Source organism: Argopecten irradians, chromosome 8 (assembly GCF_041381155.1).
Source record: "Argopecten irradians isolate NY chromosome 8, Ai_NY, whole genome shotgun sequence".
Lineage (NCBI taxonomy): Eukaryota > Metazoa > Mollusca > Bivalvia > Pectinida > Pectinidae > Argopecten > Argopecten irradians.
The window spans coordinates 1,408,873-1,480,961 of NC_091141.1; the positions used below are offsets into that span (position 1 = coordinate 1,408,873).

At 36.6% G+C, this 72,089-nt stretch overlaps 1 protein-coding gene and 1 long non-coding RNA gene across 3 annotated transcripts; both read left to right on the plus strand.

Moving 5' to 3' along the window:
- The first annotated feature begins 6,881 nt into the window (after positions 1-6,881).
- LOC138328741 (uncharacterized) lies at positions 6,882-10,251 on the plus strand. Its single transcript, XR_011209344.1, has 3 exons — positions 6,882-6,971; positions 8,499-8,594; positions 10,016-10,251. It is a non-coding gene; the product is annotated as an uncharacterized lncRNA (long non-coding RNA).
- A 6,852-nt stretch (positions 10,252-17,103) lies between these two features.
- Positions 17,104-26,935, plus strand: LOC138329063 (alpha-1,6-mannosyl-glycoprotein 4-beta-N-acetylglucosaminyltransferase-like). 2 transcript variants are annotated; one of them, XM_069275788.1, is made up of 6 exons: positions 17,104-17,317; positions 17,786-17,862; positions 21,073-21,235; positions 22,439-22,506; positions 22,822-22,891; positions 23,487-26,935. In XM_069275788.1, exons 3-6 carry the CDS (start codon positions 21,073-21,075, stop codon positions 25,367-25,369), a joined length of 2,184 nt encoding a protein of 727 aa, XP_069131889.1. In that variant the 5' UTR covers positions 17,104-17,317; positions 17,786-17,862; the 3' UTR covers positions 25,370-26,935. The 2 variants fall into 2 exon arrangements, with proteins under 2 accessions (XP_069131889.1, XP_069131888.1); XM_069275787.1 differs by lacking the exon at positions 17,786-17,862.
- Positions 26,936-72,089: the final 45,154 nt, after the last annotated feature.

Here is a 72,089-nt window from a genome sequence, read left to right on the forward strand (position 1 = left end):
ACTCGCCAATAATCTCTGTACAGAGTCGATTCCTAAGACTCCAATAAACGTATCGTACGATTCACTGAATCTGCGTTGGAGTTCTACATCTATACACACCACAACAACCTACGAAACTACACGAAGTTAAAAACATCATATTGGCGCCGTGCTGAAAAGAACCTGGGTTTGGACACTTTGCGTCGACTACCACTATCGATCATTGGTTTCACAGGTACGTAGATTTGGCCTATTAGCTCTTTTACAAGTAAATATTTGTACCACTTATTTTATTTTTCTCGCACAAATAATATTATTGTTTATCATGGCTTTATCATCACTGAGAACCGGTCTTATTCTTAGTGAGAATTATCGTTTGACTTTATACACATATACATTTTTATGAACTAAAATAGACTACCAGTATTTAGTTTCACTTTGAAGTACACACATAAAACTTACACTAAAACACAGACATGCACCACAAGGAGTCGACCACATCAATACACATATAGACATAAAAATAAACAATTTATAAGTTAAAACGATTTCGTTATGGAAATATTTGAGGGAAAATTTTTATTCAATAACCTTGCTAATTATTTTTAACTACAATAAGCTACAATATTTCAAATCACTGGTTAAAAAAATGTTCAATTATTTTATGATTCCTCTCCTGTGACATGTTCATGCAATTAGTTGATTGTTTGTATCATAAATCTTCAGAAGTTCCTTAGTGTTTATTTACATATAATATTTACTATTCCACAAAAAACATTTTTACATCTTATATACTTTTGACAAGTTTCTCTCACGTGATAAAGCACGGAGGTAAATATGTACATGGAAACTCGTCTATTTTTATGTTAGAGGCAGAGTAGTGATGTGATTAAACACACACGTTTATTTTTAGTTGCTCTAATCCTCATATAACATATTCCGCACATTATACTTTTATATACATAAACATTCCCATACAACATAACAACATTATGATTATATTATTTATTTCATTATTGGAGGAAATTATTACCTGATGCAATTTAATGCAAGGTTAACATGAGCTAATTTTCTCCTACTTTATATTGTTTACATATACAAACTTACGGAACTTTCTTTGAGTTATCATCTAGTTTCATTAGTTAAGTCTGATTTAAAGACGGAAGTACGTCGACATGACTCTTTCATCACTTGTTATTCACCCTATGGCAACAGCATATCATGAACATGTCCTCGAGGTCGGAATTAGTGCAAATTAGCTTATATATTATTTTGTAGTTTTTTCTCTCAAGTATTTCAATCAAATTTTCTACAAGTTTAAGCTATTTGTATCAATCTAGTTACATTAAATTACACATATTCATTTTATATCTTCATCAAATGATCAAGCATTATTGATGTCTTACTCATACACCACACATAGACATTTTATTTCACACAATTCACTTAGTTACCGGGAGAAAAAAACTATAAATGCAAATAGAAAAAGAAAAACCCACAATGTTAAAAAAATGAAACATACTACATTGTACATAAATTACGCATGTATGCTAGAAGTTGTGTTGTATTTTTCATCTAGTTTTCACAGATTCAATGTCTGTTCTATCTCAAAATAGATATATAATAAGAACTGATAAATTGCTAACATGCATATATGCCATCAGTTTTTTTCACTTAGTATCACGTTTATATGTTTTTAGATTTATTCTTCTTATCAAATAGTTAAGTATCAAAAGTTTTACTCGTAGATAATGAGACGACCATACATCAATACTTTACTTACGGTTATATTATCGCTTTGAAGCACGATTTACAACTTTAGTTTTACATTGTACAAAAATTGATAGTAGTTAATACATTTAACACCACAAGCTCATGATAGTTTTTTATGCATTTGTTGGCTGCTTACTACATTATAATATATATCCCTTTGGTTTTTTTTTCCCCACAAACTCTAAATAACAACAGCTTGATAGTTATAGATATATTAAATAAAATATCTCCAACTATCCCCTAGGCAAATATACAGATAATATTACAACTATTGATTGATACGTACAATGTTATTGAGCGATTATTTTAATTATCTTTCATTTTTCTATAAAGTTTTTCTACATTTCTGGTGATGCCATGATATTCTTAGTAACATATTTGTGATTGGTACAATTATTTATAAGGAAAAGAGTGAAAAGTCTAATCTTTAAAGCTTGTCGCCTTTGATACGCAAAAGAATTGAGAATCAGCCATAATCCAATCGAAATATGATCTCGACCCCATGCGACGGAAGTGTTAATGTATCCACGCCTGTCAACTATAATTCCGCCGCCAGTGGTAGAAGTGGATCAGTAGCCCATCATAATTCTGACTTTATTTTGTCTTCGTTTATATTTGACTTGTTTGTGTATGCCGTCTTCATTCTATCATTGGAGTTCCTGTTAATATATATATCTCCACAAAAGACACTTACATCTATTATTTCAACATACGTATATTTTCTGGATAGTCCCCCTGAAGTGATTAAACACCAGGTGAAAATTGTTATAAGGACTATGCCAGGCTATGTCAGAGTCAGAGATAGTGACGTGTTATTTCACGCAAATTTTCAATTATATCTCTGTGCTTGAAGACATAAACATTCACAAAAAAACCCACCTACATATTCAACGGATAAGGAGGAGCCGATGCAGTCTAATGCCGGAATATTTGTCTAAAGTCTCCTTATCCAAAGAAGTCAACACTACACCTTTCCACGTCAACACAATTATCATCAACAGATTTGGAAATACCCGAAGCAGTCTAATGCCGAGAAAATTGTATGAATCTCCTTTTCCGATGAAGTCAACACAACACCTTCCACGTCAACATATCTCTTCGAAGTGCTCAACGGATTTGGAAATACCTGATGCAGTCTAATGCCAGGGAAAACGTGTTTTTATATTTTCATCTCCGGAGAGGACTCATTACACTTAGTTTAACTTATATTCTACAATTTTTACACGGAACTCTCATCTTAATTGAATAATTCTTAGCCTTATTGTGCAAGAAATCACCGTTGGATTCAAGATGGTTGTACATCGTTTTCAGCACTCATTAACTTTTCATCACGCGACGGCATATTTATAAACATTTTTATATCTACGTTGGACATTTTAAAGTTATATTTTGAATACTGTGTTTTTAATAATCTATTTGGAACTCTACGTTTTACATACTATACTTATTATGCTTTATATATATTCTTTTCAAGCAACATTCATATCAATAATTTCACTTTCTTTATATATATTTCATTTTCAATCAAAATATTGAAAATTATTTGAAAGTGTCTTACTTTCATTTTTAACTTAACTGTAAATTTTCATTGTATGAATGTACATGCATATAAATGATAAGAATTTTAGAAATTTTATAATTTATTATATCAAATTATATCTAATTTGATATAATGTATAACATGGCGACGAATGTAGTATAATACATATAAATGATAAGAATTTTAGAGTTTGAAATTTGGACTAATAATAATTATCCACATATATCTTTCACGTACGGGGTATGTTACACTGTGTAGGTCAAGCACATGTGTTTCATATTAACAATAGTATATATGTTACGTGCATGTAAAGTCTAGTGGAAACCAACTTCTGTTAGGGTCATTGTATAACTACTAATTACCTAGCCATGTTATTAATTATGATACATGGTAAGTTCTAATGAGTACCATGTTTCCCTATGTAATACAGCAACTACGGTGGTATGAATTGTTCCAGGTATTGGCTTTCATACCCAAATATTGACATATGTTATCCTGATGTACTGCTATATTAACTCGCCAATAATGTCTGTACAGAGTCGATTCCTAAGACTCCAATAAACGTATTGTACGATTCACTGAATCTGCGTTGGAGTTCTACATCTACATTTCCTCAACATACATTTACACGAAGATTAAAAACATCATACAAAGCGATGATGCAAACTCTATTGAATTATGGCGATGACTGTAAACAGACCCAGCTGACCTCACAACTATTCTCCAAAGACACACCAGGATCTATGGATGAGACCAACCCCAATGGCAAATGGTGGACTTTACAAGCGCAGCACATTTAGTAACCAAAGCAAATCTGTCGACATGGAGGGAACTCTGTTTCAGGATATATTCAAGATTAATCGATACATTTTGAATCAATTCGATGTAGGATTGAAATTATATAGGAGTTCTTCAAGTTTCTGCCTCTTATCAGAGGAATTGAACCCTAACTACGAAGTCATCATCGAATATATCATAATGAGATCCTGCAAAGTCAGATTGAACCCAGCCATCATTTACGGTCATGCCGAAGCATTGCAAGAGATGAATGCCAAGTACCCGTACGACAAATCGGAAATCAAAGTCATGTCTGTACCACAAGGTCAATTGAGCGTATCATGGGACAACATTTTTCAAGGGGGAAGACCCAGTAAGATCATCATGGGATTGGTAAGCACAAAGCCCTTTCCGGAAGTTATTCACTGAACCCCTACAACTTTAAAAACTACGACGTGCGACAGATCACTCTACTATGCGATGGTGTACCCGTGAATGGAGGACCATTGAAAGTGAACTATAGTAAAAACCAGGGTGAAACCATCATTCCGGCCTACATTAGTTTGTTCCAAGTTAGTGGACAATGGATGCAAAACGTGGGAAATGGAATAGACAGAGATGAAATGGGGTCTGGATATGCTCTTTATGGATTTAATCTACAACCGACCTTACAACGTGAAAATTACCTCAATTTAGTCAAGCAAGGGGTCATTTGACTCGAATTGCAATTTGGAATACCACTACCCGAAGGAGCCTCCATCATTGTATATAGTTAGAGATCAGACTATTTCGAAATAGATCAATCGGGGAACATCATCACCGAATAATGAACACCCTACAGCTAGAATGTGTACTTCACTGCGACCCATATCTAAACTCTTACGCATTAGGGGTGTTTTCTAGGGATCACTTACCTATTATTACACGCTATCCGTGTTGCTTCATTCTCAATACGGATAGATCCGGACATGATGGAACTCATTGGTTAGCCATTTTCATCGATGTACGCAGGCGCTGGGAATTCTTTGACAGTTACGGACATACACCCTCATTTTATGGGTTCACACTGAAACATTATAATGTAAATAGATTGCAAAGTAGTAGTAGTGTGGCTTGTGGAGAATATTATTTGGTGTATCTCATGTATAGATGTAGGGGTAATACTTTATTCAACTTTATTCACCTTTTTTGTAACGATTTTCATGTCAATGATGTATTTGTATATAATTTCATTATCCACTCATTTCCATATAGTTTGAAATAAAATTGAAAAGCAACATGTGATCTTGTCATTTGTTTACACGATGTCTTGGTGGGAACACGAAAGTTTGATTAAGTTCACCTGGCCCAGTAGCTTTTTAATAGCAGGGCCTAGCGGTAGTGGTAAGTCTGTGTTTACCTCTAAAATAATGCAACAATCGGATGGGTTATTCGAGAAAGCACCCCAGAAGATATTCTATGCTTACAGCGTATGACAACCACTTTTTGATGATATACAACGAGAAATACCCAACTTATCATTCCACGAAGGGATGCCCACAAAAGAAGATTTGGAAGAATGGTGGTCGGACAGGTTATCGTTGCTACTCATCTTAGATATTTTGATGAAGGCGGTATGTAATAGTGTCAATGTACAACATATATTTACGGTCGGCTGTCACCATCATAATACCACCGTCATCTTTTTAACACAAAATATATTTTCAAAGGGAAAGTGTATGCGAACGATCTCCCTTAATAGCCACTACATCGTTTTATTTAAAAACAAGAGAGATGAACAGCAAGTCTTTACTTTGGGTCATCAAATATTTCCAATTATAAGTCATTTTTTCATAAAAACTTACGAAATGGCTACAGCAGAAATGTATGGCTATCTGTTGATAGATTTAAGTCCACACACCGATAAAAAGTATCAGTCACGTACTCACATCTTCGTGGGAGAGGACATACGTATTTATCTACCACTATGAATCTTACACGCGAAGCCGATTATTTAAGACTCCTACGGTACACAACGAAAGATTAGAGAATAGCCCTCATCAAAAACATTACTCCCCAACAACTGAAAGTGTTGATTGAAATATTTTTGAATATTTATCATAAGAACGTCACTGCATCCCCTGCATGCATAAATCAGTTGGCAAAACAGAAAAGATTCATCTTACGTTTGATTGCTAAGGAAAGTAGTCGTGACACGAGGAGAAAAATCCTGAAAAGGTTGGAGAGTCTTTTATCTATAGTCATCAAACAAGTACTACATTTATTATAATGGCTAAGGAACTCGTACTTATACCAAAGTCAAAATATCAGTCACTCTTTGATGTCAAACCCGAGACTAAAACAGAAGTTACCGATGAAAACATATCTTCTGGGGTGCTTTCTCGAATAACCCATCCGATTGTTGCATTATTTTAGAGGTAAACACAGACTTACCACTACCGCTAGGCCCTGCTATTAAAAAGCTACTGGGCCAGGTGAACTTAATCAAACTTTCGTGTTCCCACCAAGACATCGTGTAAACAAATGACAAGATCACATGTTGCTTTTCAATTTTATTTCAAACTATATGGAAATGAGTGGATAATGAAATTATATACAAATACATCATTGACATGAAAATCGTTACAAAAAAGGTGAATAAAGTTGAATAAAGTATTACCCCTACATCTATACATGAGATACATCAAATAATATTCTCCACAAACCACACTACTACTACTTTGCAATCTATTTACATTATAATGTTTCAGTGTGAACCCATAAAATGAGGGTGTATGTCCGTAACTGTCAAAGAATTCCCAGCGCCTGCGTACATCGATGAAAATGGCTAACCAATGAGTTCCATCATGTCCGGATCTATCCGTATTGAGAATGAAGCAACACGGATAACGTGTAATAATAGGTAAGTGATCCCTAGAAAACACCCCTAATGCGTAAGAGTTTAGATATGGGTCACAGTGAAGTACACATTCTAGCTGTAGGGTGTTCATCCTTCGGTGATGATGTTCCTCGATTGATCTATTTCAAAATTGCCTGATCTCTCACTATATACAATGATGGAGGCTCCTTCGGGTAGTGGTATTCCAAATTGCAATTCGAGTCGAATGACCCCTTGCTTGACTAAATTGAGGTAATCTTCACGTTGAAAGGTCGGTTGTAGATTAAATCCATAAAGAGCATATCCAGACCCCATTTCATCTCTGTCTATTCCATTTCCCACGTTTTGCATCCATTGTCCACTAACTTGGAACAAACTAATGTAGGCCGGAATGATGGTTTCACCCTGGTTTTTACTATAGTTCACTTTCAATGGTCCTCCATTCACGGGTACACCATCGCATAGTAGAGTGATCTGTCGCACGTCGTAGTTTTTAAAGTTGTAGGGGTTCAGTGAATAACTTCCGGAAAGGGCTTGTGTGCTTACCAATCCCATGATGATTTTATTGGGTCTTCCCCCTTGAAAAATGTTGTCCCATGATACGCTCAATTGACCTTGTGGTACAGACATGACTTTGATTTCCGATTTGTCGTACGGGTACTTGGCATTCATCTCTTGCAATGCTTCGGCATGACCGTAAATGATGGCTGGGTTCAATCTGACTTTGCAGGATCTCAATATGATATATTCGATGATGACTTCGTAGTTAGGGTTCAATTCCTCTGATAAGAGGCAGAAACTTGAAGAACTCCTATATAATTTCAATCCTACATCGACTTGATTCAAAATGTATCGATTAATCTTGAATATATCCTGAAACAGAGTTCCCTCCATGTCGACAGATTTGCTTTGGTTACTAAATGTGCTGCGCTTGTAAAGTCCACCATTTGCTCCATTGGGATTGGTCTCATCCATAGATCCTGGTGTGTCTTTGGAGAATAGTTGTGAGGTCAGCTGGGTCTGTTTACAGTCATCGCCATAATTCAATAGAGTTTGCATCATCGCTTTGTAGGGGTAATGGTTATTGGTGGAGGTAATGAGTTTCCCTTGTAATGTGACGTCGATCTGACTCCAGAGACTCTGCAGAAATAAGTTGACGGGTCCCACTTTTTTCGTCGGCTATGAGATCACTACCATTACTTGCTCTGATTTTACATCTCACGTGTAAACGAGATCGGGATAAATCTAAATATTCCATCCCATTCTGTCCAGATAGATGAAATTCAATCGGAGACTGGCCAGACACTTGAGATATGGATCGACAATCCTGATAAAAAATCTCTTCAACGGCAGTCTGTGTGTGAGGAATCGTAAACAGATCTAGCTCTTTAGACTGCATTTCTTGAAAGGTTGTCGTAGATAGCAGTGCCATGTTCAAAATGTTGTAGTTTTCGGCGAGCTCTTATTCTTCGTCTTACCCTTACCAGTGACTATCTTGATACCGCCATTACTATTGAGGTGACCACCTTCTTTCTTCTTTTCTCGTTCCAGTTCCGATTTGGCTTGTTCCACCACCTGCCGAGCGGGATAGACCATGGTGATCACCTTGACATCGTCCGGCGTTTTCTGGAGGTCTTCCTTAGTCAGGTAATCGTCTATACAAATACCCGACCCACACTTGCCGTTACCTCCTAGGTAACCTCCTGATTGTACGTCTCTGTAGTTATCATACTTCAGCTTGATCTCCCCGTTGGCTAGTTTTCTGTAGAATGTAACCCACTTGTTGATATCGGGGACGTAGAGTTTGTTCATCGTAAAAATGGATAACGTTTAAGGTGAAGTGTTAGGTAGCTCGTCCCAGTCAAGAATGAAGTAGATTCACTATTCATGGTCTTTATATCGATACCCATGTTGGATATTTGTTGTAAGTTGATACGTCGGTAATAGGGGTTCGCGAATGAATTTTCGTTATGAAATATACGCCTTAAAATTGGTAATTGTAGACTTCCAATGATACTCACGTCACACCTGTCACAATATACATCTAATGGTAGGTCCGTCACGGTTTCAAGGCTGTGAAACTCGGTAAGAGCTATCATCCATAATCCGCTTAAATTCAGTGGGGTATTGAACTGGATTTTAAATGACCACGGTGTGTTATTTGGATGTCTAGACACTGTGTGCTATCTAAATACAGGAACAGATCCATGGTTGAAATGATGTTATTTAGCCTAGTGTTTTAATATCCTCCTCTGGTAAGTAGTGATTGAATTTTTAGGCCACCCTTCCAACTGTACTAGGTACTCTATTTTACCGTTCCGTTTGCGTTTCTTTAAAATGTTAGAGATTTTCCATAGTTCATCCTCGTCTTTTTGAACCTTCTGTAATTCTGATTGGTAGAATGTTCCGTCTATGGTTTTGTCCTGAAAGTCTTTGACCGTATACATGGGAATGCCTTGTTGTCGAAATCTTTGGCTGATTTTAAACAATTGCGTCGTCCACTGTACTTGATATGATCTTCTGAAAGGGTGTTTGATATGAGTAAGTCTTACCGTATCACCTACTTTCAATTTATACTGACTGTACTTCCTCTTGATGTGTTTAGAGCGTAAATATTGGTAAGCCCAAAGGTCTGCCTCGTTTTCATAAGAAACTTGTGTTGGAGATAGACCATTGAGAGATGTGTGAGGTGTAAGGTTGTAGTTGTTGACTAACTCTTGTATGTGATCAATGTACCTGTATGTGTGATTCTTGTTTAAGAAGCGAAACAGTTTATCACGGAATGTCCTATTCACCCTTTCCACTACAGATGCTTTAGTCTCTGTGTTTTGAGAAGTGTAGAAACGTATGTTTTGAGAAGTGAGATAACGTTTAACCCATCTATTTTCAAATTCGCTACCTTTATCCGAATAAAACTTCTAAATTATACGTCCGTCGGCAAATATATTTTTTAATGTCTCAACGATACTCTTTGACTTTTTATCTGATTATGGTTGTATCCATAGAAACTTGGAAAAAATATCGATGACCACTAACAAATACTGAATTTTATCATTGTGTTTTGCCAGGTTCCTGACGTCTAGAAGATCGGCTTGGAATTCTTCGTCGATGTGTGTGACAATGACTCGTTGCCTTCTGTATTTGTGTCGGACTGGTTTCTGCAATGAATACGCATCTTCGTTCTGAAGGAACTGTTTGATCTGCCCGTAACTAAACGAACCCTTAAGTATCTTACACAATTTCCGTGGACCACTGAAAGCTGCTGGATTACCTAAATTGTAATAAAATTGTCTTAAGTACTCCACATTGTCTTGTGTCAACTGTCTCGTCATCGTGTCTCAAATGAGAGATAAATTTCAAACAACATATATTTATAAAATAACAACAATGAAATAGCATACTACAATATTTTATTTACAACATAAGCAGAAAAACATAATAATCATGTACATTATTGATGCAAATAAATTGATTGAACGCATTCCTTTAAGTAGGAGGAAAATTCATCGAAATTAAATAACTCGTTATTCCAAAATGTGGTTAAAACATCCATTCTTAACAAGTCCTTGGTGGGATACATGTGTGTCCATGTTCTTATAACATTATCATAATCAAGATCGGTTAGTACTGAATCAAAATAAAAGTCTATATGCTCCTCTCTCGTTAACAGGATACAGCACACAGAGTTTGAAATGTTCATAGTGATTTTTTCAACAGTTATTGAGGTTAGGGAATGCCACATATCCTTCAACATATCTTCGCGTTCCACTTCATCACACACTATCTCCATCCTAGTCCTATGATTTTCAGGTACATATGTAGATACAGTCTGGTGAGTAATGCTTGTGTTGAATGTAAGGTTTGTGGTAGGGTGACCACTGTGATATTTGTACGCCACAGTAAAAACAAACCACGTTATCACAGATTCCAGAGTAGAAAAACCCTGCAGATGCTAAGTCTGTGGAGTGTTGTCGTACTTGAGGGGGCCAGTGCTGAAAGGATTTAACTCTGTCTTCGTGGAACAAATAGTCTGAATGAACCGGTCTGATATCAGTGTATGTCCATTCCATACTCCTAAAAAACACGCTCTAGATTGATGGATGGTGTCAAAAATGTCGCACTGACTGTCTTCTGATTTCCGGGTAGTTTCGCGCCAGTCTTTGGAATAAAACTTTTGCTTATAAATTTTAAAAAAGTCTAGTGGTGTGGTGGATTTCAATACTCGTTCTTCAAATTCTGCTAACACCTTTTCTTCGTTGAACGATTCTAATGCGTCCGTGAAATAATAAAATAGATTATCCTCTTCGTTGTGCATAAGACAAGAGTGTTGCCTTTGACTGGGATGGTCAATCTCACAGCCGTAGCATTTGGTGGTGGCGACTTCTTGGATCTTCTGCCTTAGGGCTTCGCAGTAGGCGATCTTCCATTCGCTTTTTATATAGTGTGCATAGTTCTGTTCCATATCGAAAACTGGTGATGTTGGTTGACAATTCTTGGTTTATATGTAAAAATACTTGAAGCGAAATAATTCGCGGAAAAAAATCCGCGAAATATTTGGCGGAAAAAAAATTCCGCGAAATAAGATTAGAAGCGGGAAGCTTCAGATATAGCTGTATTGACATGTTCCCATAATGTATGCAAATAATTCCACTGTGAAACATTGAAAACAATCCCTCTGATGGTTGGCTTTCTATTGATAAATCTTCTAAGGTCGATTCTTACTTGGTGTTGATAGCGACAAATACTCACATAGGATCCATGTGGTAAAGGATATTGTTTTAAATAAGAACATAGTGTTGAATTAAACCGGGTGGGTGGTTCGATCTTTCCACAATTAGAGCAGGAGGTTGAAATCTTGTTTCGATCTTTATACAATCTGATGTATTATGGGTATTGGTAGATATGCATAAGCTGGTTATGGTGATTGACAGTAGTACGATAACTCCTAATAGCTTCAGTATCGTAAAATGGATCTTGTATCTATCCGATATGCTGTCAAGACTGGTAGATAAACCTGTAGTGATCATAACACTTTCACAATCCTTCTTGTCCATGTTCTCGGTAGTGGGGATACTTGTGGAATGAATCATTTGCTGGTTTTATCTTCATATATACCCGATAATATGTCCAACCGTTTCAACAGTTTTAAACTGTTACACAATTCTTTAAATGCGTTTGGTTCTCTACGTGGTAAAATGTCTAATAAGTTTCTGGTTCTGTTGAATTGGTTGTTTTCTATGATGATATCTTCCACCATCTACTTGGATAAAATTTTAGATTTAAATAAATGGTCCTGTTACTTCTAAAGTTGGTAGTTTTTCAACCAGCAACACACGGTTCTTTCTTAGCGTCCGTCTATCTCTTTCATCTATGATTAAATGATAATTGGTTTGATGGACTTTGGTTGTCATTAAAGCTTGGCTCGATAGGTTTTGGTTTTAAATAAACTTTATGTCATAATTTTTAGTTGATCGTATATTGGTTTAATAAACAATGCTGTTATTTTGGATTGTAATCAGTAATATTGCTGGGTTTAATTTGCTTCATTGCTCTGGTACTTTTGGTTTTTGATAACCTCCGGGTCATAATGATTAGTTGATCGTATATTGGTTTAATAAACAATGCTGTTATTTTGGATTGTAATCAGTAATATTGCTGGGTTTGATTTACTTCATTGCTCTGGTACTTTTGGTTTTTGATAAATTTGATTATTGCAAATTGAATGCTCGAGGTTGTACTTAATCCTCTACATAATCCCTTAGACACACTGAAAGATCCGCGAAATCTTTTCCGAACTAAATATGGCGGGCGGGGCCGGCTTTCCCGCGGTTTGGGTGGGGCGGGTGGGGAATATGGCGGGAAGCACCTTCCCGCGGTTTTGGGAGGGGCGGGAGGGGGGAGGGGCAGTTGTGCCCTTAGTTTACTACTACTTCTGTATTATTTATTGCATGATTTCAAGTCAAGTTTAAGGCTGCAAAATAAAGCAATTTATGTTGTATTAATATTAGAGTTCGTTTCATTGTTTTTATCTGATCATGAGAAGTATGAGCACTGTCGCTAAGACTATTGTAAGACTGCATGTGCTATCAGAACTTGTGCTTGAGGCAAGCTCAAGAATTTACGAGAGAAATAACATAGGAGCTATAAAAACAGCTGTGACCCCAGCCGAGGTAACTCCTGTGATTCAACTGACGAGTTCTATGTCTAACGTAAGAGTAAACCACGGTTATAACGAACACTAACCAGTAGATTAATTGAGTTTTTATTTTAATGCAGTGTTTTTCATTTCGACTGTTTTGTGTTTGCAGTAATAATGAACCAGATAGCTATCCTTTATGATAGTATTTCCTTGATTCGTTAAAACTGTGTGTGCTGTAGACGAAGTACTTCCTGACGGCTACGTATCACTGCATACTGCGTTCGGAACTGTCTGTCACCAGAGCGAGCGGGCGGAGCCAAAGGTAATGTTTGTAAATATTTATAAATGCACATGGAAAGCCGGCATATACAGTTGAAGTGTATTTTACTTGGCCTGCAACACATGGGCAAATAGATAAAGATATTCTCACTGTATTTATGTCGAGATGCAGCAGATGCAGCTGGTCATTTGTTTCGTTGGCTCCGAAACTGACAGTTCATCGATGCTGGTTTTGTTAGCGAAAACTGTCAGTTCATCGTTGCTGGTTTTGTTAGTTTAACTTTCACAAGATACCCCTCGATAAAATATTTGGAACCCCATTGTGTTGATTTTAAACTGGTGGAATCTTTTGAATACTTTTAAAGAAAAGTCGTGCGGAAGATCCTTCAAGTTGCTGCACGGATTATCGCAGCTTTCGCGATCTTTCCGCAGTGTTCGTCAGACCTAGCAACAGTAACCGTTTGCCTACCCTGTTCCCTATATGTCACAAAAAAATGTTTAGCGTGTACAATAACCTGGTGTGCCGTAATTAGGTCGACTTAAGGAAAATGGGAATGTTTACATACAATTATTTCTGCTTTTAACATACGATCTTAATAAGACGTTCCCATAAATTGATTTACTCTTACACATAACGACGGTTTGTGTACAACCTTAAGAATTCGGAACACTTAGCACATTCGATCAACATTTTAAAGTAAACAAACATAAAAAGAAAACAGCGCCGTCAAATAATTGGACTTTATCTGGGGTAATGAGAGTTCATGATAGGTTCTATATTAGGATCGCCCTACCATATACAAATGCGTACAATCTAAATACAAATTAAGTTTCTTGCTATATCAATTAAAGAATTAGTATTGGGAATAATTAATTAATATTGGTAAATAAATTTATCACTTAAGAATTGATGTCACTATTGATCATGATATGAACGATATTTTGTTTGCAACCTGTGAAATCGTGTAGCGGATTCTCAAAACTGTGCAAGCAAAATTGATTTCATAATCCGATAAAGAAAAGAAAATAGTGATATCAATGTTTATAATTTTTTTTTCTTCAATTTATTACTCGTATCCAGAAACAATTACGTGACGATACGTTACACCATCTCAACCCCCTTCAGACTATTTGATAAATAAAAAACGTTTCAACGTACGATTACATCGATGTTCCAGTGTTTTTCCCGGAACAATACTTAACGTCGACGTCATGATAACATCGGGTTTTCGCGCCATCCTCGGATTTTGTTTCCTTCGTTATAGCACGAAGAAAAAGAGTCTGCCAATCAGAGAGTCGGATTTCGTATGAAAATAAATAAAAATGTAATTTTATAAATTTTGATAATGACTTTAAAGGTCAAGATCAGTTACGATTCAGATAGTTTGATTACATAACTCGGAACTCATTATCAGTGATGAACCATTAGATAGCTGGCAGGTAAAATTGAATGTAAATTTCATGCAAGATCCTTCTTATGTTGCGTAAATGCATCGTATTGTAATATTTTACAACATTACTGACAACGAGTATTATCTGCTACCGGCATATATAACATTTTAGGGTGTTCTTGCCAAAGTCGTTAACGTTGCTGCTATCAACTCTTACAAGATTATGTAATTTGTTATATAATGACAAAATCATTTATCAAGTGATGTTGATTTTATTTCCTGTGTGTATGGTTTTATAATACGTCTTGTTCTTCCACTCCCAGGCCACGGTATAAATGTGTTAGAAGTTGGATGGACACATTGATATTCAACAGGTAGAATATGACTTTCCGAACTTTGGATTGGTCTAGATTTTAAACTTTGATCCGAACTACATTTTTTTTCTGAGTGTCGCGGCACAAATTGCTATTGTCATCAATAATCAATTGATGCCTATACTACTATATTTGCAATTAATTCCGTCTTTCTGTAATTAAGATTTTTTAATATTCACTATAACTTATTTGCTTAAGTCGGAAAAAAACAAGTTATCATACTTTGACATTCTTGTAGCTGAATTTTATGACAGACGCAGGTCGTCACACAACTTATTATTAAGAATCATTACATTTATTTGGTAAGTTATTTTTTATAAGCTATAGCTCTTGTCTATCGTAACTGTTACAAAATAACTGACTCGTGTGGAATAAATTTCACCCCCAATAACCACTTGTTGTGCAACTCGTATGTATTTCATTATAACATGTCTGGAAAAAAAAAACACCGCCACAACTATATCCAGTTTGTATTCTTATATAAAACAATCATATTTTTACTTCACTTTTTTCATGTATTACATACTACATATAGTTTACTCCCATGCAACAGATGCATTTTCTGTAAAGGATGTGGGTTTTGGTCAGTTTAAAAATGTTTCCAAAGCTTATCTCTTTCTAGACAATACAAATGCTACATTTGGTATTACACTGCAGTGTATAAGAAATAAAATGAAATTGTTTTAAACGTTTTTAGGAAATTGACCGGGGAAATGATCAGTTGGATTTAAAAGAAGTTAACCTGTGAAGTTCACATGAAATCGACATGAAGTAAAAATCATTAGGGCAACTTCATCTGAAATTCAGAATAAATGTTGATCAATCAATGAAGTTATCTACAAATAACTTATCTTTTATACTTTTTCAGGTAAAATTGGTCTGAAGTCGATCTGAGTTCACACGACCTTGTATTGTAAGCTTATTGTAATATAAACCATTGCATTACTTTGTGTTAGTTTTCAAAAGGTGATGCGTGTAGGCTCATGCGTGATAAATTCAAGTATTACACATAGATATCTTGATATTGTTCTGTGTAAAGATTGCAATTCTGGGATATACGTTTTAAAGAAAGGTGTACATACCAAATATTTGATATTGTTATATATTACATACAAATTGTTACATTGCTTTTTTTGAAAATTTCTCAAACATATCAATTTCAATTTCATATAATTTTATTAACAAGAGTCAAACGGGTTAGACAGTAGACATTGCCTATAGCTACATAGGTATTCTCTCTACAGAACAGAACGGTTGTACAAATTACAAACATCATGAACATTAACGCACTAAACAGCAAAAGCCACCTTATTCATATAAAGGGAAAGAACTCCGATATGATGATTGCCTTCGCAATTGATGTCTATATTCCCACTTTCTGATTGGCAGATTATTTATCTTCATATACAATGAAAAAAATTAGAAAAATAATCCTTTGGAAAATCAATGGTATCGCAGGCTGTATCGTTTAATCGTATTTTTTATCAAGTAGTCTGAAAAATTAATTATAAGCATTGATGTAGCTATTTTTAACTTCATCGGGTTATGAAATGATTTTTTTTTGAAAACTTATGTGAGAATCCGCTACGCAGATTCACACAGTTTGCAAATAAAATTTAAGTTGTTATGTTGGTGGATGGCCCATTTCTGGTGCTTGCTATGACCATATCATGTCCAGCCGATGAGTCAGGATGACTTTCACTGGTCAGCAGTGGTCACAGTCCTTCATCCAGTTTCCGTTCTGACCCTTGTATGGTTGTATGGTCAGCTTTTGTATACTGTAATTAATTTCTTATCAAATGTGCTTTAATGCTCCAAATTCATGTTTATACCTCGCCTTCACTGTGTACAAAACATGATCTAGATTCACTGAATATGCATGGCGAGTTCCATTATATAAACCGGGTCGGATGTAGAGCATACATTCCACCCCAATGATTACAGTACACACAATACACACATATATTACCACCCGGTATAATGAGTGTTTGTGGCGGTGTATGGGCGTTCACCGCCTCGTACATGTACTATTCATATCAATTCAATACCACATGTGTAGTTTAAAACTCATGTTATAGACAAGACTCCATATAGCATAACAATGTAAACACACATGGAGGACTTTGGGGTCTGGGCGACCAAAAAACAAGAAACTGACGGAGGACGGTGGGGTCTGGGCCAAACAAGGTATGTAAAACATATGTACATAACTGTATATTACTCATTGTATGGGAAACATGAGTCGAATTATCGATTATCGGTAACATATTGATAATACGATGTTTACTTAGAGATTCGTTACGATGGTGGTTATCAAGCATATAAGACCAAAAACGTATTGATTAGGAAGTATTTGACGTCTTTCTAGTAATGTATTGGCTTAAATAAATCTTGAAATCAAGTGACATTTTGTATTTCATGACAAGTATATAAGACTGATTTGAATGATAAAAACGAAAACTAAATTGTTTATCAACGGTATGAACTAAAACAATAAGAGGTTACCAACCCAATATAAAACATTACCATGGATTTACGTCAGTTCTTGTTGTAATGTAACAGAGTGACAATAACATCCTACAGCTTACTCTGATTTGTCGTACCACACACTACAATTCGCTGACCTAACCTTTAAAAGTCACGATTGTTACGCAGGTAGTGCAACGAAAGCCGGACGGTCTATATTCCCTGTATGTTTGTCTGGATTTGCTTACTCAAATATTGAACCACAGGTTAGTCTCCTATTTCAATAACACAACTTAAATATGTTATATAATAATTTTTCAATCAATAGTTTAACCAGCATTTTACGACTACATACTATAGCTGGCTGGTGTATTTTTCAATCCCCGAGATTCTTTAAGTAATTAATCGAAGTCTCGATGAGACAAACTGGGTTTTGTATTCCATTTATTTAAAGATGCTCCACATTTGACAAATAGTATTTTTTCACTATCAAAAACTGGAGCAAACGATTTAATATTTTTCTTCTGTTACAAAAGTTACTTTCTTTACACCATTACCATCATTGAAAAGTTGGTAATTCTTCTAAAGCTTCTAATTTTACTTTAAGTAAAACATATAAAAAAAATTGCATCCCGATTAAATTCCGTGTCACTATATCCTATATGGAATGAAATACTGATTGCTTCGTTTTATCAAATTGATAGAGCTGACGATTCCAAGAAGGATAAAACAGCCAAACGTTCAAAAAGTATTGAATATAATTAGTGTTTTTTAAATGGTTTCCAAATTCAAAAGTCAGTGAATTATATCTCATGAAATCATTGGAATATAAAATGAAACGATGCTAAACGAAATGATAACTTATCTGACGTAAAACAATTAAAATATATTTTACTGTATGAATGCCGAAAATATGTAAGTTATTCTTATGTGATTACAACAATTTGATATACGCGTATCTATTTCCATTTATTTTCATTACAATTATCGTTCTAATTCTTCTTTGTATGCAATTATATCCCCTTAACTATTTGATTTTGATGTATGTTTTCCAGGAAAGCGTGGTTCTGTGTTCGAAGTCATTGTTGTTGACGATAATGATAGTATACATTGATACAGAAATCTACCTAAGTTTATAGATAAGTCTTTTAAAATTCCTCCAATGCTCTTTTCCTTCTTACCCAAATTATCGAATGTATACCTTTCCTTAAATAGCAAGATATAAGACACCATTTGTACAACATTTTATAATTCTGACTGAATTGAATCGTGCAGTTTACGATATAATCAAAATTGCAAAAATTATCTAAAGAAATCGGAAATTAGCTTAATCATATTTTAACATAGTATTTTTCGAAAAGCGTTTAAAATATGTATATTTAGAGTAATTTGAATTGTATCATGGTCGTCGGCATTTAAAACTAGAATTCATATTGCAATGACCAACATTATCATAATTTATAGTTTTTTTATTGTACAAGAGGGGCTGCGATGTGGTGTAGATAGTGTAGAGTATAGCACTGATCAGTCGACGTTTTATGTACGGCATAATGAGATGCTTTTGAAAATATTTAAACTAAACCAGGTAAAGAACTCGGTTTCTTCCCCATGCATCAAAGCGCACTTACATCTAGACACATTATTGGTAACGTGCGAAAGTGGTCTGGGAAAATATTGCATTTCTTGACGGTAATAAGCTTAGTGAAAGGTCTCTTATTCACGCCCCATAAATAACACATAGTGTACATGTGTACCTTTAGAGAGTATCTCGTGATATATCTGACCCAATAACCATCGTGAATCCCTAGTGCGGAACACTGAAAAGGCTCTAATATATATTTATATATTACTACAATAGTCATTCAAGCACATCGTGTGCCAATATGGATATCTTATCTGAAATGAGCTCTTACGTGTCGACTAAAGATCGTCGCACTTATTAGGTAAATTTTCTTAAATTGAAAGGAATCATTCACTTGAATAAATGTGCATGTAGAGAAATACGATATCACGATTTACCTCTACATGTATTATGATTATATGTGTTACACAATTGAGAAAAAAAAATAAAAAGACAAAAAAATATTTTTTAAAAAATGTCATTTGCACTATATCTTTTGAATGATTTACAATGTGTATAGTTTATTGAAGTTTTACAGAGAAATCAGCTAATAACCGCAAGTTTAAATGTCATTCAAAGAGCTAAAATATATACAATGTAAATGTAGTCCAATGGGTAGTTAGTACTTATTCTCTCTGTTGTATAATACTATCTAGGTTTCCGATTTATATACAACACAGGCGTTATCATACTTATGTTTGATGAGTTTACATTGGTTAGTGTGATTGCATTGCTGTAATTGTGTAGCTATTTATAGAAGACACTAGCACGATTTTTTAAGACTGCCGTTCTTATTTGAAACGAAACCCCGGGACATTATTGTAAGATAGTTTGCACGTTTATACATATGTTTTAAAAAAACCTGCTACAGATTATTTCGGTGTGAGAGAATCCACCTATTTTAACTAGAAGAGGATGTTTTGTTATTGGCATGTTTACATTGTTTATTTTTAAACAAAATTAAGCGCATTCCACATTCCACATAAAATTTTTGACAGAAAACACCATAATATTTGGAAAAAAATGAAAAGAAAAAATTGCAGATAAATTAAAATATACACGTAATATTTATAAGAAAACGGTTAGTATCCTTAAATAAACTTTATCTGCGAGTGAACTGCGAGTATCTCGCTTCGTGTCGAGCACCAAATAAAAAATCTGCAACCATTAGAAATTGAAAACTTTGTTTTGACGAACGCTTCATAAAGTAAATGAGACCAAAATAATATTAGTAACCGTATTCTATTCAGGTGATATATCACTGAAAAAATGAAAATATCACGGTAATATTTTACTTTCACTTTGTGTACATGCCATACTAGATTTTGATATCGTAAAAAATGAATTTCGATTTACGTCATGTGAATGACGTCATTCACCAGAAGGAACAGTTTAGTTCCGTTGATATATTGATAAAGCATCGTATAATAAAGCACAAGTTTACTAATGCTATAAATTCATTACAGTCATGTGTTTGAACAGCAATGTAATGCTATACTTACAGTCACAGCAATGTAATGCTAGTCATATATATGGATTGTTATACAAATGGTAGGAAATGCACTTCAAAGTTCTTTCATGATTCAGATGGCGTACGTCACGCTAGACTCAATCTTAATTGAAATCATTTACATTGTCATAGCAAGAACAAGAATGTAAAAATGCCTTCAATCTCGGATCATTTGGAATTATCGTCGTTACCATTTAAAGTCTACTTTTAACCCATTTTGGTGTTATTTACATTTTCTAACTAAACATGACATAATTTCAGACGAAGCTTTTTCTGTGTATTATTTATATATAACGTTATATTGATATGATTAAAATGAATATGATATTCTCTCGTCATTTACAGATGTCACGTGCGGCGATGATGTCACGACTGACCCGGATGTTGTTATGCACGCGACAAAGATTTTTACCCTGGATCTCGGTCCTCATTTTGGTGCTACTATGGGCCAACATGCACCTTCTGTCGTGTGTCACAGAAACTCCGGAATCAGCACCGCCCCGCGCAAGTACGTAGCACACACCATCATTAATTTCAAGATACTTACACGTGGATCCATTTCTCCCCAAGGGAAAACATCAAAACATCGACCGATGTCAAATTTCGAGTTTGTGACTTTTCAGGTTCACAGAAAGTTACATAAATCTAAATGCTCACATATGTGATGATGTAGTTCACAGTAATACTTCTTTAACTCAAAATAAGGGGACCCAGTTCATAGTTCGATGAATATGGGGTATTTGGGGCATATATCGGAGGTTGGCCATATCGACAGTTTATTATCCCATTTATCTTAATTGTACAAACCATGCATGCCAAAGATATTTGAACATTTTGATTTATGGCATTTTAATTATCTAAAACTGGTTTTTCCCTTGTTGTTGTAATAATTTAGGATGCCAACAGATACAAATTCACCTTAAAAATGTTATAAATCAACCAATATATTGGGTCAAACACCTGTTCTACGTATGGATATTTTAAGTACTATGAAGTTGATGGAAAACGGAGAAATCTGTTGAATGAGGGTTATTCGACAAATTGTTATACCCAGGGTTTTATTACACGAAATAGACATGGCCACGGTCAACACCATGAGATCAGATCGAAAATTGAGGTCTTTGAGGAATACAAGTTCGAGTTAGAGAGGTTATACTATAAATGCACATGCTATTTTATTTTTAGGTTGGAACGCTTATTATCTATCCAAATAAAACAATGTTGGTTACTAAGAGATGGTACGTTTTGTGTAATTGTGTCTAACCAATAAGGTTAAAGCAGCAATCTTAAGCATTGAGATATGTTAATTGCACTAAGTTAAATATTTTCCAACACCGTCAAATATCGGGAATATTTAACTGATTCATAATGTTTTTATTTTGGGAATGACAACACGCGTGCAAATAACTCCATAAGTCATGTTTATTACCAAACTAATAGGATCACCGTGGCACCACAGATAGATACCATGTCTGTGTGAAAAACTGTTTTATTTACGATTTTGTTCGTCATTTATTCACTAAATGATGGACCATGATTAACTTTATCAGGATAATTGGATTATCGATAATCCAGTGCGGTCGCCGCCTTCTCTGAATATGAATCTAACGTAATTATATTAACCGAGCGATGACTTATCTTAGTATTTTGATGCCTAGCAATAATTTCGATATCAATTTCAGTTATTATTGAACACCAAGCTTTGTTTCAGATGTCAGACCATCACAGCTGCCAACAACGAACCGTCCTTGTCCAACTCGTCACCAAGATAAATTCCAGGTCGGTGATGGTATACTATCTATATACTACAGACCTGATGTCGTTCATTCGCCATAAATACTTCTCTAACTAATACGTTTGTACCTATAGAAGTATTTGATTTTGGAATTTCTGATAAATTCAAAAGACGTGTTAGTAGAGTGACTTCTATCTATCATATAGTTCCCTTTGGACACATATTAAAGTTTCCATCTCTTTATCAAAAAGTACTTCAGAATGATGAAATCTCATTATGTAAAGACATTGTAATATAATCTCTCAGTTCAGTAAGCTGTGAGGATTAATTATCCTAAACTATTGTTTTCAATAATACAGGTAGAGTCCCCGAAGTTGACGATAGACCACGACAGAGCCCTTCTGTACGGGAGAATGAGAAGAAATCAAAGTCAGTATATTTCCGCAGAAATAGCTTTGTATCCACATATTTTTTTCTAGATCTATATCTTGTGTCGGTGTGCGATTTTGCTGCTATTAATTTCTTCGTATTTTTTGTTTTTGTTTAACATCATATTGATAGCCGTGGTTATTAAAGGACTTGACAGGTTAAATAAAACTGGAGTAACCAGAAAAAAACACCAACCTATGTTAAAAAGCTTAGAATTCTTAGCCTGTGCGGGATTAGAATTCTAAATCCAAAAGTCAAGGTCTAAATGATTTCTTGTCGGAATACAGGGACTTTGCGGTTCCACTAAATGTTTTCTTTCGTAATTTTAATTTATGAATAGGTATAATATAAGGTCTTTGCAGTGTAAGCGCGACAGGTATGATAATCTATCGATAATATATACATCAGTGCTTAAGATTACTACTATTACGAGATTTGAGATAGAATACCTGGTTATACTTTCGTTAACCTTTCTAAAAGGTGTTTCTTAAAAACCTACAAATCGGTGTAAAGCACATTACAGTCACATCAACACGGAGATTTGCTTGTTTTTTATTTCGATTTTCTCTCATTAATGTTCGACCTTGTATTACAGGTGAGATAACGATCGGAATCCCGACAGTCCAACGCCATGGTGTTGACTACCTTGATAAAACCTTATACTCGTTAATAACGAACGTCAAAGCGTCCCAGCGGATGTATATTGTTGTCATTGTGTTTATGGTGGACCGCAATCAAACCTGGGTCAGGACAAGGAGCAAACAACTCGCCAGTAAATACCCCAGCCTAATTAACAACGGATTCCTACAAATAGTGCACCCACACGATCAAAATATTTACCCCGATTTTACCAAGCTAAAGCGAACGTTTAACGACACAGCAGCAAGGGTTGCCTGGAGAACGAAACAGAATATCGATTACGCTTACCTTTTTTCTTATAGTAAAAACATATCTCGATACTATGTGCAGCTGGAAGACGACGTAATATCAGCCTATAACTATTACGAAGACATGTTAAAGTTCATCCATTCAATGTCGGGTACGTTTTGGTATTGTCTTGAATATTCCTCTTTAGGATTTATAGGAAAGCTGTTTCGATCATCTGATCTCCAGGAGTTGTCTGAATATATATTGATGTTTTTCGACGAACAGCCTGGGGATTTGTTGCTCAAGGCAATGAAACAGATCAAAACACAGTGGAAAGATATCATTAGGTCAAAGTCTTTGTTCCAACACAAAGGTATTGTTTCATCCTTGTCCGATAAGAAGCAGACTTTGTCAGATAGGCGATTCCAGGACAATATGCATGGGATACGTTTGCACTCTCGAAAGCGATTTTACCACGTTAACCCTTCCGCTATGATTGATTCCAAAATAGTGGCCTACTCTGATTTTGAACCGGTGCATGCATATGATTTATCTGACAAGTATTTCTGGGGGACTAACCCTAAACATGGCGATTATTTTAGGATAATTTTCGAAAGTTCTCAAAACATAACTAGGTTATTTATAGACTCCGGTGAAGCCACGAAACATTCGGATATGTTGCATGATGCGAGATTACTGATCTCTACTGTTGATGATATAGATGAGCCCTGTCAGAATCTTCAAAATGTCACAAACTTCGTAGACGGTGACGTAGACACAGGGCTGGCCAATATTACGCTTCCGATAAACATCGACTGTATTGTTATCGAGTTAACAGCCAATCAAAGCGATTGGGTTATCATCCGAGAGGTCGCAGTTTTTCTTCCGGGAGAACCTCAGACTGAAGAGAAAGTGGATGTAAAACCTAAATTTACACATGGAGAAAGCAAAATGATCAAATTACAAACATGGAAGAGATTTGAAGACATAAAATCAAAAGTTATGCAGTTAAAAAATGGAAAGATGGCGATGTCTGATCTAAAGGTCAATAACCGTTATAAGTGGAATGAGAAAAAACAAAAGGCTTACGAACATAAACAAAATCAACTTTATCCTGATCCCCATCAACGCCCTATTCAACATGACAACCAAAAAGTACCCCTTCGAACTGATAACAAAAGAATACCTCTTCCGTCTGAAAACAAAAAAGTACCTCATCGGCCTGAACACCAAAACCTGTCCCTTCAGGCTGACCGGCAACCACGAAACAGTAACTTCGGCAATAGTTTAAAGGGGGGAAACAGTAGAAAAAGATCTCAAGATATTTCAAACAAGAATGAAAACATTAATCTACTGATTGAACAAGTCAAACAGAAACAACTTAACAAACAGAAACGTGATAAATCAAGAAATGTTCATTTACAATTAAAAGATCCGAAGTTTGTTGTACAGCAACAAAATAATGTTCATCTTATGAATATTGAGGAAAATAAAATGAAAGAGAAATCGCAACAAAAAGCTCCGCTATACAAACAAGGGAGAGAATCACGTGCTGAACTTCATCTTCAGGCCAGAAATAAAAAGGAATTGCCAAATAATCCGAAAAGTTAAACAGAACACCAATGCCCATGTCTAATTACCATGTCACTAAAAAGGCACTAATCGATCATGTCTACCCCCTGACGACAGTCAACGGGCTGGCTTATGATAATGATAAAAATGACTATACCTGAGCTATCGTTTCATCAGGACGAAATATGCTGACCGCCCCAGTAAGTCAGTAGAGTTGCACTGTTCTTGATATACGTGACAGTACAACACATCCCGGTCGAAATCACAATAATAGCGGAAAATTTGACATGTTTTAGCCTTCCCCCATTCTATTCTAAAAACCTTGCTACTTTTAAAGTATTTAATCCTTCAAAATGTCTTAGTAATATCCGGAAGGTGATATTTTTTGACAAAAATCGGAAATGAAAATAACTTGTTTTAAATAGGTTGATATTAACACACAGGTTTCAATGTTAATATGTTTAAAGTTTATTTATTTTTCCCTTTTTTAATGTGGTATCACTTCTGTAAGTGGGCCCTGGGTATGGTGAACAGATAGTGAATGAGTAAATGTATAATATTACTACTGTCTTTAAATCTGGTTCATGTCATAGCGGAGAAGCATATAGTGGCAGAACCAATGCCATCCATTATTTAGAAATATATGAACAGAACTAAATGAACTATTTTGTCTTCCAACATGTTTTTTATACGATAATTGAGATATTAAACAATAATGTTGATATTATCAAAATCGGTGTCATTTTATCAGACTTATATGCTGTGCTAATAAACAACACACAGAATTATCCGCATTTCACAACAAATCAACAGTCGTAGGTGCAGTAGGATATTTTAACTTTTACATCTTCAGATGAGATAAGATGAAAGAAACTTACACCACATCATACAAGAAAGAATAATGATATAAGTCGAACAACAGCAATATCTTACTTGGCAGGAAAGGAACGCGATATTGAGAGACGATAAAATTCGTCAGAGTAGAATGCAGGAGCTTAATTAGACTAACTGTAAAACACCTGATTTTCAAACCATGTTATTTCAAACATTCTTACTCCATATATTTGCTGTTATATAGTTGTTTTACTATGGCTTAACACAAAAATGTAGCTATTGATAACTGTCATTAAATGACGCCCTTGTACTTGACTGGTGGATTTTAGATATGTTTAATCTCAATGAACGTCATTTTTGCTATCAGGTGGCTTCATAATTGTTTTTGATAATGACAACACTATAAAAAAGTACATTAATTTGTATTTCAATTTTTCTGAAATAGAACAAAACCAGGTCAAGATTAGTGCTAACGGAACAACATTTTACACGGACATTGACTTACCTGATAAAATAAGATACGTTCATACACGCTTGGCGTTTTAATTTTTTCGTGTAATAGTTTATTTTCATTATTCTAGCAAGGATGGAAAATCCTTATACACAACGCCATTGAAATGATTGAGAAAGTCTACAGAGCATTTCATTTTTTTTCTTACTAAAACGTAGAACATGAACGTTTAATGCGTACATATTGTTATATTGTTCTGAAATGATCGACAAATAAAGCTGTCTAAGGGGTATAACTCTCATTGACAATCCGCTACAAAATGACTTTCAGTCTCAATTTATCAGCACGATGACCTATTTTTTTGGTACATATAACGGTTACATATGCAAATGAGCAAAGTGATAAACTATTTACATGTATTCTTGATGCCGCTAAAGCATTTCATTGTGTTTGGCACTACGCATTATTTATGAAAACGTCTAATTTAGGGGGCCGCGGTGGCCGAGTGGTTAAGATGTACAGACATATAACCACATGCCCTCCACCTCTGGGTCGCGAGTTCGAATCCTATGTGGGGCAGTTGTCAGGTTCTGACCGCTGGTCGGTGGTTTTTCTCCGGGTACTCCGGCTTTCCTCCACCAACAAACCTGACACGTCCTTAAATGACCCTGGCTGTTAATGGGACGTTAAACTAATCAAACCAAAATCTAATTTAGGGTTTGATATAAAAATTATCAAAATTGTAGCTTCACTGTATTGTGATATGTTATAAAGGTTTTGTTTCTAACATGTTCTTTATAGAACAAGGTACTAGGCAGGGTAATATTTTATAACCCTGGCTGTATACATTGTTTATCAATGATTCACTTATGATAGAAGATGTTCACGTTACCTGTCCCACTCAGGCTGACGATGTTGCACTTTTATATTATACTAAATGTAATCTAGATGTTTTGATGAACATATGTTATAGATATAGATGTAAATGGAAGTTTACGTATAGTGCTTCCAAAACATGCATTATAGTTTTGCAAGATCCGCACGCAGCTGGAGTTTGGGCGGTAAGACTGTGAATTAGTCCGAACATACAACACATGTTGGAATATTTTTAGATAAATATAAACTTGGTTGTCCTGATATTGAAAACGAACTTCACAAATTTAGAAGCACTTGCTTCTCGTTTTTAAATGGAGTCTTAATTGAGAATTCGATAAACCCTTTAATCGAATTGAAGCTATTTCGCACTATCACACCTCCGTGCAGTTTATTTGGCTCGGAGTTATGGTTTTCATTAAGTTCGAAAGATTGGTTGCAGCTTGAAATATTTCAACATTTTTGTGCCAAAGTCATTCAGGAGTTTCTTTTAAAAACTAACCCTACGAGACGTTGAAGAAAAATTCATGAACATTGACGAATAATTCATGAATTACAGTATTCATGAATAAAATTCATGAATATTCTTAAAGTATTCATGAATGTTTTCATGCAATTCATGAACTTAAAACTTCATGAATAAGTTAGGAAAAACTATTTCATGAACATTTGTTAATCCTTTCATTCATGAATTCATGAACGTTCATGAATCTCTTTTATTCATGAAATAATGAAAAACCCATCTATGGAAATTCATAAAAAGTTCGTGAATATTTTAAGAACATTCATGAACTTAAATAATATTCATGAATAATCATGAATGTTTATTCGTGATAATTCATGAGTTATTCATGAACAACAACTGACACAAACGATTCATGAATATTAACGAAACTTCATGAACTGGAAAAATCCATAATCATTATAGCAATATCAGTGTGCAACAATTTCATGTTGAAAAAAATGCAGATAAATCAAATATTACTGAAACTTTTCATATGTACTTAAATAAACCCAAGAATGGAATAATCCGTTCATTAATGTGCTAAAACTTCCATTTTAAGATGAATAATGCTTCCCCTTCCACATGCCAGCAGATACAGCAGCCATTTTGGATTGTGACTGTTTTGGCGGGACATACATGTATATATAGAAGTCAGGTGATTCATGTGGTCATGTGACAAGTTATGTGACTTCAGTGGATATTCATTAAAATTCATCAAAATGAATGAAATAGCATGTCAAGAATCATTTAAGAAGTTTTATGCATAACTGATATTCATTAAAATTCTTAAAAATGAATGAAACATGATAATCCCTGACACATTGATCATGAATAATCATGAATGTTTCATGGATTCATAAAACTTCATGAATAGTTCATGAGAATCATTTGATGAATGTTCATGAACTTTTTTTCATGAACCTCAATCTGCTAATATTCTTTAAAGTTCATGAAACATTCATGAATATTCACGATGTCATGAATACCATCTCGCAGGGGTAGATCGGACATGGAACTTGGTATGTTGGGCCTTATTTCTTTGAAGGCAAAAATCGAAGAGTCTTAACTTCATTCTTTTTTGGTTCTTTGTGTCGTGTGATCTTCAGCTGCTGTAAAACAGATATTTCTGTTAAGGTTATACCAGAAACACCTCGGTGTTTATAAAAGTACTAAAGGTGTCATTAACAAAATCTTGGTTACTTTTTTTAAAATACGGTCTAGAAGAAGACTTGAACATGTTTCTGGAAGACGGTTTCTTCCCTTCTAAACAGTCATAGAAATTGTTTGTTAAAAATGCTATTTATTGGAAAGAACAATCAGAATGGCAGGTGTGCCTTAGCAATTATGATGATTTTAGTAGATGTGCAAAATGTAATGTGATACTTCATGATGTTTTAGCCCATTGCTTACTTGATTGGAAACATTAAAATATATTTGATCTGCGTGAGGAATTTTTCACAAATGTTTTCAACAATTACCCAGTTGAGTTATACGTAAAATTGGACAATTTAGATAGACAAGAACTTATTTGTGTTTTATACCTGATTATATACAGGAACTATTACCGGATGATGAGTATTCTATAAGATTTGCTTACGTTTGTTTTTGCTGCTCTGTGAAAGCTGCTATATTCTCGTTTCGTACTTATGTACATATTTACATTTATATCATCATGTCTCTGAAGATGTCAGATTGTTTTTAATCATTTTCCTTATTGATGCATGGAATCTTTTCCCCCTTTATTGTGTATTTTGTCCTCTCAATTTTCTTATTATTTAGGACATCAAATATGTGTTTTTTATGTAATCGCTTCCATATTTAGGGATTTCCATTCAGGATGGAAATCCCTATTGTTATTGTTGTCTTTTTCTTCTTATTATTACTATTCTAATTTTTATTTTTTTCTTCTTATTTCCACAAATCTTGTAAGCAGGTTATCTTACGAACGAAACAAGGTACGACGCCCAGCTTCGGACACGTTATGTATGTACATAAGAGCTTGAAACGTACGTTCGATTTTGTACGAGAACGTTCAAGGTCAAGGTCACAAACATAAAAACAACTTTTTTGGAACGAAGTTTAAACGCTCATAACTTCATTACCGTACGCTGTACATCGTTCACGTTTAGTAATTCAGACAGATCTTGCCATTGCGCGTGCTTTTTCCATGCCATGTTATCACAGATTATGTCAAGGTTAAGAGTTCGCTACGGGGTCAAACAAAGGTCAAAAATGAAATTCACCACAGAAAAGTTTTGAAAGATAGATATGAAAGGGCATGCCCTCAGAAATATATATTGACAAGTTTTAAGGTCATTTTATGTGATCCAAAATGGCGGAGATTTAGTCCTTTGAAAAAAGGCTATTTTGGCGTTTTCCCGCCAAAAATGTTTAAGGTTTTAGCGCCTTTTAAACTTAACATACATGCTTGAATTTTTGCATAGACATATCATGGACAAATGTCAACAGAACTTATGCTTTTTTATTGACCTTGACATTCATTCAAGGTCACAGGGGTCAAAAAGCTTTAAATCTTTAAACGACATCTTCTTTATAAATAAGAGGCGTAGAGACCTGATATTGGGCCTGTTTGTGTGGCATGCTGGGATGAAGGGCTTATAGGTTTATTCAAATGAACGACCTTGATCTACATTAAAGGTAGGTTTCGCCCAATGAAATATAAAGACTACGAAATTGAAATTTATCCTGTACATAGATATAATCTTCAGATCATTTTCAATGCATACAGCGAACAATATGGGTGGTCAGTTGCCTAGCTTGACCAGGAAAATACTCATCTAAAAATAGAGCGAAGTCAAGCTTTACATAGAACATGACGTATTTTTTTCCAAAACGAGGCCGCAGCAACAAACGGAAGCGTGCAACAAAAAGTCAGATGGCAGCGACAGTTTGCCACGGCATGTTTAGTTAAAAAAACCAAGAACAAATCGAAGTACGATGGACTTTTTATACATATCATATATGCTAAAACACTTCACATGTAACTTACATACGCTCGCTAGCTTAGTACACCAAACATACATGTAGTTAGTCTGCGGCTGTATGTGCGCAGGCATATGTGTTGAAATTTAACTCACCACGTGCAACGCCGTTACACGAGTCCCAACAGATCCGGGCAAGTTCCGCTTGAGATTTGGCTTCTGTTTCTTCTATCGCTACATGCCATCTCTGAATTTAATTCCCTATAAATTTCCTAGGGTGCTACCGATTCCATTATAATTTCCTCCACTTCGTTGCCGATTCAGATATATTTTTTTTTATCTCACACACTTTCGTTCAGCCATTCTGTTTACTTTTAGTGCGTAACGCATGCGCGAAACTTCGACTACACAATCCATCGCAGCTACATTTGCATACTATTTTGTCTGACGGACACCGTAATAAATCAAGGATTTCCTTCAAATTTGTATTCAAGACACATTTGTTCAATCTCAAACGTATAAAGAAATTAAATTGAGGTATTTTTGATATGTTTTTTCATCTTTTCTTCCGTTTATCAGATTTTACAAAAAATATTTATTTGGTTGGGCGAAACCTACCTTTAAAGGTCACAGGGGTCAAATAGGGTGAAATATATTTAAACAACTTCTTAATAACCAAGAGGCCTACAGACTATATATTAGGGCTGTTGCATGCTGGGATGAAGGGCTAATAAGTTTGTTCAAATGAATGGCCTTGATCTTCATTCACGGTCACAGGGGTCAAATAAGCTGGATAAAATTTAAACGCCTTCTTCTCTATATCTAAGAGACCTAGATATCATGTATTAGGGCTGTGGCATGCTGGGATGAAGGGCTACCAAGTTGGTTGAAAGGAATGACCTTGACCTTCATATAAGGTCACAGGGGTCAAATAGGTTGAAATATATTTAAACGACTTCTTAATAACCAAGAGTTCCGGAGACCTGATATTTGGTCTGTGGCATGCTAAGTAACTAAGTAAGTTTGTTTAAATGAATGACCTTGACCTTCATTCAAGTTTACATGGGTCAAATAAGTTTTTTAGTGTCCTTGATTTATCTGTCTGACCTAATGAAAACCTATCTGAAGGTATGCATGTTTTATATTATCAGTGTATTTTCTGTCTGTTCGTAAGGATATGTGCATAGACAGATGATACCAATGGGCAGCTGATATATACACTGCCCTCCAAAAGTTCTGTTACACATGCATTTTTTGTAAATTAATTTAAAAAAACTAAATAATTTCAATATTCTTTTAGTTATCACATGAATATTCTATTGTCCAGATAATTTTACAATTTTTCATAATAATGCAATGTACTGTAATGAAATTGGAATATTTGTTAAAAATCAAAAATCCTGTTATTTTGTTAATATTTGGTATATCCTCCACGTGCTCTAAGTACTGCCTGTGTACGGTCTGGCATACTTCTGATCAATGTTCTACATCTTCTAGCAGGTATCTCATCCCATGCTAGCTGCAATGCAGCTTGCAGTTCCCCGAGGTTTCTGCACTTGTGCTTGCGGACTTCCATACCCAGATCTCTCCACAGGTTTTCAATTGGGTTCAGGTCAGGGGATTGTGGGGGCCATTCCAAAGACTGAAAATTCAAGGTCACAGACGTAAAAAACGACTTTTTTTCGAACAAACTTTAAACGTTCATAACTTCGCGTAACCGTATTTCCTTATTTTTTCCGTAATTAGTGAGCTCGTAGGGCCTTTATCATTTAATGAAGGGTGTTGATTTTTTGTAAATGTAGACATTGACATATTGTCATGATTTTTATGTTCTACATGAACAATGTACACAATCGCCATGTTTGCGTTAACACACGTACATGTACATGTGTAGCTATAGAACGAATAATCATATCCTGCCTCCACTCCGGTTCCCGGCAGGGTATGAATTCCACCCCGTTGCCGCTAGTGTTGCAAGCCCCGCTGTGATCCACATGCGCACTTTGAGACTGATAAAAATATATATTTCGGATAATATCCTTATGTAACTGTATTGCTATGACAACTATGATCAATATTCAATTCACAAACCTTTCGATTATAATGTTTCATCAACTATTAGTGGTAAAATCCAAGGCAAATACAACACATGTATAATTCTGTTCAAATACGCCGCCATGTTTGATTTACCGGAAACCGTGACGAAATGAAACACTCAACAGGTAAAATATGTTTAAACGTTTTTTAAAAGCCAACAAACTAAGAATAAACATGGTGGAACTGAAAAAATGTAAGTATTATTTAAAATTTAGCGAAAAAGAATGTTTAAAGTCCATGTTTAAAACTTTGTGACATTATATTTCTTTCGTAGTGAAAATTTGTAGGTCATTCCATATATGGTACTAGTTGCCATATTTGGAGCGCGAGACTTTCTAACGAGAAGCATCATGGCGGCCAAGTGAGCCGTGTCGGAGATGTGAGCCATTCAAAAGTGCTTTAAAACATAATTTAGACATGGAGGTGGGTAAATAAATAATCAGTTTATCTTTAAAATGTTTGATATTGTTGAATTTAATTACAAAATTACATGACACACGTGAAATGCAACATTTTCAGCGCTGGCTGTTTTGCAATACTACGGTCAATGGGACGGAATCGTAGCTCTGACGACGACCATCTGTCAGAAATCTTCCGTCCGTCGTTCAGAGCTACGTCATCGCAGCTAGTGTAGCTACACCGCATGCATGGGAGGCCTTCCTTACGTGAACCTAGCTATCAATAGGACGTGCATTTAATCAAATAAACAAACAAACAAAAAAGATAATACACAAACCCAATAGCTGACAGGTTTAAAACCTTTTATGTATGTGGCAGAGCTGTCACATGTGACACCGTATGTTTAAGCAAAACCGGTGCTATGTTGGGGAAAATACACGGCAGTTTTGAAACCACAGAACCAAACAAATTCACGTCAAAATTCTTTTCAAATTTTACATCTACATGTATTGCCCGACCCGCACATTAACCATTAACTGATGTTCCCTTAATATATCCAATCAGCAGGCTCCGATATATTCACCTCTCTATGAAATCTTCTGCCCCTAAATCTGTTTACGGTTGGACCAGCCTACTTTCGTAAGAAACGATTTCTGATTAATATTGAGTGAGATCATTCATTCGACTTGAAGCGAAGGAAAAGAGTATTAAAGCAATCGTCTGTTCGTTAAAATTACTTATACCATTACATAGGTGTAAATCCCGTGTTTTGATCGCGATTAAATCGTGTTATTATAACTTTTTTTTTCTTATTTATCTCACGAACGAAACACAGTACGACGCTCAACTTTTGACACATTATGTAGGTACATGAGATCTTGAAACGTACGTTCGATTTTTTACAAAAAACTGTTCAAGGTCAAGGCAACAGACGTAAAAAACTACTTTTTTTCGACCAAATTTTAAACGTTCCCTACTTCATAACCGTACGCTGTACGTTGTCCCCGTTTTGTCATTAAGGTAGATCGTGACATAGCGCGATTTTTGTTCATCACATGTTATCAGAGATTATGTCAAGGTCAAGAGCTCGCTATGGGGTCAAACAAATGTCAAAAGCGAAAATTGACACAGAAAAGTTTTGAAAGATAGATTTGAAAGGGCATGCTCTCAGAAATATATAATGAAAAGTTTCAAGTTCATCGGAACCAAAATGGCGGAGATATAGACCTTGGAAAACTGCGATTTTGCCGTTTTCCCGCCAAAAATGCACAAGATTTATCGTCTTTAATACTTAACATACATGCTTGAATTTTGCATAGACATACCATGGGCAGATATCTACAACAGTTTCATATCAAGATGGCGCCATTGAGACCAGGTGATATGTGATCGGCTCAGCAGTAAGGGTTTGTGTTTTTATACTGTTTGATGTGTCTATAGAATGAAGTCACCATTTTCCACCGAATATTGATAGCGACAACCCAAAAAACCAATGATGAACTGATTAAGGTTTATTTTTGAACTGTTTTCCGTATTGTATACCTGGATTCCTTTGTGTGTACATGTACGTGGCCGCCATTTTGACATATCAATTCTGCCCATCGCTGTTTACCGATGTCCAATCCTACTAAACCATCTGAAGAGACCCCTTCTAGGAAAAGATTACAGCCAGATAACAATACCCCAAGTCCTAGTGATTATCGTCCTACCCATAGACGTCGACAATCTGTGCCCGACATGGCTGACCCGGAGTCTACATATACGTTCACTTTCCAACTCCATCTTGGTAAAGGTAAACAAGTGGACTTGAACACCCTTATTAAAAGTACTCTTATAAACCCAGATTTCGCTGATTCCGTGGCCCCTGCCTTAGCCTCACCTTTAGCGAAGGCCTTAACTCCTCTATTACAAGATTCCTTTCGGAAAATCGTTGAGGATCTCGTTGCTCCCCTGAAAGATACTGTTGAACAGCAATGTAACCAAATAGAACAACTTCAGAAAAATAATGAAACTCTTACCAATAGGTGTGACTACTTAGAAAATGTGGTTGGAAACCTAGAGGGGCAGATTGAGCAATTGGAGCAATATGGTAGGAGAAATTCACTCCGGTTCATAATGTGAATCTTGAAGGGGAGGGAATTTCCAACACTGATCCAGCTATTGTTAATATTTGCAAAACTCACCTGAAGGTCAATATTGACGAAGATGACATATTTCGCTCTCATATTATTGGTACACCCAGAAACAACAAATACCAAATCATATGCAGGTTTAAAAACTGGAAAATCAAAGACAAGATCTTCAGAAGTAAAAGACAACTGAAAGATAATCCAGATCGTATATTTATCACTGAAGATCTCACGCGAGTTAGGCAAGCTATTATGAAAGACCTCTCAGTAGCAAAATCATCAGGTGACATCATTTCCAATTGGTCGAGTGATAGAAGAATTTTCATCAAACGAGGCAGCGAGGAACGGAAAATCCTCCTCAAATCACGTGGTCACATGTATGATGTAATCCCATCCCTACGCCCAGATGTGTAGTTAGTGTTGTGAACTGAATAATCCAAACCACGAACTTGAAGTAAATGTGTACACTATCTCCTTCAGTGTATAAAGGGATAATTCAATCTAAGAGAACATTAAAATTTGTAAATATATCGGAAAAAACTAGTTCTAATGGAAATAAGATCAGTCGGTTTTCCTGTGATATGCATGAAATGCCCATGGGGTGACATGTGTGTGAAATGTTCAAACTCGCTCGCTGTCCGCCATTACACACTGTGGTCAAACTTCTTGTATGCCGAACCCTGTCCCTTGCTCGTAGAGTAATGCAATATTTGTCTAGAACTGCTCAAATCGCTCTGACGGTAGTGTGTTTACCTTGTTAGGTGAATTGTCTTGCCTAAAAATCCTTTTATCACCTTCTCAGTGGTTATGTAGTTCATTTGTTTAACAAGCGTGCCTTTGACTCGGGTATGGGTACAGCGTCCATATTGTACCTGCTTAATCGTATTGATCAACGATTTGATATTTGAACGATATTAATTAAAATACTTAACAATGTCGAGGAGTTTGTCAATGTTTTACGTTATATATTTCATAAGAAATGTAGAACAATACATTTATGCTATATTTGGCTTCTTGGTTATGTAAAAGAATTAGCCTGAGTGAATTGTCTCTTTAAATCGCACAAATATTGAATTCATAAATATACTATGGAACCATAAATGTCTCAGGAATGTGTACAAATAAATCTATTCTGACTTAGTCTAAACACATGCAATACATAAGCAATACGTGTATAATTGTACATGTAATTATTTTTCACCAATTGTAATTAAAAAATATATTGTATGTAGTATTAAAACCAAAAAGTGAAAGACTACATGTTCAAAAGTACTTCCATTACCACCCACCCCCACCCCCTGTAAAAGTGTATATATATTATCAGAACATGTACTGTAAATGGTTCATGCAATTATACAAACATACATGTACTATGTATAATGTATATATTCATAAATATTTTTTTCTCTTCTATCAAAAATAAAAAGGAAAAATAAATCTCGACTTGAGAATCTAAAGTTTGAAAGTTTGAATTTGAAATTATTTCGAATTCTCAAAGTTATAGGATTAAAATTGGTATATTTATATCATATTTAATCAAAGAAAATTGAGAAATAAGATTTCAAGAAGTTATTATTTATCTTTGGTCATTACCCTTTATTAGTGTGTAAATTATGTAAATATTGCAATCTTAAGAGTTAAAAAAAGGCATTTATAGATATATACAAGTATAGAATATAAAAATATGTGTTTATTTTTATCCAATTAAGATACTCAAATTAAATTTGATAGCTTACTGTTTGTTAAATTTGGAGTTATTTGCATTGAACTCCACATATTGAGGTAATACTACATGTACAATAGTATCTATAAGGATTGGTATGAAAAGACAATTATAAGTCTATACAAGTACATTCACTCATCCCTTCACAATTGTAATACTATGTAAACATCCAATGTTCACTTTAAAGCTTGGATCAGAACTCCAACTTTGAAATTTGTAGAATTTCGAATTGTAGTTTCTTATTAAAAAATTGTACACGTAACCCACAATTTTCACAAAATTATGGTTATAAAAATTGCTTACACTCAGTTGTTTATGATTAAGATGATATGCAATGTTACTTGTGATCATTTTCTTCAGGAAATGCTTGATATGTTTCATATTTGCACCTTTTACCCAAATTTAGGCATTTAAGTTAGAATTTGAAGATATCCTTAAATGAACTTAACATGAACTTGAAGACTCTGATTTAAAATAGCAGATATGATCTACATTTACATTTGAATTTAGAGTTGTAAGTTGTTGTGATTTGTAAGTTGTTGTTGAATATTTTTTTTTTTATTCATTTTTTTTTAATATTTTTAATTATTGTACTATAGCTACAATGTAATAAGAAATTGTTCAGCAAATCAACAATGTGCTGTTCACAACATAAGTACTTTGTCCATGTTTAATATTATAAAAGTTCCTAATACAATATTTTCCCTATCATTAACATTACATGTAGTTTATATAATTAGTGTGTACACATTGTATTATAGAAAAACACCTGTAATGTGGGTAAGTAATTTTGCCTTACAATTATATGAGTTGATCCAAGCTAAAAATGTTTTGTATACATTGAATTCAAAGTTATCTGCAAGTGTTCAAGTATACTAAGATATTTAATGAAGATTCAAAGTGACTCTGGCTTTGTGCTATGTATGTGCCATATGTAAATATTTATTGATGAATATGTATGTTAAACTCAGAGCAGGTAAATGAGGTGTTGTTTATGTGTAAACACCAGCAAATTTAACTTCAACCATAGAAAATATATATATTTCAAGTACAAAATCAATAACTGGTATTCTACATGCAGACTATATATTAATTGTGAACACAAGATGTAGTCCAATGTGTTTAATATATGTACATGTATCTGTTTAAATATAGACTCCATGTCTATTGGTATTCATTGCATTCAAATTAAAGTTGTTGTTTTTTATGAATCTCTTTTTGTAGATAAAATAGCATTTAAAAAGTATATGAAAACTGTGAACATGAGCTGCATTTATAAACAAAGTAGACATTTTAAATTCCTTGTATATTATATTAATATTTCTTAGTATATCAATTATTTATTATTTAGTAGATGAAATTCTACTTAATCATTTATATGATGTGCACAGTTTCACTGCGCCAGGGTGAATATAAACCTTTAATACAACACCAGTAAGTCCAAACATGGATTAGTCAAAACACACGTGTTTACTTCATGGACTAGGAGGCCGGAAGAGGCCGAGCAAAACTAAACACAAAACAATGTGATTTCATATCCGGAAAGTTACATAATAAAGGTAATTATAATAAAGTGTCCGGAGACGGACCGGTTACTGGCGTTACCACTTTTCTTCTTCTTTTTTTTTTTTTTTTTTTTTTAAAGTTTGTCTTTTTGAACAAGTCACTTTGAGAAAACACATTATCAGCCAGTCAAACTAACAAGCAGGGATGTCAATAAGAAAAACACTAGCATGACGCTTCCTTAGCATAATTATGCTAGTTCTTGATCTGTAACACAAAATATAATGAATAATACTAAAGGCAGCTTCATTAGGTTAGACTACCCTCTGCTATCTGGGGATTATTCTGCCCCGTGCAACGAGTAACACAATCACTAAAAATCAAGTTCATAATCGGACAGATACGCTGGAGTCTGTTTGAGGCGCTTGGGTCGATCTTTTGTTGATGTTGATGGCGAAGCTGAAGGTGGTTCTGGCTCGGGAGTAGGGATCGTTGAAGCAATAGGAGATGGAGTCTCTATGGGTGTACATGGAGGAGGCTCGTATGTAGCAGTTGGATGAGGTTCATACGAAGTCTCGGCTATGTCAGTCGGGATCGGAGGAGGAGCCGGTGGTGGAAGTACAGGACAAGGCGGAGGAGTAGCCTCATCGTCTTCGGACAGATGATCGGAGGAATACTCCGGCGATGCGGAGTATTTGTGGTGAGAACAGTCTTTTGGAACAGCTGGCGGAACATTAAAACACTCGGATTGTTTGACACGGTACGAGGATCGGCGAAGTTGAGACCCAGCAAACTTGCGTATGTTACACCAATCACCATCGACGGAGGTCACCAGATATCGATCTCGCGCTCTAGATTTGTTCCCATCAGAGGTGATGTATACCAAGTCACCGACGTTGACCTGACACTGACTAGGATGGCGATTGTTGGGACATTTAGAACGCTCGCTCATTGGGTGATTTGCAGTTCGTAGCTCATGCTGACGTTCAATGAGTTCACTGTCTTTTAATGGAATTTGAACGTTAGAAAACTGGTCACGCTGTGTCCACATTTCTCTTGCAGACAAACCCCTGTTACGAATACGAGAGTTCATTCGAGCGGTCGACAACGATAATAATAACACAGGGGTCACAACACTACATCCTGGATCCTGACGAAGGATTTCACTCTCCAATTCACGAATGGCTTTCTCAGCGACAGGATTTTTGTTCTTGTTTTTGACACGGCCTACTTCGATAGATATCCTGTGGCGATTAAGTAGTTCATCATTGCACAAAGCTACAAAGCCTGGGGCGGGATCGGTCCGAATTACTGCGAACGGGCCATCAAGTGGATGCAACTCGGCACAGAGTTGTAAGATACCGTCCCTGAGAGTCTGAGCACGCTCGTCAGTAACAAGCATAGTAGCAGTGAATGATGTCACACACTCTCGTAAGACTAAGATAAGTTGACGCTCGCGTTTGATGATGTCTGCCGCGAAACTTGAACCAACTGTTTCAGGAGGGTCGGACGAGTCTTGTTGAACAATAGTTGCGGGCGTAGAGCGTAGTGCTGAGCACTGATGACAAGAGAGCGACACATGTTCAATAGCTTTGTCCATGTCCAATGCGTAAAAGCTACGGTGTACGACAGTTTTTAACTGATGGGCTGTTGGATGGTCTAATTTGAGGTGGAGAGAAGTCAATAGACCGTCGAGAACACTTCTGGGCACGATGATACATTCTCGAGTTGGGTGAAGGGGATCTGTACGTTTCACGACCATGAGGCCATCTTTCGCGATGGAAGCTACCTGAATGTATCGTTTGACATCTCGGATGCCTGTCAGTTTTTTTGAAGGTCGCGTTCCTTGTCGGAGATGAGCGTTGGCACGACGCAGATCGGGGCATTCAGCTTGAATGGCATTCCATGCGCCTCTGCTAGTGAACGGTAAGCGGGATTTACCATCGGTTATGTCCTGGATATTGGCCTGCCGAACTGTGGATTCTTCGGCAAAGCGAACGAACGAACAAATTTGACACGTCGGATCGTCACATTCACGGGCGTTACGACTGGCAAAGTCGGAAGGTAGGATAGACGAGCCAGCAACATGTCGGATTGATGTCTGATATCTGCTCGCTGTAGATAGGAAGGTCGACACACGTGGACTAGCAGAAAATTCTCCCCTGCATAGCTTTTCAAAATGCCTGAACACACGGCTTACTGTCCGTTAACACACATGTCTTGTTGGCCGATTGGATTATGTAAGGACTGAAATGCTTGATAGCGGCGGCGATCGATAGGGCTTCGATTTCACAGGGGATCCACGTCACTTGACGACAGCGGAGCTTCGCGCTGAAGAAACCTGCTAAATGCGTGGTGTTATCCCGAGAAACGTACAGCGTTGCACCTAAACCGTGATTTTTGCTTGCTCCATCGGTGACGATCCACAATGTATCAGAGGGTTGAGGAAGTACTATAGAACGGTTAGACAGTAGAGCGTCTTGAGCGGCACTGAATGCTTCGTGGAGACCATCAGTCCACTGAATTTTATCTCGTGAATCTCGTCCTGCGACAACATCATCTAACGGGGCTATGAAAGACGCGCTGTCTTTGATTACACGAGAAAGTACTTTGTATGCACCTATGAATGAGCGTAATGCTGAAACCGTAGGTGGGGCACTACATGTCGACAGTGTAGCAACACGATGTGGTAGGGCTTGTAACGATCCTGACCGCCACACCCAGCCAAGTATGGTTGTTTGCCTGGGAGCAATTGTTGTTTTACTAGCACTTAAGTTCAGACTGTTTTGTTGCAGGGCTCGTAGTACACGTTCAAAGCTTTTCAAAAGCTCATCAGGCGTGTTTCCTCCACAATATAGGTCATCGGCGAGTTTCGCGACGATGCCCTCTTGGACCAAATCGCCTAGCACACGGCACGTTAGTTCCTCAAGCGAGGTTTCAGAACCGGGCATGCCCATCGCTGATCGAGCATATACGCGAACGCCTCGGAAAGGAGTTACGACGCCGCAAAACTTCATAGAGTCCTTGCTCAACGGGATCTGATAGAAAGCCTTTGTGAGATCTGCCACGGCGAGGAATTTCCATTGAGCGATTTGACGAAGTGTTGAGTCGACATCCGGCATGAGTGACGGTTGAGGTTTACTGTACCTACCGACATCAGCGAATGCTGTGACCAGTCTGAAACCACCGTTAGGTTTCTTGACTAGGAAGGAGGGGTTTAGGTATTCCACCGACACATTGACATCTTCAGGTTTTTTAAATACACCAAGCTGTTCAAGTTCATCAAATTTGTCTTGAAGATCGTTCAGCTGACTTTTACCATATTGCGGAAGGCGACCTTTCCTTTGTGGAGGTAAGACGGGCCCCATGTTGACTTTAGCTTCGAATGGACCAACAGCACCATTGTAACCGGAAAATTTGAGTCGAAAACACTATCATACTTGTGAAGGATGTTCCAAAAGCCCTGTCTAGTATCTTCAGGAAGAATGTTGTCTGGATCCACGGTTACAGTCTTTGAATGGTTATGGTCAGGCTGTTTTAGTTTACAAGGATTGGTGTATTGTTCTCCGATCAACTCGGCTTCTGGAATGTATGTCGCGCGTACCTTACAGAAGTGCTCACTCCTTTTAAGAACCTGAGGCTCCTGCGTTAAGTTAGGAATGCGGACTTTACCGGACACACACGTAAGCAATGAAGGCGGAGGCCACTTGGCGGTTTGACTGTCATGTGGCTCAATAGAAACAACCGGACACTGACTCGACAGATCATTCGGAATGTCCATTTCAAGGAACTGACCTGGCCAAATTGTTGACCGTTCAGGTGCCCTAAGGACATGCACTCTCCTGATAGCATGACGGTCTCCGGGGTTCGGTATCGAACCGTAACTGCACAAAACTGTGTTGCCGATGAGAACTTGGCGCTTCGCAGGACGAATGGAAATGTCATTTTGTTCCATGAATGGAATTCCCGCCAAAATGTCTGTACCAAGGTTTTCAATGACAAGAGCATCAAGGTATAGTTTGTGGTTACCATGAGTGAACACAGTTCGTGTCTCGCCGACAATTGTTAGTGACGAGGATCCGTCAGCCTGGCTGGCGGATTGAGAGCTACAGGTTACTCGCAAATTTAGATCCTTGGCGACCGATGCACGGATCATGTTGCCCGTCGCTCCGCTATCTACTGTTAAGCGAACAGGGTGATGCGCGTTGAATGCGTCTATATATGGCGATTGGGCAACTCTCACCCTATTTATATTTGCACTTGGGTTTCCGGTCACTACCGGTTGCGAGTGATCGTTTATCTCACTGACAGTATCTAGCTCGTCGTCAGAATTGACATCTGATATTCCAGTTATCTGCCTAGCTTTTACGAGGTAATGTCTATCTTCAATGGGCAGGAAAGCGCATTTGCTGAGGAAATGATTGTCAGGTCTGCCGGCGGTTTTGCACAGACAACAAACTTTGGTAGGACGTGTATTGTTTGACCTTGAGCTACGCTCGTAGGAAGTTTTGCGTGGTTGATTAGGAAAACGACTGACGGCAGCTCTCATGACCTTAGCATCATCAGACGCTTGGAGTTCTTCTAGTAATGAAGAGAGTGCCTGTGAAATTTCAGGTTTGATCGAAGCGAGAGTGCGAGATCGGAGTTCGGTACCGTATCTTTGTTTCACGAGCTTAGGTAAAGCGGGGTGAACGAGTCGTAACCATGTTAACACGACAAGATTTTCTAATGTCGGAGACAATTCCTCATCTTCATCTAGAGGCCGGCCGTGATGAGAGATACCCATACCTTGACGAAGTAAATTATCGTCGACGAACGCGACAAGCCGTTGATACAAATCCTCAGGTCTTTCGCCTGGTTCAAGTCGAATAGAACTAAAGTCAATCAAATGTGCACCTGTTGTTTGGAATCCAAAGTGTAACCTGATAGACTGCCATATTTGGTCTATAGATGTGGACGATTTGACGATCGAATTTCTTGATATGACGGGACAATAGTTTGCGATCTGGCCGAGCATGAGTTCCAATGTGGCAACTTTCTGTTCTTTTGTAACACCGCCATCATCTACGTCATCAACGAAGCCCCTGTGAGGCGAGTTTTTAGATTTGACCTCCCACGTGACCCCAGAAACTAAAAATGGGGCGAACTTAGAATCTAACAACAATGTGTAAAGTAAATTTTGTTTCCAATTTTCAAAGGAATTCACAGTCTCCTCCTTTGTGAGGCTCCACTGTTTCGGAGCACGATGTGACGACGTCATGTTTTATTTCCTGTATGCTTTTATACAAGCGGACTTGACAAGTCTAGTGTTTATACAGAGTTGGCGTGAAAGTTCGTTTCGTCGCTGCCACCACGCCAGGGTGAATATAAACCTTTAATACAACACCAGTAAGTCCAAACATGGATTAGTCAAAACACACGTGTTTACTTCATGGACTAGGAGGCCGGAAGAGGCCGAGCAAAACTAAACACAAAACAATGTGATTTCATATCCGGAAAGTTACATAATAAAGGTAATTATAATAAAGTGTCCGGAGACGGACCGGTTACTGGCGCTGCTTGTAATGAGCTATAAGCAATAATATATGTTGATATATGTTGTGTTTGTGTTCATGCCAATATGTATAATATGGAAATTGGCTATTATGTGTTATTCACACAATATAGATATCACATTATTTATCATATTACCTGTATCATTAAATGTTAAAACCCTTCGCAATTGCACCTTTCATCTCTTACTCAACCTCAAATACCCAGTTATCTCCCATTTTCTATACCACTCTCTCTCCTTCTCTCTCTCCTCTCTCTCCCCTTCTCTCTCTCTCCTTTCCATTTATATGTAGCTACTTTGCCTGCTGAGTGTGTATTAATCATATTATTTTTGTATATTTTATATAACATGACCTTTCGCCGCTCACTACATATAACTGTGTTTGTTTTTGATAATGGGTAATGATCTTGAGTCATACCGAGCGGCGATTGGTTGTTTTTACATGCGTACACATTATGTTTTAACACATACATTGTAGTCAGTACCTTTTACATATGAATCTTTATAGATTATTAAGTGGAATATGTTCTAATTTAAAGTACTATGCTATCAAATTAACACTTATGGTTCAGTTATCTTTATCTGCCCTTGTCGACAATCCATGCTTCTTCTTGATTATACAGATATTGTTGATCACCTGTAACGATGTTCATCCAAATCCAGGCCCCATCCCACATTTTAACGATATATCTTTATTTCATCTTAACATTCGGAGTCTTAGAAATAAGCTAGCATATCTAGAGAATTTAGCATCTGATTGTGATATAATATGTGTTACTGAGACTCACCTCGATATATCGATAGCAGACGACGACATGCTTCTAGATAGGTATGATATGTTCCGTATAAGACCGTGGGGCTCCGGGTGGGGGGATTATTGTATATACTTCCAATGTCCTGTGCACTAGTCGTAGAGCCGACTTAGAATTCCACATAGGTGAAGTTGTGTGGACTGAGATCCAGTTTCCAAATAAAAAAATACCTTCTCTGCACAGTATACAGACCTCCAAATTGCATACACGCTTTTTGGAATTCCTTCCGGTTCTCCCTTGAATCCTCATTGTAGGCGATATCAATGTAGACCTTCTTACAGCAGACAGAAATCATCCTTTCATAAGCATAATAAATCACTTTCACCTCACCAATGTAATAGCCAGACCGACTAGAATCGGGCGCACGTGCGACACACTCCTTGACGTTATTCTTCTATCTGACACGTGTAGTTACACCTTTGCGGACACTATTGATATAGATCGTGATATCTCTGATCATCAGGCGACTTGTGTAGAATTGACTGTAGGCACAACGATAACTAAAAACTTTAAGCGTAAATCTGGTGTTATAATGATGCAAATTTTGATCTTTTTAACAATAAATTAGAGACGACTGACTGGACTGAACTTTTCCTGGCTTCTCTGCAGAGTCCTAGTTTCCTGTCTAAAATTGTCGAAGCCCTGGTAAACCCTGTAGCAGAGACAGTAGCAGCGTTGTTAAAGGATATGCTAATCCAACAGTTTCACCCCGTGTTTGAAAGCAAAGTAAAAAATCTTGTCGAAAATGACTCTACAGTTCGTGATATTGTCCAGTCCGAAGTTAAAAAATCTGTGTCTGATGTCATTGACTCCAAAATAACTCATTGTATGAATAAAGAAGTAGATTCCTTACAGCGTCAAATTCAGAGTCAAAACTCCAAAATATCGCTCTTACAGAACAAATCGCCAAACTAGAGTCCGGGCAACAGACGCTATTTATCTCGCACGAGAAACAGGAAAAATATTCGCGTAGAACGTGTTTAAAGTTCATCAACTTACCTGTTACTGAATTCGAGGACACGCATACTTTTGACCCTCTAAAGGCTATTCAAAAAGTATGTCGCGACAAATTGAACATTGTTATTGATGACACCCAAGTTTCTCGCTGTCACATTTTGGGCGCTATCTCCACGGAACGCAAGGTCACTGCAATTGTGCGTTTTGTCCGTTATACTGATCGCCAAAGGGTCTTCGAGGCAAAGGCAAAGTTAAAAGGAAATCCTGACAAAACTCTGGTAGTTGAGGCCCTGACGAAACACCGCCAACGCCTTGTAAATGTTCTAAACAAGAACCGCTATCTAAACAACATCAATGCGTTCTGGACCAGGGATGGCCAAATCTACGCCAAGAAAACCCAGGACAGTAATTCTAGAATTATGGTTCGAAATGACGAGGATTTCATTACGCTTGGTTGTGTTATCGACAACCGAACTCCGACTAACGGTGGTAGTCAATAAACACTCCAAAATTTCTCTAAGATAAACTAGACTCAAAACATCTTCATGTTTAACTGTCTATGTTCAGTGATTTAGGATTCTATTGTTCTAAAACTAGCCCTTTTTCATGGCAAAAACCACTTATCGAAAATGTCACTAAATTATATGTATTTAATATCTAAACTGTCATAAATTTGATTTACCAAACTATAGTGAAACATACTGTAAAAATGTCAAGTGTTCCCAATCAGAATATGTTTTTTTTTTTAAAAAGCATTATTTGAAATGTTCCCAATCATAGTTTTTGCATGTTTTCCCTGCCAAAATATAGAGTGTTATGGAGTGGCAACCACGGTCTTAATGTGCAACTTTCAATATGACAAATTTATGACAGTGTTTCAAAACAAAATATGAAGTTTTCTGGTGAAATATAAAGCTCTCCTTGGCACAAATTACTTAAATGTATAGATACATGCATTTTAAAATTGTATGTAAATTGAGAAATATTCCATATAAAAACTGGGCTTCCTTTCATCATGTAAATTTTCACTAGTAAGTTTTTAACAATGTATACTGCGACGTATAGTAAATTAACCCTGTAATTCAAGTATTTTTTTCCCGTATAGAATAGTTAAAGTATGTTGCAGTATCATTGGGATGTTCTTTTTTATTTTTATTCTCTATCTGGAAGAGTTCTAAACATATTAAGTAGTGCATAGCATTTTTTTTTTTTTTAACTATAAATTTTCTGAACCTCTAAACTCACAAATGCATTTATAGCAAAATTTGACTATAAAAAATGTACATATTGCAGTTGTTTTGTAAATATATGACATATATAATGTATCTTTTGAACGTTTTGCCTTTTTTCTTGCTTTGTTAAAGTTGTTTTTGAATATTTTATTGTTTTTTGCTATTGCTACACATATACTTACCATATTATTATAAATTTTCTGAAACAGCCGATCTAAACCCTAGTTCTCATAATTAGCTAAACCTGTCTAAAAATGTGTTTTCTGTTGTTTTCTTTTGTATCTGTCCTTATTTTTCCTTCTCTGCTTCTATCACTTTTCTCTAAAGCTATCACCTGTCAGTCCGTCTCCCCCCTTTCCCACTTTGACAATGAGATATCGAAATACATATACATGTACTCTGTGAAATATAAAATTACTTCTGGCAACCTCCAAATATGTATGTTTTTCCATTTTTACCCCCCATAATGGGTAGTTGTATTAATACCTGGAGGTGTGCCATTGGTGTTTTTTACTTAAGAACGCATTCTTCTTGTGTATACAAAAGGTTAAATGTTTTAAGCGATAATGACGAGACAGATTCCTTTTATGTAATGTTCAAAACTGCTCTGTATTCCAGTGTATTTTTCGCCTATTTAACTTGTTTGCAAGCATTACTTCGAAAAGATAACATTGCCATTTTCTTAGTAATAAAGTTTTATTGTTTTACACATATGATTTACATAGTAAATCCGGTATAGACATAGATATACGCAAACGCGAACATCTTTCAGCAGGAATTTTGATAAATATCCGAAACTTTGGAAAATGGCAATTGTTATGCCTTTATTTTAAAAAGGTGATAGACATTCCGTAACAAATTATCGTCCAATATCTCTTTTGTCCACTGTTGGTTAAGTTTTAGAACGTGTTATTTTTAAACATATATTTAATTATTTCATGGAAAATTCATTATTTTATGAATACCAATCTGGTTTCCTCCCAGGACATTCCACTATTTATCAATTAATTGAAATGTACCATAACATTTGTTTATCCCTCGAAGAAAGAAAACATACATGTATTATCTTTTGTGACATTTCAAAGCCTTTTGACAGGGTGTGGCATTCTGGGTTATATATAAAGTTAAAGTCCTATGGAATTGGAGGCGAATTATTAGTTTGGTTTAAGGACTACCTAAGTCAAAGAAAGCAAAAGGTATGCGTTAATGATACCTTTTCAAGGTTGGGAAATATTGATGCTGGGGTTCCACAAGGTTTCATCCTAGGCCCTCTATTATTTTTGATATACATAAATGATATTGCAGATGTTTTTGACTCCGCGTCGCGTCTTTTTGCAGATGATACCTCTCTTCAATGTTCTTCCTCTTCTTGTCTCGAAATTCAAACAACTTTAAACAAAGATCCTGAATCATTAAACACCTGGGCAAAAACATGGCTAGTGTATTTTAATCCAGATAAAACCGATGTTCTTTTTATTTCTAACAGTAATGAAATAAATGAATTATTAGAATTAGAATTTAATGGTAATATTTTAGACTTTACCGACCGTCATAGGCATTTGGGTGTGGTATTCAATTCTAGTGCCAAATGGGGAGATCACGTGGAAGCAATATATTCTTCAGTAATGAAAAAGTTAAATTTGTTGAGAAAATTGAAATTTTTAATAAAATGTGACGCTTTGCTCAGAATTTATCGCGCTTTTATTTTACCTGTATTAGAATACGCATGTGAATTATGGGATGGTTTTTCAAACTCTGACTCGGAAAAATTAGAAAAAGTTCAAAAGGAAGCTGCTAGAATAATAACCGGTCTTCCCTCTTATGCAAGTATCGATTCTCTATATTTTGAAACTGGTTTAGAATCTCTATCTTCTAGAAGGAAAAGGAAAAAACTTCATCTTCTCTATAAAATGCGCACAAATCAAACTCCTGATTTTCTTACTTCTCTACTTCATTCTACCGTTCAAGATCAAGCTTTTTAGAAATTCACTAAAACCGGTTTTTGAATCTTCTCCTTCTTACTTTGGCATTGGTGACCGGAAGTTAAATATATTGCATACAGAACTTAGACATCAATGTAGTTCCCTAAATTACGATTTGTTTAGGATAAACCTTGTGGAAACTCCATGCTGCAACTGTGGACATATTTGTGAGAGTGTACATCACTTTTTTTTCGAATGTAAAAATTATAGTGTTGAAAGGAATTTGCTATTGGAAAGCCTAAATAATATGAATTTAAATGTTCTTATTGATTTAAATTTAATCTTGTTTGGAAATGAGGATCTGTCTCTGGAAACGAACACAGGAATATTTTTATATGTTCAAAACTTTATTAAATTAAGCAAAAGATTTTAATATTAGACGAATACCTTTATTGTTATACACCTATCAGTTCTTTTCGATATCTCTTTTGTGTATTTCTGTGTTATCTAGAAATCGATTAAACACGTTATTTTAGATATTATGGCAAGTTGGTACTAAGGCGACGATTTGCTTATGGATTTGATGGAAGACCTGAACAGCTAGGAGAAAGATTTTAGGAGTGTGATGGACATTCTTTGAGAGGGAAGGCAAAGAACGAGATAATTAGTCCAACTGTTGCCGCAAATTATTATTTATTAATTAAGTCGATTTAGTATTACAATTTTAAGACATTGAATTTTCTTCCTCTCCTTACTCCCCCCTATCTCTCTCTCTCTCTCTCTCTCTCTCTCTCTCTCTCTCTCTCTCTCTCTCTCTCTCTCTCTCTCTCTCTCTCTCTCTCTTTCTCTCCAAAGTGTTCTTATTTACTATTTAATCATATTTATATATTTCATTACTTTGCATATCATGTTTGTATTCGTTCTGTATTTTGGAAAGGGTGGCAATATAAGTTGCATAAAACTTGTACCCAATCCTTTTGTATATATTTGCAATAAAATATGTAAAATCAAACTGAACTTTTTTCTCAAACAGGTAATGTAGATGACATGTGTCAAGTTTTTTCAGATAAATATTTAGGCATAGCAGACACGCGCATTCCTTCCAAAATTGTAACCATTAGGCCAAATGATAAACCATGGTTTTACTCGGACATAAGACGAGAAATTAGGAAACGAGATAGACTGCTTCATAAATATCAATCTAATCGCACTCCGTTAAATTTAAATAACTTTAGAAAACAGCGCAATAAAGTTAACAAACAAAAGAAAAGAAAAAAAGAATTGTTTTATGCGGACATTAATGGTCTCCTCGATAACTTTAGTAATTCAAATCCCAGAAATTTTTGGAAACTTGTCCGCAGACTTATTAAAAATTCTGATGTATCTAACTGTATACCTCCTTTGCGGAGTGCGACTGGAATTATTGAAATTGATGACTACACACAGGCAAATATTTTAAACAACTACTTTATATCAATATCCAATATTGATGACAGGGGGGTGGAAGTTCCTATTGCTGAACCTAGAACTGACTCTATAATATCTGACGTACCAGTTACCGTAAATGCCATAATTGACATCCTCAAATCATTAAAAAGTGGGGAAAGCAGTAGGACACGATTCAATTAGTCACATTATGCTAAAAAAACACTGCAAGTGCAGTAGCCTACCCTCTTTCCATTATCTTTCGTACCTCATTAGAGACTGGATCCTTTCCTACACAATGGAAACGTGCATTAGTTATTCCTATATTTAAAAAAAGGTGACAAACAAGATCCTTCAAACTATAGACCCATTTCATTATTATGTACAATTGGTAAAGTATTTGAGAGACTAATCGCAAAGTACTTACATAGTTATTTGTTAGATAATTCGCTTATTTATAAATACCAGTCTGGTTTTCAACCTGGACATTCTACTACTCATCAACTCATAGAAATCTTTCAAAATATATGTGATAATTTGGAAAAAAGACAACCAACCTGTTTAGTGTTCTGTGATATCTCTAAGGCGTTCGACAGAGTGTGGCACAGGGGATTGGAAAAAAAAAATTAACTAGCTATGGTATATCGGGGAAATTATTGACATGGTTAACTGATTATGTTAAGAATAGGTCGCAACAAGTATGTTTGGGGAATGCTAAATCTAATGCTAAAATTACTAAGGCAGGGGTGCCTCAAGGGTCTGTCCTTGGTCCCCTTTTATTTATTTTTTTATATTAATGATATTACTGATAATTTAGACAGCCTATCTAAGCTGTTCGCTGATGATACTTCTCTTCTATGCACTGACAAATCCCCACAAGTTATAGAACAAAAAATGAATAACGATCTTTCGAATATCCAATCTTGGGCCGATAAATGGTTAGTGAAATTTAATCCAGTAAAAACACAAGCTATCCTCATTTCGAATATTGACCTTAATTATGTAATGGATATTGTTTTTAATAATGTAAATATCGACTTTGTTGATAGCCACCGACATCTTGGAGTGTATATAGATTCTGAGTGTAAGTGGGGCAGACATATAGACCATATCAGTAAAACTGTCACGAAACAATTGGTGTTCTACGGAAATTAAAATTCATTCTCTCTAGACAAACGTTAAGCAAAATTTATAGAACTTTTATTCTTCCTATATTGGAATATTGTTGTGAGTTGTGGGACGGTTGTACGGTCGCTGAAGCTGAAATCTTAGAAAAATTACAATTAGAGGCAGGTCGCATTGTTACGGGATTACCGTCGTTCTCAAGCAGAAACTCTATATACTGTGAAACTGGGTGGGAGCCCTTATCTAACCGACGGTCTCGCAGAAAACTCCAACTCTTTTATAAAATACATCATGGGCTAACCCCAACCTATCTACAAACACTCCTTCCTTCTATAGTTGCTGATAACACCCAACACCTTCTTCGTAATGCAGAAAATTACACACTTCCTAATAATAGACTTGAATCTTCAAATATATCTTTTTTTCCCGTCTACCGTTCGTTTATGGAACCAGTTACCTATAAACACCAGACATAGCGAGTCATTCTCTAATTTTAAACATGCTATCCAGAACCAAGACGTACCTGTAATACCCGACTTTTTTATTTTGGAGACCGTAAATTAAACATTATACATACAAACTTAAGAAATCGTTCAAGTTCATTACGTAGCCATTTATTCAGAGCCAATATTGTAACAGATCAAAAATGTCATTGCGGTTTCCCAGTTGAAGATCCACAGCATTTCTTTTTTAATTGTAATTCATATAATGACCAAAGAATCATTCTATTTCGACAGCTAAACTCATTTATTCCACTCTCTGTCAATTTATTACTTTTTGGAAATATGAACTTAAGTATACAAGAAAATGAATTAATCTTCATGCACACTCAGCAATATATCAAAGATACTCATAGATTTTAACTTCGTCCTTCTATTATTATCAAATATTTCCATATCTGCTTTACTCCCAACATCTTACTGGTTTTGTATTTACACTTAAATTATATTTGTATAACCCTCCGATACTGACGACAAAAGAGAAACGAATATTCAAAGAAAGCCTAGAGTGACCAGGAGAAAGACAAACCGAAGACAGGATGATATGAACATTGAGAAGTCGAAAGTTAAGAAAAGTAGTTTAGAACTTCTGTCGTCTTTATCGGAGGGGTAGATTTTAGATTTTAAAATAATAGTATATTACGAGTTGAAACTTGAGGAGCATACTGGTTATAAAATAGCTCTCTCCCTTCCCCACCTCTCTCTTTCTCGTTCTTCCCTCACTCTCTCCCTCTCTCTCTATCTCAAATACAACTTTATATATTATGTATATATTCTCTTGTAAATGCCATCTTGTCTGTAACTTGAATGTTTTATTATTTTTGGGAACGGGCTTTATATAAGTTGTATAACTTGTGCCCAATCCCATTGCACATTTTGCAATAAAATATGTTTAAATCAAATCAACAGTTTTACGCCAAAACTTTGTGACTCTGTTACGTCATCAAACTCGATTATACAGATTTCATATTTCAAACACCTATGGCATACATGTGTGCCTGCATGAATTAAGATTAAAATTAAACTTATAGTCAATGTCATACAAGTCACATATGCTACATCAGTACAATTGTTGTAGAACATCTTTACATCAAAGACCGATTGCCGCATGTCAAAATAAGTTTTAGTTGTATGACCTTAATCACTCTGGAAGGTCACGGTAGTAAAATGTTGAATTATATGCTGAAAATATCATTTTACATTAACACAATTCCTTTGAAACATCAGCTAAGTTCATGTATGGTATAAATGTGTACGCTTACAATCGAATTACGTTAATGGTCAGATCTTACCCCAAGAGCACAACATAGTTCAAGTTATATGTGTCGTAAGTTTCATACTCACGAAACAAGAAGAGCTTTTGATATGTTATTCACCACCAATAGTTACCAACATTTTGAGAATTGCAATATTTACAATGCATAGAGTTTATTTTTAAAAAGTCAAATAAGTGTTCAAAATTAATTTTTGCGGTATATTTACTGCCTAAAAGTGATGATATTTGCCACTTCAGTGCAGAAGAATAAATACACACGGTCCGACCATGAGCTAAGTTGTGGTCTGCTATTTTATTTTACATTTTTACAATGGTATCAGTAATTATAAAGTGACCTTTTCACGTATACTCTCATCTAAACATACATAAAACGTAAAGACAAAAACTAATTTGGTGCATAAATGCTGCGTTGTAACGAGTGGCTATAAAGCTTCATGATTTTCACGGGATCTCAGCGCATTTACAATTTGGTGTATAATAGTCATACTATGGAAAGATATTTAGAACAGTTTTTTGTTTCAATGTCATATCATACAAATTGGCAGAGATATTGACTCATGAAATTGGCAATTTGATCATCAAAGTTAAATACGATTGCGACCGTTCGCCAATTTCAGCTCGAGTTGCGTCTTTTTGATCATCATTTAACTTGCTTACTAGTTACTGAAACCAAAGGTATAGAATTGCATAAAGACACAAATTTTCATAATATTAACATATACATGTACATCGTTGTTTGAATGCTGTTAGATCTGCCCGTTACTAAGACGCGCAGTGTTACGTGTTAATAACCACATATAAAATATATACAAAACTTGTTTATACAAAAGTGGCGGCTTCATTTCACATAAATGTTGAGGTTTCGTTTTTAGAAATAGTATATCTTATTACCCCATCTTAGGCAATGATCCGTTCAATGCACATGTATGTTTCACAAAAAGTTATATACATTGTAATTTGTCCTCTATCTATATTGCATTTGTTGAATGTTGTAAATATGTTTCTGTACAGTTTTTTTTAATTGACTAATAATAAAGTTTGAAGTTTGAAAGCCTAGAGAACCGACAGGTAGTGATCCATTCAGTTGATTTTATTGCATCAGTTCCATTAAAATGTAATTTTAACAATTTTTTTAAACTAAAAACCTTTAAGTGACAACATCATCTAAACCACAAGTATGGTCACTGTTTAGACCCAGTAGGTAGCTAAATCGGCAGAAAGTTTGTCGGTCATTGTCTACAGTTTATGCGTCGAAGTCCAGATGAGTAGAACTTTTTAGATAGTTCCTCCAACTACGACTACTTGAGATTTTAATGTGCTTTTACAGTAGGTAAAAAGAAAAATATGCCATTTTGTTTATGTTGCATATTGATTTTATCGTAATGCGTTCTAACTTTCAACTTTTTCAGCGCTGTGTGTTAGTCCATATATGCAAATTGTGATCATCATATTGTGCTTGTCTGCCTGTCCTTCCATCTGTCCGTCTGTCAGCCCATTAATTCATGTGTTCGTGTGTTGTTTGTTTGTCTGAGTCATAAAATCATATCTGGAAGTATGTTCGTGGCATATGCAGTGTGGCGTGTCTGTAAGGACGCGTATACAGTCCGATTAAAAGACGGATGGAAGGAACCCCGTGTTGATACCCGTGTTTAACCAGATATATTATGTATATAATCATTATATTCGTTCTTTCTGTCTTTTTTGTTCGTTTGTTATTTTCGTTCGATAGTTATTGTTTTCTTTCTTCTTTCGGGCGTGCGTTTGTTCTTTCTCGACCGTTTGTTCTCTCATTACAGATAGGTCGATTTTATACGAAGAGAAAACTTATTATAGCGATCGTCTGATCGATAACATGATTATTTGCTGGATGGAAATCCCGTGTTTTAATCGCAATCAAATCCAGTTCTTTTTGAAATTCTTTGTCTTTTAAAAAGTTTTGTATATACTCTTCATTTATGGAGGAAAAAATTCAAAGAAGAAGAAGATTAAACAGGAGAGCCTGACGAGTTGAACATAATACATAACTATTGTCCGTTAAGTGTTCAAAGTTTCTTAAATTAATGCATTGTAAGCTTAATTTGGTGTGAACGTAACTATTGTAGTTTTATTGAAAACACCACGTTAAAAGATACCAATAAACAACACCACGTTAAAAGATACCAATAAACAACACCACGTTAAAAGATACTAATAAACAATTAGAACTAGATTAAGGTCATAATAATATCTAGAAGAAGAAAAAAAACGCTTTTGTTTTGAAATATGTTTTTTATGCATTGTTAATAGAACCATGTGCTACAGATGGGCAAGCGATCTCTGCTTTATCAGCCATATACACCATAGAGTGATCGAGACAAACAATGGCGACACCAACAGTATACCAAATTCTATAATAAGTTGGTAAGACAGAGCCTGGAAATAGACAGAATACCCACTTCTATAATTAGATGGCAAGACAAAGCCTGGTAACAGACAGAATACCCACTTCTATAATTAGTTGGCAAGACAAAGCCTGGTAATAGACAGAATACCCACTTCTATAATTAGTTGGCAAGACAAAGCCTGGTAATAGAGAGAATACCCACTTCTATAATAAGTTGACAAGACAAAGCCTGGTAATAGACAGAATACCCATATTTCTATAATTAGATGGCAAGACAAAGCCTGGTAACAGACAGAATACCCGCTTCTATAATTAGTTGGCCAGACAAAGCCTGGTAATAGACAGAATAGCCACTTCTATAATTAGTTGGCAAGACAAAGCCTGGTAATAGACAGAATACCCACTTCTATAATTAGTTGGCAAGACAAAGCCTGGTAATAGACAGAATAGCCACTTCTATAATTAGTTGGCAAGACAAAGCCTGGTAATAGACAGAATACCCACTTCTATAATTAGTTGGCAAGACAAAGCCTGGTAATAGACAGAATACCCACTTCTATAATTAGTTGGCAAGACAAAGCCTGGTAATAGACAGAATACCCACTTCTATAATTAGTTGGCAAGACAAAGCCTGGTAATAGACAGAATACCCACTTCTATAATTAGTTGGCAAGACAAAGCCTGGTAATAGACAGAATACCCACTTCTATAATTTGTTGGCAAGACAAAGCCTGGTAATAGACAGAATACCCACTTCTATAATTAGTTGGCCAGACAAAGCCTGGTAATAGACAGAATACCCACTTCTATAATTAGTTGGCAAGACAAAGCCTGGTAATAGACAGAATACCCAATTCTATAATTAGTTGGCAAGACAAAGCCTGGTAATAGACAGAATACCCACTTCTATAATTAGTTGGCAAGACAAAGCCTGGTAATAGACAGAATACCCACTTCTATAATTAGTTGGCAAGACAAAGCCTGGTAATAGACAGAATACCCACTTCTATAATTAGTTGGGCAAGACAAAGCCTGGTAATAGACAGAATACCCACTTCTATAATTAGTTGGCCAGACAAAGCCTGGTAATAGACAGAATACCCCTTCTATAATTAGCCAGACAAAGCCTGGTAATAGACAGAATAGCCAATTATATAATTAGTTGGCCAGACAAAGCCTGGTAATAGACAGAATACCCACTTCTATAATTAGTTGGCAAGACAAAGCCTGGTAATAGACAGAATACCAACTTCTATAATTAGTTGGCAAGACAAAGCCTGGTAATAGACAGAATACCCACTTCTATAATTAGCTGGGAAGTCAAAGTCTGGTAATAGACAGAATAGCCAATCTATAATTAGTTGGCCAGACAAAGCCTGGTAATAGACAGAATACCCACTTCTATAATAAGTAGTTGACAGACAAAGCCTGGTAATAGACAGAATACCCACTTCTATAATTAGTTGGCAAGACAAAGCCTGGTAATAGACAGAATACCCACTTCTATAATTAGTTGGCAAGACAAAGCCTGGTAATAGACAGAATACCCACTTCTATAATTAGTTGGCCAGACAAAGCCTGGTAATAGACAGAATAGCCCAATTATATAATTAGTTGGCCAGACAAAGCCTGGTAATAGACAGAATACCCACTTCTATAATTAGTTGGCAAGACAAAGCCTGGTAATAGACAGAATACCCACTTCTATAATTAGTTGGCAAGACAAAGCCTGGTAATAGACAGAATACCCACTTCTATAATTAGTTGGCAAGACAAAGCCTGGTAATAGACAGAATAACCCACTTCTATAATTAGTTGGCATACGTCAAAGCCTGGTAATAGACAGAATACCCACTTCTATAATTAGCTGGCAAGACAAAGCCTGGTAATAGAACAGAAATACCCACTTCTATAATTAGCTGGGCAAGACAAAGCCTGGTAATAGACAGAATACCCACTTCTATATTTAGTTGGCAAGACAAAGCCTGGTAATAGACAGTAATACCCACTTCTATAATTAGTTGGCAGACAAAGCCTGGTAATGGAATACCATCTAATAAGACTGGCAAGACAAAGCCTGGTACAGACAGAGAATACCCACTTCTATATAATTAGTTGGCAAGACAAAGCCTCATAATAGACAGAATACCCACTTCTATAATTAGATGGCAAGACAAAGCCTGGTAATAGACAGAATACCCACTTCTATAACTAGTTTGGCCAGACAAAGCCTGGTAATAGACAGAATACCCACTTCTATAATTAGCTGGCAAGACAAAGCCTGGTAATAGACAGAATACCCACTTCTATAATTAGTTGGCAAGACAAAGCCTGGTAATAGACAGAATACCCACTTCTATAATTAGTTGGCAAGACAAAGCCTGGTAATAGACAGAATACCCACTTCTATAATTAGTTGGCAAGACAAAGCCTGGTAATAGACAGAATACCCCACTTCTATAACTAGTTGGCCAGACAAAGCCTGGTAATAGACAGAATACCCACTTCTTATAATTAGCTGGCAAGACAAAGCCTGGTAATAGACAGAATACCCACTTCTATAACTAGTTGGCCAGACAAAGCCTGGTAATAGACAGAATACCACTTCTATAATTAGTCTGGCAAGACAAAGCCTGGTAATAGACAGAATACCCACTTCTATAATTTGTTGGCAAGACAAAGCCTGGTAATAGACAGAATACCCACTTCTATAATTAGCTGGCAAGACAAAGCTGGTAATAGACAGAATACCCACTTCTAATAATTAGTTGGCAAGACAAAGCCTGGTAATAGACAGAATACCCACTTCTATAATTAGTTGGCAAGACAAAGCCTGGTAATAGACAGAATACCCACTTCTATAATTAGTTGGCAAGACAAAGCCTGGTAATAGACAGAATACCCACTTCTATAATTAGTTGGCAAGACAAAGCCTGGTAATAGACAGAATACCCACTTCTATAATTAGTTGGTGCAAGACAAAGCCTGGTAATAGACAGAATACCCAACTTCTATAATTAGTTGTTGGTAAGACAAAGCCTGGTAATAGACAGAATACCCACTTTCTATAATTAGTTGGACAAAAGACAAAGCCTGGTAATTAAGTGGCAGACAGAATAGACAGAACCCACTTCTATAATTAGTTGGCAAGACAAAGCCTGGTAATAGACAGAATACCCACTTCTATAATTAGTTGGCAAGACAAAGCCTGGTAATAGACAGAATACCCACTTCTATAATTAGTTGGCAAGACAAAGCCTGGTAATAGACAGAATACCCACTTCTATAATTTGTTGGCAAGACAAAGCCTGGTAATAGACAGAATAGGCCATTTCTATATTAGTTGGCAAGACAATGCCTGGTAAATAGACAAAATACCCAATTCATTAAATTAGTTGGCCAGACAAAGCCTGGATAATAGACAGAATACACACACTTCTATAATTAGTTGGTACAGAAGACAAAGCCTGGTAATAGACAGAATACCCACTTCTATAATTAGTTGGCAAGACAAAGCCTGGTAATAGACAGAATACCCACTTCTATAACTAGTTGGCCAGACAAAGCCTGGTAATAGACAGAATACCCACTTCTATAATTAGTTGGCAAGACAAAGCCTGGTAATAGACAGAATACCCACTTCTATAATTAGTTGGCAAGACAAAGCCTGGTAATAGACAGAATACCCACTTCTATAATTAGTTGGCAAGACAAAGCCTGGTAATAGACAGAATGCCACTTCTATAATTTGTTGGCAAGAGACAAAGCCTGGTAAAATAGACAGAATACCCACTTCTATAATTAGTTGGCAAGACAAAGCCTGGTAATAGACAGAATACCCAATTCTATAATTTAGTTGGCAAGACAAAGCCTGTAATAGACAGAATACCCACTTTCTATAACTAGTTGGCCAGACAAAGCCTGGTAATAGACAGAATAGCCCACTTCTATAATTAGTTGGCAAGTCAAAGCCTGTAATAGAAAGAATAGCCACTTCTATAATTAGTTGGCAAGACAAAGCCTGGTAATAGACAGAATAGCCACTTTCTATAATTTAGTTGGCAAGACAAAGCCTGTAATAGACAGAATACCCAATTGGTAATTTGTTGCAAGACAAAGCAGCCTGATAATAGACAGAATACCAACTTCTATAACTAGTTGGCCAGACAAGAGTCTGGTAATAGACAAGAGAATCCCCACTTCAGTAACTATTGGCCACAGAAATAACCACTTCTATAATTTGTTGGCCAGCCAAAGCCCTGGTAATAGACAGAATACCCATCTTCTATAATCTACGTTTGGCAAGACAAAGATCTGGTTAAAGACAGAATACCAACTTCTATAAATTTGCCTGACCAGCACAAAGCCTGTAATAGAGCAGAATAACCAACTTCTATAACATGTTGGCCGAGCAAAGCCTGGTATAGACAGAATTCCAAACAATCTATAATTAGTTGCACAAGACAAAGCCTGGTATATAAACAGAATAACCATCTTCTAATAATTAGTGCATTGGCAAGACAAAGCCTGGTAATAGACCAGAATACAGCTACTTCTCTATAATTAATTTGGCAAGACAAAGCCTGGTAATAGACAGAAATACCCACTTCTATAATTAGTTGGCAAGACAAAGCCTGGTAATAGACAGAATACCCACTTCTATAATTAGTTGGCAAGACAAAGCCTGGTAATAGACAGAATACCCAATTCTATAATTTGTTGGCAAGACAAAGCCTGATAATAGACAGAATACCCATTTCTATAATTAGTAGCCTAGACAAATTCTGGTAATTGACAGAATACCCACTTCTACATTTAGTTGGCAAGACAAAGCCTGGTAATAGACATAATAGCTGACTTCTATAATTAGTTGGCAAGACAAAGCCCTGGTATATTGGACAAGAATACCCATCTTCCATAAAATTAGCTGGCAAGACAAAGCCTGATAATAGACAGAATACCCACTTCTATAAATTAGTTGGCAAGACAAAGCCTGGTAACAGACAGAATAACCGCACTCAGTTCTATAATTAAGTTAAGCAAGCCAGTAGCTGAGTAATAGACAAATGCCAATGTCAAGACATAGCCTGTTAAAACATAATACTCACTATATAAGTTCATTGGCAAGACAAAGCCTGGTAATTGGACAGAATACACACTTCTATTAATTAGCTGGCAAGACAAAGCAGGTAAAAGACAGAATGCTCACTACTATAATTACAGTGAAGCTAGGCCAAGACAAAGTCCGGTGTAATGAGACCAGAAAACCCACTTCTTATAATTAGTATTGCATGACAAAGCCTGGTAACAAGACAGAAGTACCCACTCTATCTATAACTAGTTGGTTTAAGACCAAAAGTCTCTGGTACAATAGAACAGAATATAACCCACTTATATAATTAGTTAGGCAAGACAAAGCCTGGTAATGATGACAGAATACCCACTTCTATAATTAAGTTGGCAAGACAAAGCCTGGTAATAGACAGAAATAGCCCTGTAATTTGTTGGCAATATAATTAGTGTTATCAAGATTAAAGCCTATAATTTGTTGTAGGCAGAAGCCTTGGTACACCCACTTAACCTATAATCATTTGTGTTAGCAAGACAAAGCCTGGTAATAGACAGAATACCCACTTCTATAATTTCGTTAGCAAGACAAAGCCTAGTAATAGACAGAATAGCCCAACTATAAAATTAGTTGGCAAGACAGAGCCTGGTAATAAACAGAATACCCAATTCTATAATTTAGTTGGCAAGACAAAAGCCTGTAATAACAGAATACCGGAATACAAACCCACTTACTACCCAATTCTAGTTGGTTGCAAGAACAAAGCCTGGTAATAGACAGAATAAACCCCACTTCTAATAATTAGTTTGGCCAGACCAAAGCCTGGTAATTAGACAGGAATACCCACTTCTATATTAATTAGTGTTGGCAAGACAAAGCCTGGTAATAGACAGAATACCCAATTCTATAATTAGTTGGCAAACAAAGCCTGGTAAATAGACAGAATACCCACTTCTATAACTAGTTGGCCAGACAAAGCCTGGTAATAGACAGAATACCCACTTCTATAACTAGTTGGCCAGACACAGCCTGGTAATAGACAGAATACCTACTTCCTATAATAGCAGGCAAGGACAAAGCCCTGGTAATAACAGAATCACCACTTCAATAATATGTTTGGCAAGAACAAAGCCTGGTAATAGACATCAAAGTCCGACTCTAATAAGTAGTTGGCAAGACAAAGCCCTGGTAATCAGACAGAATGAACCACTTCTATAATTAGTTGGCAAGACAAAGCCTGGTAATAGACAGAATATACCCACTTCTATAATTAGTTGGCAAGACAAAGCCTGGTAATAGACAGAATACACTTCTATAATCAGTCCTTGGACAGACAAAGCCCTGGTAAAGACAGAAAGTACCTTAATAATTAGTGGTACCCAAGTAGTTGGAATAGACAAATACTGAAAAACTTCTATACCTCAATTCTTGGCTTCTGAACAAAGCCTGGTAATAGACAGAATACCCACTTCTATAATTAGTTGGCAAGACAAAGCCTGGTAATAGACAGAATACCCACTTCTATAATTAGTTGGCAAGACAAAGCCTGTAATAGACAGAATACCCACTTCTATAAAAGTTGGCCAAGACAAAGCCTTGGCAATCTGACAAAGCCCTGGTCTCATAGTTGGCAAGTCCTTGGAGAGACAGAACACCAACTTCTATAATAATAGACAGAAACCCACTTCTTGGCTTCTGACAACAAAGCCTGGTAATAGACAGAATACCCACTTCTATAATTAGTTGGCCAGACAAAGCCTGGATCTAATGACAGAATAGTCCACTGGTACCCATAGTCCCTTACTCAGAAACTTAATAGTACAGAATACCCACCTTAATCTTCTGGCAAGACAAAGCCTGGTAATACCTCAGAATACCCCACTTCTTCTGAAACAAAGTCCCTGGCAAGACAAAGCCTGGTAATAGACAGAATACCCACTTCTAAATAAGTCCTTAGATCTTCTGACAAAGCCTGGTAATAGACAAATACCCTTAAACTTCTAAAATTAGTTTGGTAAAGACAAAGCCTTGGTAATAGACAGAATACCCACTTCTGTGGTAATACCTCAAGTCCTTGGATCTTCTGAAGACAAAGCCTGGTAATAGACAGAATACCCACTTCTATAATTTAGTTGGCAAACAAAGCCTGGTAATAGACAGGAATACCCACTTCTATAATTGTTGGCAAGACAAGTCCTTAGCCTGGTAATAGCCTGGTAATACCCACTTCTATAACTAGTTGGCAGACAAAGCCTGGTAATAGACAGAATACCCACTTCTTAATTAGTTGGCAAGACAAAGTCCTGCAATACCTCAGAGTCCTTGGAATAATTTAGTTGCAAACAAAGCCTGGTAATAGACAGAATACCCACTTCTACAAAGCCTGTTGTGCACAGACAAAGCCTTGGATCTTAGAGACAAACCCACTTAATACCTCTAGTACCAACTTCTTTAGATTGGCAGACAAAGCCTGGTAATAGACAGAATATCCTTCTAATCTTGTTGCACCAGACAAAGCCTGGTAATAGACAGAATACTATGTCCTTAATTTGTTGGCGTAACAAAGTCCTGGTGGTACCTCAAAGCCTTGGATAATAGTTGGCAAAAAAAGATATACCTCACTTCTATAATTTTGAGACAAAGACAAAGCCTGGTAATAGACAGAATACCCACTTCTGAATAATTTAGCCTGGTAATAAGACAAAGCCTGGTAACAAAGCCAGAATACCCACTTCTTAAATTTCTGGCAAGACAAAGCCTGGTAATATAGTCCAGAATGGACTTCTACCCACTTCTATAATTAGTTGGCCAGACAAAGCCCTGGTAATAGACAGAATACCCAATTCTATAACTGTTTCTGATGGTAAAAGACAGAATACCTCACTTCTATAATCTAGTTGGCAAGACAAAGCCTGGTAATAGAGACAGAATACCCACTTCTATAACAAAGTGGCTAGACAAAGTGGAGTAATAGACAAGTCCTGGATCTTATAACAAAGCCATAATACCTAAGTACCCCTTGGATAAATAGACAGAATACCCACTTCTATAATAGTTGGCAAGACAAAGCCTGGTAATAGACAGAATACCCACTTCTATAATTAGTCCTGGCAAGACCAAAGCCTTGGATCTAATGAGACAAAGAATACCCAACTTCTATAATTAGTCTGCAAACAAAGCCTGGTAATAGACAGAATCTTGAACTTCTATAAAGCCTGGTGGTAAGACAAGTCCTGGATCTTCTGGAACAAAGTCCTGGTAATAGACATCAAGTACCACTTTATAATTAGTTCAAGACAAAGCCTGTGTAATAGACAGAATACCTTGGATATAATTCTGGCAAGACAAAGCCTGGTAATAGACAGAATACCCATCTTCTATGAACATTAGCCTTGGTACCAAGACAAAGCCTGGTGCAAACAAAGCCAGAATACCCACTTCTATAATCTAGTTCAGACAAAGCCTGGTAATAGACATCAATACCCACTTTATAATTTTGAAAAAGCCTGGTACCTCAAGCCTTGGATGAAAAACCACTCCTGTGGTACCTCAAGTCTTAATTAGTGATCTTCAAGACAAAGCCTGGTAATAGACAGAATACCCCTTCTATAATTTCAGACAAAGCCTCTTCTATAATAGTTCTAAAAACAAAGCCTGGTAATAGACAGAATACCTTGAATCTTTCTGAACATTAGTCCTGGTGGCCACAAACCTCATGCTTGGATCTTCGTAACACAGACAAAGCACTTCTATACCTAGTTGGCAAGACAAAGCCTGGTAATAGACAGAATCACTTTCATAAATTTCTTCTGAACAAAACAAAGCCTGGTGGTACCTCAGTCCTTGGATCTTCTATAATTAGTTGGCCAGACAGTGCCCTTGGATCCTGGTAAAAGACAGAAATACCCACTTCTATAATTGTTGGCAAGACAAAGCCTGGTAATAGACAGAATACCACTTCTATAATATGTTGGCAAACAAAGCCTTAAACAGAATACCCACTTCTATAATTAGTTGTGCAGACAAAGCCTGGTAATAGACAGAATAACTTCTATAAGTCTTTGTCTGAAGACAAAGCCTGGTAATAGACAGAATACCCCTCTAATTAGTCTGCAAGACAAAGCCTGGTGGTAGACTCAATACCCACTTGGATCTTCTGCAAGACAAAGCCTGGTAATAGTACAGAATACCCTTCTATAATCTGTTGGCAAACAAAGCCTGTAATAGACAGAATACCATGGATAGTTGCAGCAAACAAAGCCTGGTAATAGACAGAAGTACCTTGAACTTCTGAAAAAGTCCTGGCGGACTCAAGCCTGGTCTCTGAACAAAAGTCCTGGTGGTTCTATAATTTGGATCTTCAATAACAAAGCCTGGTAATAGACAGAATACCCACTTCTATATTTTCTGAACAAAGCCTGGTAGACAGAATACCTCAAGTCCTTAGATGGCTTCAGACAAAGCCTGGTGATAGACAGAATAATACCCACTTCTATAATTCTTTGGCTAAAGACAAAGCCCTGGTAATAGACAGAATACCCACTTCTATAATTAGCCTGGTAACAAAGCCTGGTAATAGACAGTAATACCCAAGTCCTTTGATCTATAATTAGTTGGCAAGACAAAGCCTGGTAATAGACAGAATACCCACTTTATTTAGATCTTCAAGACAAAGCTGGTAATACCTCAGAGTACCCACTTCTATAATTAGACTGCAAGACAAAGCCTGTAATACACAGAATACCCATGTCCTGGATCTTCTGAACAAAGCCTGGTGGACCTCACCCCTTGGATAATTTTGGCCAGACAAAGCCTGGTACAGAAGACAGAATACCCACCTAAATTCTTCAAGACAAAGCCTCTTTGGATTAGTTGGCAAGACAAAGCCTGGTAATAGACAGAATACCCACTTCTATAATTAGTTGGCAAGACAAAGCCTGGTAATAGACAGAATACCCACTTCTATAATTAGTTGGCAAGACAAAGCCTGGTAATAGACAGAATACCCACTTCTATAATTAGTTGGCAAGACAAAGTCTGGTAATAGACAGAATACCCAAGTTCTATAATTCTTTGCAAACAAAGCCTGGTAATAGACAATACCTGGAATTCTCCAAAGTTTGGCAAGACAAAGCCTGTAATCTTCTGAACAATAGTCCTGGTGTTACCTCAAGTTGGATGGCAGACAAAGCCTGATAATACCTCAAGTCTTTAGTTCTTCTGAACAAAGCCTGGTAATACCTCAAGTTCTTCTGAATCTTCTGAAAACAAGTCCTGGTAATACCTACCCACTTGTCCTTGGAAGTGAACAAAGCCTGGTGGTAATAGACAGAATACCCACTTCTATAAATAGTTGGCCTGACAAAAGCCTTGGTAATCCTGACAGAAAACCCTGGATAATCCCTTACAGAATACCCATTCTAGAATAATTCAAATTCTTGGATCTTCTGACAAAGCCTGGTAATACCTCAAGACAGAATACCCACTTCTATAATTCCTAGTGGTACCTCAAGCCTGGTAATCTTAGAACAGAAGCCTGGTGGTACCCAAGTCCTTACTTCTGCAAACAAAGCCTGGTAATGGACTCATAGTTTGGATTTCTGGCAAGACAAAGCCTGGTATATCTCAAGACTTTTATAATCTTCTGGAACAAACCCTGGTAATCTCATGAACCTTGGATCTTCACGTAAGTTGGCAAGTACCTCAAGCCTGGTCTGACAAAAGCCTATGGTCTATAATGTCCTTGGATCTTCAGAACAAAGTCCTGTGGTAATCAAAGTTTTCTAATCTTAATTGCAAACAAAGCCTGTAATAGACAGAATACCTCATGTCTATAATTTCTTCTGCCAGACAAAGCCTGGTAATAGACAGAATACCTCAAGTTCTTAATAGTTCTGACAAAGCCTGGTAATAGTGGTACCTCAGAATACCCACTTCTTGGAATCTTAGTTAACAAAGTCCTGGTGGTAATAGACAGAATACCCTGGATCTTCTGTAACAAAGTCCTGTGGTACCTCAAGCCTGGATCCTATAGAAAAATACCTACTGGTACCTCATGTAGTTTGGATCAGACAAAGCCTGGTAATACCTCAAGTACCTTGGATCTTCTGAACAAAGCCTGTAAAACCTCAAGTCCAATTCTTGGATCTTCTGAACAAAGCCTGGTAATAGACCTCAAACCCTTGAATCTTCTGACAAATCCTGGTGACAGAATACCTCAAGTTCTTAATCTTGTTGAACAAAGTCCTAGTGGTACCACTTCAAGTCCTTTGATTTCTGAACAAAGCCTGGTAATATACCTCATAGTCTTTATAATTAGTTGAACAAAGCCTGGTAATACTCACCAGTTCTTAATCTTCTGGCAAACAAAGCCTGGTAATAGACAATACCCACATTCTATAATTAGTTGCAAAGACAAAGTCCAAGACAAAGCCTTGGTAATAGACAAAGAATATACCCACTTGTCTTCTGTGATTGGTTCTGAACAAAGCCTGGTAATAGACAGAGTACCCACTTCTATAATCTTCTGAGACAAAGTCCTGGTAGACAGAATACCACCACTTCTATGGATCTTTGAACAAAGCCTGGTAATGAATACCAAAGTTTGGATCTTCTGAACAAAGCCTGGTAATAGACTCAATCTTATGATCTTCTGAAAAAGTCCTGGTAATACCTCATGTCCTTGGATCTTCTGAAAAAGTCCTGGTGGCAAGACAATGTCCTTGGTAATAGACAGAATAGTCCTTCTATAAGTTTCTGGCCAAGACAAAGCCTGTAATAGACAGAATACCCAACTTCTATGGATAGTTCTGCAAGACAAAGCCTGGTAATAGAAGTACCCCTTGGATCTAGTTCTGAACAAAGCCTGTAATAGACAGAATACCTCAACTTCTATTTTAGATCTTGGCTAGACAAAGCCTGGTAATAGACAGAATAGCCAAGCCTGGTAATCCTCAGAATACCCAACTTCTGAACAAAGCCCTGGTGGTACCTCAAGCCTTATCTAGTAACAAAGTCCTGTAACTATCAATAATTTGGATCTTCTGAACAAAGTCTCCTAGTGGTACCTCATAGTCCTTGGATCTTCTGAGAAAAAGTCCTGGTACCTCAAGTCCTTGAATCTTCTGAACAAAGTCCTGTAATAGACAGTACCCACTGTCCTTGGATCTTCTGAACAAAGCCTGGTAATAGACAGAACACCACAAGTCCTTGGATTAGTTCAAGAACAAAGCCTGGTAAGCCTAGACAGAATACCAACTTCTTCTGAAATAGTCCTGGTTGGTATCTCAAGACAAATCTGGTAACAAAGTCCAGAATACCTCAAGTTCTTGATCTTAGAAAAAGCTAGTGGTACCTCAAGTCCTTGGATCTTCTGAAACAAAGCCTGGTAATAGACTCAAGTCCCATCTTCTGAACAAAGTCCTGGTGGTAATCAAGACCTTGGATCTTCTGGTAACAAAGCCTGATAATACCTCAAGTCTTGAATCTTCTGAACAGAAAGTCCTGTGGTACCTAAGTCCTTGGATCTTCTGATAACAAAGTCCTGGTGGTACCTCAAGTCCTTGGATCTTCTGAACAAAGCCTGATAATACCTCATGTACCCCTTGGATAATTCTGCAAACAAAGCCTGGTAATAGACAGAATACCCAATCTTCTGTAAAAGGCCAGACTGGTGGTAATAGACAGAATGTCCTTGGGATCTTCTGAACTTTAGTTGCAAGACAAAGCCTGGATCTTAATAGACAGCCTGAATAATACTTCATAGTTCTTGGAAGACAAAGCCTGGAAAAAGACAGAATAGCCCTCTAGTACCCATCTTCTGGTAACCCTGTAAATACCCACAAGTCCTTGGATCTGGTGAACAAGACAAAGCCTGGTAATACAACTTGAATACCCTTCTATAACAAAGCCTGGCAGACACCTCAAGTGGTTGATCTAATAACAGAAGTCCTGTACCTCAAGTCCTTGGATAGTTCTGCCAACAAAGCCTGGTGGTACCTCAGTCCTTGGATCTTAGTTGGAGACAAAGCCTGGTAATAGACAGAATACCCACTTCTATATAATAGTTCTGGCAAGTCAACAAAGCCTGGTGACAGAATACCTCAAGTTCTTAATCTTCTGCCAACAAAGCCTGTAATAGACAGATACCCCTCTGGATCTTTCTAACAAAGTCCTGGTGGTACCTCAATCCTTGGATCTTCTGAAAAAGCCTGGTAATACCTCATGTCCTTGGATCTTCTAGAACAAAGCCTGGTAATACCTCAAGTCCTTGGATGTTGGCAAGACAAGCCTTGGTGAAAAAGCCAGAATACCACTTCTATAATTATCTTCTGAACAAAGTCCTGATAATAAAAGTCCTGAATCTTCTAACAAAGACAGTAAATACCAATTCCTATAATTTGTTGGCAAGACAAAGCCTGTAATGACAGAATACCCTTCTATAATTAGTTGGGCAATCTTCTGTGGACATGGTTCCTGGTAATACCTCAATGTCCTTGGATCTTGATTAAAAGTACAAAGCCTGGTAATACCCAAGTCCTTTCTTCTGAATAAAAGCCTGGTGGTACCAAAGCCTTGTAATCTTAGAACAAAGCCTATAATAATTTGTTGCAAGACAAATACCTCAAGTCTTTGGATCTTCTGAACAAAGCCTGGTAATACCTCAAGTTCTTGGGAATCTTCTGAAAAAAGCCTGGTGGTAATCAGTCCAGGATCTTCTGAACAGTCTTGGTATCAAGTCCTTGGATCCTGAACAAAGCCTGGTAACCTAGACAGATACCTAGAACTTCTATAACTAGTTGGAATCTTCTGAACAAAGCCTGAATACCTCAAGACTTCTGGAATAACAAAGTCCCTGTGGTAAAGTCCTTGGATGGTTCTGACAAATAAATCCTGGTGGTACCTCAAGTCCTAGGAATCTTCTGAACAAAGTCCTATGGTGGTAAGACAAGCCTTGGTAATAGACAACAAAGCCTGTGGTAAAATACCTCAAGTCCTTGGATCTTCTGAACAAAGCCTGGTAATACAGAAAGTCCTTGGATCTTCTGAAAAAAGTACTGGTGGTACCTACATGTTTGGATCTGGCTGAACAAAGCCTGGTGGTAATAGACAGAATACCTTGGACTTCTAAAAGTTTGACCAAGACAAAGCCTGGTAATAGACAGGAATACCCACTTCTATACAAAGTTGGTGGACAAAGCCTGGTAATAGTCCAGAATACCTCTTCTTTGTTTACAAACAAAACCTGGTAACACAAATACCCGGTGGTACCTAAAGACTTGAATCTTCTGAACAAAGCCTGGTAAAGAGGTAATACCTAGTCCTTGGATCTTCTGAACAAAGCCTGGTATACCTCAAGTTCTTGAATCTTCAGAACAAAGCCTGGTGGTATCTATGTCCTTGGATCCAGAACAAAGCCTGGGTGGTACCCTCAAGTTCCTTGGAAGTTCTGAAAAAGTCCTGGTGGTACCTCATGTAGTTGGCTTCAGAACAAAGTCCCTGGGTCCATGGAATGAACAAAGCCTGGAATACCTCAAGTCCACTTAATCTAGTTGGCAAACAAAGCCTGGTAATACCTCAGAGTAACCAATCTTGAATAAAGTTTGGCTCAAATTTTGGCCAGAACAAAGTCCTGCCTGGTACCTCAAGACAGAATCTTCTACAAATCCTAGGTGGTAAGACAAAGTCCTTGGATCTTCTTGAAAATCTGAAAATGAATACCTCAAGTTCTTAATTAGTTCTGAACAAAGCCTGGTAGGTAATAGACTCAAGTCTTTAGCCTTGATCTTCTGAAAAAGTATGGTGGAATCTCAAGTTCTTGAATCTTCTGAACAAAGTCCTGGTGGTACCTCAAGTCCTTGGATCTTCAAATGAACAAAGTCCTGGTAATAGACAAGTCCTTGGATCTTCTGACAAAGCCTCTCAGATAATTACCTACTTCTTGGATATCAAGACAAAGCCTGTGGTAATAGACAGAATGAAAAACAAAGTTCCTGTGGTATTAGTTTGGCAAGTCCTTGGTAATCAGAACAAAGCCTGATCTATACCTCAAGTCTTGGATCTTCTGAACAAAGCCTGGTAACCTCAAGACAGAATCTTCTGAACAAAGCCTGGTGGTACCTCAAATGGTATTGTCACTTGGATCTTTGCAAACAAAGCCTGGTAATACCTCAAGTCCTTGGATCTTCTGAACAAAGCCTGGTAATACTCAAGTCCTTGGATCTTCTAAAAAAGTCCTGAATAACTCAATTCCTTGGTATCTTCTGAAACAAAAAGCCACTGGTATACCTCAAGTTCAACTTGGATCTTCTGAAACAAAGTCCTGGTGGTACCTCATAATCCTTGTTGGCAAGAACAAAGCCTGGTAATAGACAGAATACCCAAGTCTATAATTGGATCTTCTGAACAAAGCCTGGTAATACCCCTCAAGTTCTTGCAAATCTTCTGAAATAAGAATAAGTCCTCTATAAGTGGTAATACCTCATGTCCTTGGATCTTCGTAACAAAGCCTGTGGTACCTCAGAATACCCGACTTCTATAATTCCTCAAAGCCTGGTAATAAAATTCGACTAGTGCAAGACAAAGCCTGTAATTGGATCTTCTGAAAAAAACCTGGTGGTACCTCAGTTCTATGGATCTTCTGAACAAAGTCCTGATAGTAAATAGTACCTCATTCTCTACACAAGTCCTTGGATCTTCTGAACAAAGCCTGGTAATATACCTAATAGTTTTTATAATTTCTGAACAAAGCCTGGTAATATCTCAAGTTCTTGAATCTTCTAACAAAGCCTGGTGGTACTCTCAAGTCCTTGGGTAATAGAACAAAGTCTGGTTACCCAAGTCTTCTATGGACTTCTGAAAAAGTCAAAGTGGATAATACAAGTACCCACTTTGGATCTATCTGAACAAAGCCTGGTAATACCTCACAGTCCTTACCCATCTTCTAAAACTGTAGTTCAGTTTGGGACAAAGCTCTCCGTGGTACAGGTCCTTGAATCTTCTGAAAACAAAGACTGAATACCCATGTTCCTTGGATCTGGCAAACAAAGC

Excerpts from the sequence above, each read along its gene's own strand:
- LOC138329063 (XM_069275788.1), top strand. The coding sequence starts at position 21,073 with ATGTCACGTGCGGCGATGATGTCACGACTGACCCGGATGTTGTTATGC. Across the intron at positions 21,236-22,438 it reads ATCAGCACCGCCCCGCGCAA|ATGTCAGACCATCACAGCTG; the intron begins GTACGTAGCACA and ends GCTTTGTTTCAG. Across the intron at positions 22,892-23,486 it reads GAGAATGAGAAGAAATCAAA|GTGAGATAACGATCGGAATC; the intron begins GTCAGTATATTT and ends CTTGTATTACAG.